Source organism: Bubalus kerabau, chromosome 13, assembly GCF_029407905.1.
Source record: "Bubalus kerabau isolate K-KA32 ecotype Philippines breed swamp buffalo chromosome 13, PCC_UOA_SB_1v2, whole genome shotgun sequence".
Lineage (NCBI taxonomy): Eukaryota > Metazoa > Chordata > Mammalia > Artiodactyla > Bovidae > Bubalus > Bubalus kerabau.
The window spans coordinates 4,827,367-4,899,455 of NC_073636.1; the positions used below are offsets into that span (position 1 = coordinate 4,827,367).

The 72,089-nt window shown below is 39.3% G+C and overlaps 3 long non-coding RNA genes across 3 annotated transcripts; 1 reads left to right on the forward strand and 2 right to left on the reverse strand.

Moving 5' to 3' along the window:
* Positions 1 to 22,971: 22,971 nt before the first annotated feature.
* LOC129626193 (uncharacterized) lies at positions 22,972 to 24,599 on the reverse strand. Its single transcript, XR_008701813.1, has 2 exons — positions 24,030 to 24,599; positions 22,972 to 23,301 (listed from the first exon to the last, which is right to left on the reverse strand). It is a non-coding gene; the product is annotated as an uncharacterized LOC129626193 (long non-coding RNA).
* Positions 24,600 to 30,116: 5,517 nt separating this feature from the next.
* LOC129625287 (uncharacterized) lies at positions 30,117 to 32,004 on the reverse strand. Its single transcript, XR_008701310.1, has 3 exons — positions 31,739 to 32,004; positions 31,248 to 31,427; positions 30,117 to 30,299 (listed from the first exon to the last, which is right to left on the reverse strand). It is a non-coding gene; the product is annotated as an uncharacterized LOC129625287 (long non-coding RNA).
* Positions 32,005 to 32,357: 353 nt separating this feature from the next.
* On the forward strand, positions 32,358 to 52,530 carry LOC129625286 (uncharacterized). Its single transcript, XR_008701309.1, has 4 exons — positions 32,358 to 34,341; positions 51,332 to 51,437; positions 51,809 to 51,972; positions 52,163 to 52,530. It is a non-coding gene; the product is annotated as an uncharacterized LOC129625286 (long non-coding RNA).
* The last annotated feature ends 19,559 nt before the right edge of the window (positions 52,531 to 72,089 follow it).

Here is a 72,089-nt window from a genome sequence, read left to right on the forward strand (position 1 = left end):
TGGCGAACTGAAATGGACTGGAATGGGTGATTTTAACTCAGATGACCATTATATCTACTACTGCAGGCAGGAATCCCTCAGAAGAAATGGAGTAGCCATCATGGTCAACAAAAGAGTTTGAAATGCAGTACTTGGATGCAATCTCAAAAATGACAGAATGATCTCTGTTCGTTTCCAAGGCAAACCATTCAATATCACAGTAATCCAAGTCTATTCCCCAACCAGTAATGCTGAAGAAGCTGAAGTTGAACGGTTCTATGAAGACCTACAAAACCTTTTAGAACTAACACCCCCAAAAAAGATGTCCTCTTTATGGTAGGAAGTTAAATTTATGCATAGTCTCCCTTGGACCAAGCAGTGTTCTAGGCTTATCCATATATCATTTCCAGTAATTCATTCAGTCTTCTAAGGTAAGTAATATGATTTCTGTTTTTCAGATGGAAATATATGTACAGTGTTGTCAAGTAATTTGCACATATTTACACATTGTAGTTGGATCATCCACATCTTAGGTTGTTCCCACCTGTATGTCTAATGATATAGAAGGCATGCGATGTTTTCTTGGTTATTTTGGTAATGACAGCACCTTCAGCAGTTTCATTCATGCAGTCAGAAAGCAGGTAAGTTGGAAGCTAGAATTGGAAAGACTGATATGGGGAGGAGAAATAGAGAAACAAAAGCTAAATTTCTCATTTTTCCTCCAACCTTAACAGAGCCTTCAAGACTACTCTGGATTGTGTTAGATTCTCTCTTAGTTTCCTATGAGTAAATTCCAACAGTTTTGTACTCCCTTCAAAGCCTCTTCTCTGGGCTTCCCTGGTAGCTCAGTTGGTAAAGAATCTACCTGCAGTGCAGGAGACTTGGGTTCAATCCCTGGGTCGGGAAGATTCCCTGGAGAAGGAAATGGCAAACCACTCCAGTATCCTTGCCTGGAAAATCCCATGGACAGAGGAGCCTGGTGGGCTGCAGCCTATTGGATCACAAAGAGTTGGGCACAACTAAGCAACTAACACTTTTACTTTCACTTTGAAAACCTCTACCCAACACAAGCCTTCTCTCAGGAGAGAATTCCTGTCATGGAGGACTAAGAGGTATCTACCTGACACAGCCAAATGCATGCCTATATTAACTCTTTCCTGGATAAATAAAGCTCCCTCTCACTGACCCAGCCACACAGATCACACTGATCACAATCATTCTCTTTTCCTTTCCAGCCAAACCACTTGTCAAAGAGCCTCAATTACTTCTTCACACCTTGTGATCCCTTCCTCCTCACACTACAGTCTCACTTGGCTTTGTCTGTCCAATGCTACTGACTTGCCATGATAAAGGTTGCCACTTCTGAATGGTCTCCTCTGTGACATTTTACATTACTGACCATTCCGTCTTTGTAACTCTTCCAGTTCTCTGGCATTTGTACCAACTGGTTCTTCTCTCAAGTTTTTGGTTTTTATTTTTCTCAATGAGTTTATCATCCGTTGCCCAGTCCTTAACATTTTGTGCCTCTCAAAATTCTGATCTTAGCCCTCTTTTCCTAGTGGAACTCATTGTCAAAATTATAGCAACTCCTCTTTTGAGCTTTAGAATTATATATGCTAATAATTGCTTGATATTCCATCCTGAACATTCAACTGATCCTTCAACTCCTCACCCCTCCCCCAACCTCTACTAAACCTACTTTTCCTTCTGTGATTCCTCTGTCAATTAATGAAGTTACTATTTTCTTTGTGACATTGAACTGGAAACCAAGAAGATACTCGTAAATCTTCCTCATTCCCATTAAACCAATCCCATCTTATGCCATAAAAATCCATCAGTTCCCTAGCCATGGTTCATTTTATTACTATCTTCAAATGCTACTTGAACTGTCCCTCTGTTCATTCCTTCTGTAGTTCCCATACCACTTCTCACCAGTGATATAACAGAAGCTATCAAACTGACTTCTCTGACTCCATTTCCTCTTTCTATGACATTCATTCTTACCAGAGTGAACTGTGTAAAAGGTTAAATAAAAGGAGGCCTATCTTTCCTCCTGCTTATCATTCTTCAGTGGCATCACATCATAAACAAGTAAAATTATAGAAGCACAGCACTAGCCTGACCCCTGACCACCTCTCCAGTTGAATTAGTTATCTTTCATTTGAGGCCTCTTCACTCCTACCTTGCCCATATTTCAAGCATTTGTTTAAGCTCTTCTTTTGCTCTCTTTCTCTTTCCCAACCTCCACTTGCCTAGGTCAGAACTATCTTTCAAGAACGAGTTTGGAATTTCCTCCATGAAATCTTCCCCAAATCCCCAGTCAAGCCTAGAACTATCTATCACAATACCCTGAGTAGGGGTTTAATAAATATGTGGTGAACTCTTTTCAAACTCTCAGCACACTCACATGTCTTAATTTAAAGGTAATATGGAAATTGTAAGATAAGAATTCTTCATCTTCTTGATTTCAAGTAATCAATTTGTCCTTTGAATACCTACATCCAGTCCTTCTTCTCACCTCTTACTCTAGAGTCTCCTTCAAAATCGGAACTAAGTAAGAACAACAGTAGTATCAGCCACATGTGTATCAAACATTAAAAGGAGAGAGGGGGATAGAAAACATTGTAAATGAAGCAAGTTCTCATTATTTATGTTGATAATATTTAATTGATAACATAGAGTAGTAGTGGTATAAGCATTTTTTTTTTAACAGTTATGCGAGGACTCTTTAGGAGGGTCAGAAGTAGAAAGGGTGATATTGCCTTTGGGGAGTAGCAGCAGGGGTGAAACAGTGGGGGAAAGTCAATTTCTCTAATAATGTATTTATTTTCATTATAAGCATTACTTTGCTATCAAGAATGTATGATATTATATGCAACTTAACAAAAAGTAGTAAAATATCTCTCGGGGATGTTATCATTGAATGAGTTAATAAATATCAAGGAGTTTTTTTCATTTTTAGTGGTTCAACTATTTATTATTTATTTAAGAAAAAGTTTATATTATTCCAGGGCAAAATAAAATGTGAGCTGTTTTCCTAGCTACTGCCTACTTTGGAATCAATTTATCTTTCTAATGTTGTCAATATCTGTATTGCCAGGACAAGTTGGTTTTACTAAATCCATATAACATGGCATTAACAAAGAAGAATCTACTAAAAGCAATGTCATCAATAACATCCACCATTGGTGCAGAAAAGAGAGTTTATTTAGAAGTTATTAGCAAATTTTTTTAAATAAGATTTCTACTATTTTTACGGAGAAGGCAATGGCAACCCACTCCAGTACTCTTGCCTGGAAAATCCCATGGGCGGAGGAGCCTGGTAGGCTGCAGTCCATGGGGTAGCGAAGAGTCAGACACGACTGAGCGACTTCACTTTCACTTTTCACTTTCATGCATTGGAGAAGGCAATGGCAACCCACTCCAGTGTTCTTGCCTGGAGAATCCCAGGGATGGGGGAGCCTGGAGGGCTTCCGTCTATGGGGTCGCACAGAGTCAGACATGACTGAAGTGACTTAGCAGCAACAGCAAATTTTTTTTATAGGATTTCTACTCTTTTTAAGGGACTGTAGAAATTATGAGAAATGCCTAAAGGATAGAGAAAACTATCATTGAGGCTCACAAGACATTGACAATTCATTGCATTTGTGAAAAGCATTTGAAATGAATCCAAAGAGGCAATTTTAGTACCTAAAAGTTTCTTTATATAATATAGCCTGCATATTGAGTCAGAAGATACTGATATAACAGTATTGTTATAGGATTTTTTTAATTTTAATTTTTGATTGACTTTTACAAGCATGAATAGTGTCTCCAGCAAAGAAGAGTAACTACCTTAAGGCCTTAAAACATTTTAGTTCCTGTTGTTGTATGTAAGTTTCTCTTTTATTGCCCAAGTATAGTTAGGGTTTATAAGAGTTTTTCAAAAACATCAGATAAGTTAGTATACAGGTCTCTCTTTGACCACAGATGAATGATTTGTGATAGTTTTAATGAGACACTTCCTTATTTGGCAATGGCTATATTGTTATCATAAAGTAAAATTACATGTCTTTCTAAGCATGTCTCTTACTGTTTGATGATCCAATCTTGTTTTCTGAGGCTATCACTTCCATATCTGTTACACATAGCATTTAAACAATGCCCTCTCTTTCTGTTTCTGTAAGTATGACAAATTCTGCACTAGCAATACTGTTTAATCTTCTAATAAAATAAACAAGTTATAGAAAAGTACTTTGACTTTTTGCTTCTTAATTACTCTAATTTGGGTCCCAGCTGGGGCTCATCTCTGACAATCTTCACTCCATCAGATAAAGGGGAAATTGTTTAAAACTACTCTAGATTTGTTATAAGCAATGGACCAACATCTAAAAGGTTTATCTCAAAGTTGGTATCTGATAAAAGCAAAATATTAAGGTTGAATCAAAATGAAGGATGTTTTGAGATTTCTCCCTGTTCAAATGGTCCCAATTAATTATCATGATGAATCTGAAGATTACACCTTTTAAAAAGAAATTATTCTCATTCCTTTTATTTTGAAAATTTACTGATTAAAATCAGAAGTTTTTTTTATTGAAGTATACTTAATTTACAATGTTGTGTGATTTCAGGTATACTGCAAATTGATTATTATACATAATACATAATATTATATGTATATATAATATGTATTCTTTTCCAGATTATTTTCCATTATAAGTTATTAAAGTATACTGAATATAGTTTCTGTGCTATAGAGTAGATCCTTATTGTTTATTTTATCTATAGTAGTGTGTATCTGTTAGCCCCAAACTCCTAATTAGTCCCTCGTCACCCTCTTTCCTCTTTGGTAACCATAAATTTGTTTTCCATGTCTGTGAGTCTATTTCTGTTTTGTAAATAAAGTCATTTGTATTATTTTTTTTTCAGATTCCACAAATAAGTTTATACCATATGATATTTGTCTTCCTCTGTATGATTTTCTTCACTTAGTGTGATAATCTTTAGGTCTGTTCATATTGCCACAAATGTCACACCCTCATTCTTTTTAATGGCCAGGTAATATTCCATTGCATATATGTACCACATCTTCTTTATCCATTCATCGGTTTATGGACACTTCGGTTGCTTCAATGTCTTTGCTGTTGTAAATTGTGCTGTTATGTACATTGGGGTGCATGTAGTTTTGTCTTTTCAAGCTATATGCCCAAGAATGGGATTGTTTCATCATGATAACTCTGTTTTTAGCTTTTTAAGGAGCCTCCATACTGTGTTCTCTGTATTATGTTCTCCATAGTCACTGTACCAATTTACATTCCCAACAACAGTACAAGAGAGCTCCCTTTTCTCTACACCCTTTCCATTCTTTATTATTTGTAGACTTTTTGATGATGGCAATTATGACTGGTGTGAGGTGATACCTCAATGCAGTTTAGATTTGCATTTCTAAAATAATTAGTGATGTTTAAGCATCTTTTCATGTGCCTATTGGCCATTTGTATGTCTTCTTTAGAGAAATGTCTATTTAGGTCTTCTGTCCATTGAAATCAGGATGTTTTGAAATAGTGCAGGAGATAGGATTAAAAAGTTGATTTCAGTAAAACAGTGAAATAGAGGAAGGTGAAGACAGTGATAATGATATAGTTAAAGAAGAAAAAATCATTGTGGGGAAAGAAGATGATACAGGGCATAAGTAAAGATATACCAGTAGATTTTGTGTTTAGGATCCTCCTTATCTCTATTTCCATGTGATTACATATAAGTATTCTGCTCAAAACTGCTATTCAGGGATGAGATAGAGGATACTAGAACTCATTTAGTACACACACATGTACACATACTTATAAAAACACATACTTATAAAACATAAAGCAATGCCTTTTTATTACAGAAAATCTAGAAAATTGAGAAATAAAGAAGAAAAGCAATCATGTAAGTCCTAGTACTCTCCACTCCAGGTACAAATCCTGTCAACATTTCTGTCTGTGAATATGTCAACTCTTTGATTTAGTTCTTTTCAATCTTTTGATTCTATAATTCTATTTTACTTCTTCCTTTTTTTTTTAGCCACACTGTGTGGCTTGCAGGACCTCAGCTCCCTGATCAGGGATCAAACCTGGGCCCCTACAGTAGAAGCACAGAGTCCTAACCACTGGATCACCAGGGAATTCCCTCTATTTTATTTCTTATTTTTAAACTTTAAAAATTATAATACATTTTAAAATCATTTATTAAAATAATTATTTTTACTAAAGTACTATATATGTGTATATATACACAGAAAAATGCATTAGATCAGAAGTATATGGCTTGATGAATTTCCATAAATTCAATACCCACTCATGGCATCAATGTTTTTACATCCATTTACTTTTTTTAAAAAAAAATCAGATGCTACCTGCTCCCGGATTCTTTCCTGAGTCTTGCAGTAGAGATAATTTTTTCCTAATAGTGTCAGAATTAACTAGGCTCATTAACAGGGCCTGAGGATGAAAAAGGGGGGGGTGGGTATTTCTTAGTCACTGAACCAGAATGGTGACCAGCCCTGAGGAAGAGTGAAGAAAGAGTAGTTGAGGCAAATAAAATAATCATTTAAGATCCCTCTGGAAGATGAGGACACAGAGAAAAAAGAGCAGTGGGAGGTGAGCACTGGCAGCTCCACAGGCCATGGTGATGACAGCCCGGGGCAAGGTACAACCCAGGGTGGGCTTTGGGCAGAAGCAGTAGCCTGAGAGCTTCAAGTGTGTGGATGCGCAGAGACCCGACTATCACAGGTGGGAGAGGCTGGCGACAAGAACAAGATAAACTGGCAGGAACCTCGTCTGGGGCAAGAGTGGAAATATGACAAGCCTAGGGGTTGACTGCACACCCAGAGGCAGTGAGGAGCTAAGTAGGGCAAGGGATGGGGGGCATTTAGGAAAATCAAAGGGACCTGGATCACAGCAAGAGGAATACCAAATCCTGGCAGGAGAACAGGAGAAGACTCAAACTACTGTAGATAAACCAAATTCTCCTTATGTAGATTTGAGCATCCATATATGATGTACAGAGCTAATACATAAAAAAAATAGAAATGATATACAATGCACATAGAAATACAGAATAGAACTAGGAATAGAGAAGAAAAATAGGCAATAAAATAGAAACAAATATAGAATGGAATGTTGATGCATGAAGATATGAAAAAATGGAAAAAAAACTATAGAGGTAGAGAACAAAAATAGCAACAAATAGAAGAAAATAATATAGAAATGAAATAGATGTAATCAAAGATACACACAATTATTTTGAGTTATTTTTGGCCACCTGATGTGAAGAACTGACTCATTTGAAAAGACCCTGATTGAAGAAGATTGAAGGCAGGAGGAGAAGGGGATGACAGAGGATGAGATGGTTGGATGGCATCACTGACTCAATGGACATGAGTTTGAGTAAACTCTGGGAGTTGGGATGGACAGGGAAGCCTGGCATGCTGCAGTCCATGGGGTTGCAAAGTCGGACACGACAGAGTGACTGAACTGAAGAAATAATTAGAAATGATAGAATAGCAATTAAAATTTCCATTTTGTTCTCTTATATCATTTTGTCATTCAATTTAAATAATGTTTCAGTTCTGATTTCTTTTTTAATTAGAAGGCTGATTTTAAAATTAATGTTGAAGTGATTTCCTCAAAAAATTTATGTTTATTATGAATATAAAATTTACTGCAATGTGGCCAAATAATGTGTCCTATATAAATTTTAACTTTGGAGACTCACTGATTTTTCTTTGGAATACACAAACACTATTTTTTGGATTTTTTTTTTTTTTTTGGAGTCATAACTTAGCTGTATATGTAACTTTTTAAAAGAGAAAATAATTTTTTTGAGTAATATAAAGATAAAGCTCTACTATTTTCTAAACAGCTATTGGAGTTCTTTAGAGGCTCCTATTAGTGTCTTTGTGATTATTTTTTAGATAAATTATAGTTTCTCTAGCAGATTCAGAAATTATTATTTTGCAATCTCACCAAGCTATGTTCATATATAGATTTATTTTGTTAATCCTATTCCACTCTTGGCATGTGACTTTAATTTGAGGTCTCACAGAATCCTTCAATCTGTAAAGACCTCAACTCTTTGATTACTGATGCTATGTTTTTCCTCTACACCCACCTTCTGAAACTCCTATTGTGCTTGGGCTTAGTTGCTCTGTGTCTAACTCTTTGTGACCTCATGGACTGTAGCCTGCCAGGCTCCTCTGTCCATGGGATTCTCCAAGCAAGAATACTGGAGTGGGTTGCCATGCCCTTCTCCAGGGGATCTTCCCAACCCAGGGATTGAACCCATATCTCCCCCAGTGCAGGCGGATTCTTTACCATCTGAGCCGCCAGGGAAGCCCAAGAATACTGGAGTAGGTAGCCTATCCCTTCTCTAGGGGAACTTCCTGACCCAGGAATTGAATCAGTGTCTCCTGCATTGCAGGCGTATTCTTTACCAGCTGAACTGTCAATTTATCCTTTATGTTTCTTTGTTGTTTAGTCACTAAGTCATGTCTGACTCTTTGTGACCTCATGGACTGCAACACACCAGTCTCTTCTGTCCTCCACTATCTCCTGGAGTTTCCTCAGTTTGATGTCCATTCAGTCGGTGATGCTCTCTAATCATCTCATCCTCTGCTGCCCCATTCTCCTTTTGCCTTCAATCTTTCTCAGCATCAGGGTCTTTTGCAATGTGTCGACTCTCTGCATCAGGTGGCCAAAGTATTGGAGCTTTAGCTTCAACATCAGCCTTTTTAGTGAATATTCAGGATTGATTTCCTTTAGGATGGACTGGTTTGATCTCCTTGTAGTCCAAGCGTCTTCTCCAGCACCACAATTCAAAAGCATCAATTCTGCAGTGCTCAGCCTTCTTTATGGTTCAGCTCTCACATTCATACATGACTACTGGAAAAACCATAACTTTGATTCTACATCTTTGTTGGCAAAGTAATTTCTCTTCTTTTTAATGTGCTGTCTAAGGTTGGTCATAGATTTCCTTCCAAGGAATAAGTGTCTTTTAATATCAGGGCTTCAGTCACCATCTCCAGTAATTTTGGAGCCCAAGAAAATAAAATCTGTTACTCTTTTCACATTTTCCCCTATATTTGCCATGAAGTGATGGGACTAGATGCCATGATCTTAGTTTTTTGAATGCTGAGTTTCAAGCCAGCTTTTTCACTCTCCTCTTTAGTTCCTATTCAGTTTCTGCCAGTAGGGTGGTATCATCTGCATATCTGAGGTTGCTGGTATCTCTCTCAGCAATCTTGATTCCAGTTTGTGATTCATCCAGTCTATTATTTCACATGATGTACTCTGCATGTAAGTTAAATAAGCAGGGTGACAATATACACCCTTGTCCTAGTTTTGAATCAGTCAGTTGTTCCATGTTCAGTTCTAGCTGTTGCTTTTTGACCCACATACAGGTTTCTCAGGAGATAAGTAATGTAGTCTTGTATTCCCATCTCTTTAAGAATTTTCCACAGTTTGTTGTGATGCACACAATCAAAGGTCTTACTATGTGTCTTTATTATTATATAATTCACATATCATAAAACACTCCCTATTAAAATCTACTTTTCAATGTTTTTTACTCTATTTCCAAGGTTGTGTAGCCATCAGCACTGTCTAATTCCAGGACATTTCCATCATTCCCAAAAGAAACCATAAATTCCTTAGCAGTCACTTCCATTCCTTATTCTCCCAGTCCTTGAAATCTACTAATTTACTTTTCACCTCTGTGGATTTGCTTATTCTGAACAATGCATATAAATAGAATCATACAACATGTGACCTTTTTTTTTTTTTTTTTGGTGTGATTTTTACTTAGTGTAATGTTTTCAAGGTTTATTTATATTGTAACATTAATCAGTACTTCATTACTTTTCATGAATGAATAATCTTTTATTACATGGATAATACCATATTTTGTCTGTCCATTCATCAGTTTATGGACATTTGAGTTGTTTTGGCTATTGTGAAAGATACCACAAAGAGCATTTGTCTTTGTGTGAATAGATATTTCCAATTCTCTTGGTTATATACCTAAGGATAGAATTGCTGAGTCATATGATAATTTTATGTTTAACATTTTGACAAAGTGCCAAGCAGTTTTCCAAGATAGCTGCATTAGTTTACATTCCCACCAGCAGTGCCTGAGGGTTCCAATTTCTCCACATCTTAGATAATACTTGTTGTTATTTATCTTTTTGATTATTAGACATACTAGTGGGTGTAAAGACATATCACAGTTTGGTTTAAATATCTTTATATGTACCTACTATCATTTGTGTATCTTCTTTGGAGAAATGTCTATTCAAGTCCTCTGCTCATATTTAAGTTGGGTTCTGTTTTTATTGTTGCATTATATGAGCTCTTTATTCTTTACTCTGGATGTTCATCCCTTATCAGATATATGACTTGCAAGTATTTTCTATCATTCTGTGAATTGTCTTTTCATTTTCTTGATAATGTCCTTTGAAGTACAAAAGTTTTAAATTTTCATGAAGTTCAATTTGTTTGTATATTTTTGGTTGCTTATGCTTTTGGGGTCATGTGTATGAAACTGCTGTCTAATACAAGGGCATGAGGATTTACACTATTTCCTTCTAAGAGTTTTCTAGCTTTAAATCTTCTATTTACATCTTTGATTCATTTTGAGGACATTTTTTACTTATGGTGTGAGATTGGAGTATAATTTTATTCTTGTTCATTGGATATTCAGTTGATCCAGCATCATTTGTTAAAAAGACTATTATTTTCACCCATTGAATTGTCTTGGCACTCTTTTTGGAATCAACTGATCATCAATATATGGGTGGTAGACAAGAAAAGGACAGCTGCTGCTGCTAAGTCACTTCAGTCATATCTGACTCTTGACTCCTCTGTCCATGGACTTCTCTAGAATACTGGTAGCCGTTTCCTCCTCCAGGGGATCTTCCTGACCCAGAGATCAAACTGTGTCTCCTGCATTGGCAGGCAGATTCTTTACTGCTGAGCCAGTAGCTGTTTTTCTCGGCCAGTGTTCATTCTCCAGGAGCTGTGTACCAGCTGTCTGCCTCACACAGTGACCCTGGCTGTTGTTTCTGGGTGGGCACAGGCCACATTTCCCTGAAGAGACTGAATTCAGACTGAATTCTCTCTGTCCAGACCAGAGCTCAAAAGCTAGCCCTGTCAGCCCTTACTCTGTTCTCTCTGTTTTCACTTACCTTCTCTTTTGATCTTCATGCATAGTTTGTTAGCTGGTATTTGTTTTGACTGATGAAAAAGATTATCTATCTGTGTATCTATCTGTCTACCATTTTATGAATGCATGAGGGGTGTTTTCCTTTGTGTGCTTCTTTTTGTGTTTTGACCAGAAATACATAATGTTTATAAATATTCCATAGGTTCTGTCAGGTATTTATTGTCAAAATAATGCTGTGAAACATCTACAAATCTGCAGTTACATGTAATAATAGCATATATTGCTCATAGTCCAGGGATGGTTGGCTAGAACATTCTTATGATTTTGGCGAGGATTATTTGATGATCTGGAAGTTGGCTGGCTGTTGGCTAATTTAGGCTAGCCTCAGCTAGGGTAACTGGGACTTTCAACCTCCAGTCAGCTAGCCCAGGCATTTTCTCATGGGGATGGCAGAAACAGAGAAGGCAGAAACACGATTTCAGTCCTCTGCTATTTCTGTTAAGATACTTTTGGCTAAAATAAATTGCATGTCTATGCCTGTGCTGTCCATGTTGGGAGGGCACTGATGGTCACATGGAAAAGGGCAAATGTATGGATGGGTATGTGAAGAATTGGGGCTGTCTTTGCAATAAATTTACTACAGGAGTTTCAAAAGAGTGTGTTTTATGACTCCATAAAGTATAGAGTGAATGGAATAGGAGAAGTTAGGGTGAGAAATAGAGAAAATAAGACTGGTAGAGTCTTAACCTGTCAAAGCTGCTTACTCTATGTACTGCTCTCTATGTACATTTGGAAATTTTCCATGACAAAATTTAAAATATGCATGGCCTGTATTTCTAAGTATAAAGGTCTCTGTTTGCATCCATTATACCAAAGCTATTGTTACAGTCACATTTGTATATTCCTAAACAAATTGTTTCTCAATTTGTTCTGTCATTTTTTAATATACTTGTACCAAACTCTTTCACTCTAATTGTGGTCTCATCTTGGGCAGACACATTTCTGGAGCATTTTTGTGAAGCCTAGAGGTAAGTAACATCCAGCCCTGGTGCCCCTTGCCCCGGACTTCTCCTGGAAGGGTATGTGTTGAACAGGTTTGTCCTGAGATTTGTGGGTGTATCGGGAAATTGCATGTTATTAGTCATTTTTGTTTGGATATGTTGAAGACAATAAGCTTGTCCAGCTTCCCTGAATGACGATTAGGGGTCTGTGTGGTGGGATTAGGAATAAGATACCCATGTCCATTTCTATGATTTTAGCTTATAGAAGGAAAAGAAACTGAAAGTAATAGTTGCTCAGTGGTGTCCGACTCTTTGTGACCCCATGGATATAGCCCGCCAGGTTCCTCTGTCCATGGGATTCTCCAGAAAAGAACACTGGACTGGGTTGCCATTTCCTTCTCCAGAGGATCTTTGCGACCCAGGGATCAAACCCAGGTCTCCTGCATTGCAGGCAGATTCTTTACCATCTGAGATACCAAATAAGCTTGTGGAAGGAGGTCCTGCTAATTCCTGTGCCCTCGGGTATGCTGATGTTGGGGGTAGCCACTGGGCTGTCTTGATGTAATTGGCTAAATAATTATATACATTTCCAGAGGGAATAAGTAGTTTATGGCTTACATGGATGCTATGAAAGGTGGATGCCCCTCAGTGGGTCCAGTGTGCCCAGGAGCAAAAAGGGGCCTAACTCATATTCTGGGTAATATTTAACTCCTTTTTATTTATTTTCTATTTTGTTGTTCAGTCACTCAGTCATGTCCAATTGTTTGAGACCTCATGGACAGCAGCATGCCAGGCATCCCTGTCCTTCACCATTTCCCAGAGCTTGCTCAATCTCTTGTCCATTGAGTCGATGATGCCATCCAACCATCTCAGCCTCTATTGCCCCGTTCTTCTCCTACCTTCAATCTTTCCCAGTATCAGGGTCTTTTCTAATGAATCAGCTCTATGCATCAGGTGCCCAAAGTATTGGAGCTTCAGCTTCAGCATCAGTCCTTCCAATGAATATTCAGGATTGATTTCCTTTAGGATTGACTGGTTTGATCTCCTTGCTGTTCAAGGGACTCTCAAGAGTCTCGCCCAACACCACAGTTCAAAATCCTCAGTTCTTCATTACTCAGCCTTCTCTATGATCTGACTCTCACCCCTTACATGACTACTGAAAAAAACCATAGCTTTGACTATATGGAACTTTGTCAGAAAGTAATAAATCTGCTTTTTAATAGGTTATCTAGGTTTGTCATAGCTTTTCTTCCAAGGAGCAAGTGTCTTTTAATTTCATGGCTGCAGTCACCATCTGCAGTGATTTTGGAGCCTAAGAAAATAAAATCTGTCACTGTTTCCACCATTTTCCTATCTGTTTTTGATATATAGTTATTTTCTATGTATAGTTTAAAATAGTTTTAAAAATTAAATATATTTTTAATAACTTAAAAACACTGAAAGGTGTAATAATATTTTGTTTGAGGCAATCTTGTGATAAGGATCTCAAGTCAGGTGATGACATATGAATTTATCAGAATATGTTGAAAGTAGCATATCCATTACCATTATTGGTAAAGTACAAGTGATAATATAGCGCAGATAGGTGACAATTACCTGTTGCCATGCTCTGACACTGGCCATTCCTATTCATTACTGCCACTTTTTAATACACAACTTACTTAACAGATTGACCTCTGGCTCTTGAAGAGCTCTTTGTTTTCCCTTCTAATATTGTGTTGGAATTTGAAAGAACAGTGGTTCTTTTGGTTCACTGCATTCCACTGGGACCCTTCCAACTCCAGCTCATTAGAAACACCCTGGACTCTGAGGACTAACTATGATGTCATATGTCATAGCAATGAAGTAATGGTGGCAGGCCAAGGCAAGGACCAATTTTATTTTTGCTGCTTTAAGAAATTTCTCATATTGTTGAAAATGTAACTTCTACCTTTCAAGTCAAAATTATTACATGTAGATTCCCAGGATCAAAGGAACAAGTGAAAACTTGTTAGATGGGGTCAACTCAGAATGAGTTGAGGAGACTTTTTAATAGATGACCAGCTTCTCTTTGTTAAGTTCCATCCTTCTGACCTTTTCGGGTGTGTCTCATATCAAACATCTAATTCTGGAAAGATGTGAGAAGACTTCAAGGAATTCTGTGAGAGGCTCTATCATCTTCTTCTTAGTTTAAAAAGACAAGTCTTCATGTATTTTATACTGCCTACAGCTCTTCCTTTTAAAGATAGGCTCAGACAGAAAACTGCTAATTTGAAATAGTTATACTGTTGTAAGTTTATATCAAATAAGAATTTTCTATTAACTCTTTCTCTGTATTCCAATTTTTGAGGAAAGCAACTTAAGCAATTTTTTACTCTCAAGCTTCCTTTATTCTCCAATGTACTTTTCAGTGAATAGATTGAAAATTAATGAATGCCATTATCTACAAACTAAATTACCACACAATTGCACTCATCTCACATGCTAGCAAAGTAATGCTCAAAATTCTCCAAGCCAAACTTCAGCAATACATGAACTGTGGACTTCCAGATGTTCAAGCTGGATTTAGAAAAGGCAGAGGAACCAGAGATCAAATTGCTAACATCCGTTGGATCATTGAAAAAGCAAAAAAGTTATAGAAAAACATCTATTTATGCTTTATTGACTATGCCAAAGCCTTTGATTTGTGTGGATCACAATAAACTCTGGAAAATTCTGAAAGAGATGGGAATACCAGACCACCTGACCTGCCTTCTGAGAAATCTGTATGCAGGTCAGGAAGCAACAGTTAGAACTGGACATGGAACAACAGACTGGTTCCGAATAGGAAAAGGAGTACGTCAAGGCTGTATATCGTCACCTGTTTATTTAACTTATATGCAGAATACATCATGATAAATGCTGGGCTGGAAGAAGCACAAGCTGGAATCAAGATTGCTGAGAGAAATATCAATAACCTCAGATATGCAGATGACACTACCCTTATGGCAGAAAGTGAAGAACTAAAGAGCCTCTTGATGAAAGTGAAAGAGGAGAGTGAAAAAGTTGGCTTAAAGCTCAAAATTCAGAAAACTAAGATCATGGCATCTGGTCCCATCACTTCATATCAAATAGATGGGGAAATAGTGGAAAAAGTGGCAGACTTTATTTTTTTTTGTGCTCCAAAATCACTGCAAATGGTGACTGCAGCCATGAAATTAAAAGATGTTTACTCTTTGGAAGAAAAGTTATGACCAACCTAGATAGCATATTAAAAAGCAGAGATATTACCTTGCCAACAAAGGTCTGTCTAGTCAGGGCTATGATTTTTCCAGTGGTCATGTATGGATGTGAGAGTTGGAATACAAAGAAAGCTGAGCACTGAATAATTGAAGCTTTTGAACTGTGGTGTTGGAGAAGACTCTTGAGAGTCCCTTGGACTGCAAGAAGATTCAACCAGTCCATCCTAAAAGAAATCAGTCCTGAATATTCATTGGAAGAACTGATGCTGAAGCTGAAACTCCAATACTTTGGCCACGTGATGTGAAGAACTGACTCATTTGCAAAGACCCTGATGCTGGGAACGATTGACGGTTGGATGGCATCACCGACTCAATGGACATGAGTTTGAGTAAACTCTGGGAGTTGGTGATGGACAGAGAGGCCTGGCATGGTGCAGTCCATGGGGTCGCAAAGAGTCAGACACAACTGAGTGACTGAACTGAACTGAACTGAACTCATTCTCCCAAACAATGATCTTTACTGGTTCTTTCAAACAGCAAAGAGACACATTTTATAGCTCTCTTCTGAATCAGGAGACCCAGTCTTCTCTGTTCACAATCTAAATGCTACAGTCAGATAGCAGAGGTAAAGGAAGTTCTAACATCCAGTAGGGAGAAAATCAACAAAAGCCTTTTATTTTCTTTTTAATGCTCTTCTCAGTTTAGGGATTGTGAGAATATGATTTATGGAATGTTATTTGCTGGTTTTTTTTTTCAAGGAAGCATCCATAGTTTTCATAACATTCTTATCAGGGTATGAAACCCACAGTATATTTGGAACTCTTCCAAGAGTATAATGTTATTTACTATTACAAATGCATAAAATTAAAAAAATACTATACATAAGGAATAAATGAAAAGAAAGATATAAATGTTTACTTAGTACATGAGTACATTATGGAAGTGACACATTCTTTAATCACCTGGTTTCTAAACTTCAAGGTAATCTGATTCTCTTTTTCTCATACATGTACTCAATCAGCTATTAATTCCTTCTGAGAAGCAGTGTATTAGTCACATTTTGCTGCTGTTAATACCATACCACAAACAGCCTCAGATTCTCATGGCTTACACTAACAAACATATATTTCTTGCTCATAGATTTGGATTTGGGATATGAACAAAAATTAAGTGAAAAAAACAAAATTGTCCTTTCATTCAGCAGTTAATAATGTTGAAGAAGAAATGCAGAATTATGCCACAAGATAAACAAAATCAGATGAAGTCCATGTGGTGCTCCATCTTAGCTATGTTAATCTCTCTGGAGTTTCTCCATCAATTCTTCTCAAAAACTGTTCTCTTCATCCACTTGTTTATCAAATATTAGGCTTATGTTTTGTTTGTTCAGTCACTAAGTCCTGTCCGACTCTTAGTGGCCCCATGGACTGCAACATGCCAGGCTTCTCTGTCCTTCACTGTCTTCTGCAGTTTGCTCAAACTCATGTCCATTGAGTCAGTGATGCCATCCAACCATCTCATCCTCTGTTGCCCTCTTCTTATCCTGCCCTCAATCTTTCCCAGCATCAGGATTTTTTTCAATAGGTTGGCTCTTTGTATCAGGTGGCCAAAGTATTAGAGCTTCAACATCAGTCATTCCAATGAATATTCCAGGTTGATTTCCTTTAGGATCGACTGGTTGGTCTTCTTGATTCTCTTAGGCTTATGCCCTGGCACAAAAATCTCATCTAAAATAAAAGCCAGCATCTTCACCATTGACCTTTTTAACACTTTGATATCTACCACATCTGTTCTTCCTCGTAACCTTATTAATAAATTTATATCACAACTAAAATTTCAGAATTATCTTCAACTCCTTATTTTTCAGTCTTCTAACTCAACAATATATAGGATTACCTTCACCATCTTTCACACATGATTGATTCCCTCTCCTGACCCTTTTAAAATATTATCAACACTCAGTTTTCCTCTGCTGCCTCGTTCAATTCAGTTCAGGTAATTTTTACCTCTTTTTCATTTACCTCTCATTTTAGTCTCTTTCCTAGAATACTGGAGTTGTTTCCTGACTGGTCCTTTTGTTTCCAATCTCCCTTAATGTTTAGTCTATTATACTCATGATATAAGAATTTCCACAGAAATCAAATTCCTTGTTTTTTTCTTTCAAGTTTCTTAAAACTCTGGATCCACCTGAAGTTCAAAACTATTTAATGACTAATTGGATATCAAGTTAAAGGTGACCTCTGTTATACACTGGGTCACAGTCTACATAAGAATTCAAGACACATGAAAAAAATAAGTCTGAGAGAAGTATAATACCTATCATGTTCTAGTGAATATACTGCATAGGACTTGGAAGAACATCATTTTATCTTAATGTGTATATATTCATTTTAAAAATTATGAATTATTTTAATATGCTCTAAAAATGGGACTAGTCCATTAAAGTTATAGTTGCTTCATGTTAGAGAGCTTAAGTAAGAATAATGTCAGATATAAACCAACTTACAGAAAAATAATAATAACAAGGATAAACAAATATGCAAAAATTGGGAAAGTGATGTGAAAACTGACAAGTTTTGCATCTGATCTAGTAGTGATGGCTTGTAGAAAAGATGGAAAAAATAGGAGATAAAACTTGAAAGGCAAATCTATCAGGCCGATTTTAGTCTGTTTCTTCCACAATGGAGAAGCTCAAAACAGATAAAAATTAGTCTTAAAACAACCACCAATTATTGTTTAGCTGCTGATTCTGAGAGTCAGTAGTTTGGGCTTTTTCTCTGCTGGTGGTTCTTCTGGCCTTGGCTGAGTTTGTTCGCCTACCTATGACCATCACCTGGGCTGGCTGGGTCGGGGTGGTCTAGGAAGGCATTCCCTGGAGAAGCTCATCTCTGTCCTTGTCTCCATCTTCCTGCAGAGCAGGAAGTGGGCTTATTTAAGTGTGGGCTTATTCACTTGGAGAATAAAGGATCTCAGTGGAGAAGCAGCAGAAGCAAGGCCTTCAGGCTTAGAATTCATGCTTGGATGCTTTTGTGATGTCTTATATGTAAAATACTGTCTTTATCTACACATCCTAGACAAATACTTAGGGTGTTTCCATATCTTGGCTATTGTAAATAATGCAGCAACAAACATGGGAATGTAGCTCATTTCCTTCAGATATATATTTAGTTGTAAGATTGCTAGATCACATGGTAGTTGTGTTTTTAATTTTCAAAGAAATTACATATTGTTTTCCATAATGTCTGTGCCAGTTTACATCCCCAACAACAGTGTAGAAGGATTCTTTTTTCACCATCACCATCCCTATCTTCACTTGTTTTTTTATTTATAAAAGTCACTCTAATGCATGTCATTTTGGCTTTGACTTGCATTTCTCTAATGATTAATGATGTTAAACACCTTTTCATGTACCTGTTGGACATTTGTATGCCTTCTTTGGGAAAATGTTTATTTAGTTTGTCCTGAAAAAGTTTTTGCTGTTGAGTTGTGAGAGGTTTTTTACATATTTTATGTATTAACTCCTTATCAGATACATGATTTACCAATACATTCTTTTTTTTTGTAGGTTGACTTTTCATATAGTTGATGGTTTCATTTGCTGTGCAGAGCTTTTTAGTTTGATGTAGTCCCATTTGCTTATTTTTGCTAGGTTTTCCTTTTTGATGGAGGAGGTACAAAGTCACATTTTAAAGGTTGTGGTCATAAGAAGAATGAAAGATTGTGTTCAAACACAACATGCATATTTTAGGATGACTCATTCATTATAAACCATTAAATGAGAAATATACTATAGAATTAATGGGGATCAGGAGGGATCCAAGGCACGCTCACCATTGAGAAGATTAATATAATAATAGGCCAGGGAGAAATAATGTGAGACAGGAGCCGGGACAGTGGGTGTGTAAAGGATGTTTGAGGTTTTGTAAAGGAGAATCCCAGGATTTGCCAGGGTAGTATGATGAAGAGGCTTGTGGTGTGGTGCAGGGTGAGGATACATTGGATGATGATGCCAATTAGTTCAGATGAGAGATGGGAGCAAAGGCGCCTTGTTTGGGGTGGCTGGTAGGTGGAAGAGTTGAGATACTCATGTGTTATACATGTGGCTGTGTCCAGAAAGAAGTTTGAATTTCGGATCTGGAGCTCAGGATACAAGCAATAATAGAGACATTAAATTTGGGAGTTCTTAACATTTTGGTAAGAACTTGCATGCCTAGGAGTGAATATGGTGTGGAAAGAGCATGTGTTTTGTACCCCCAACCACCCTGTACTTTGTGCACAGTGGTTACCAGATTGATCATTGTCCAGCTATCAGCCAAAGGGAGTGCAGTCTCCTTATCTTCAACACTCAAGGTCAGGCCATTCCATTTCTTTTTCTTTCTTTTTTTTTTAATATTTATTCGGCTGCACCGGGTCTTAGTTGCACCACGCAGCATCTTTGATCTGCGGCATGTGGGATCTAGTTCCCTGACCAGAGGTCAAACCTGGGCCTCCTGCATTGGGGGAGTGGCATCCATTGGACCACCAGGGAAGTCCTAGGCCATTCCATTTCTTGATCAGCTGATTGTAATGTAAGAATTATAAGAAAAGTCAATGAGGTGCAGAGCCTAATATATTGAATTTGGGGGGAACATCAACACTGTGTGTTCGTGAGCTATGCTCTTTTCTTCATGAATCTTACTAGTAGCCTTCTCAGTGGGGTACTCCTGTCTACCTCATAGATGAAGGGCCTGAGGATTATAGATTATTGGTGCTTCTGAATATTTTCCAGGTCCTGACCCACATGGAATGTGATACCAGTCATCCTGACCATGAGCGGAAGTGAGGGAGGCTTAAGGTTATGGGTCCCCAGACCAATCAACTGTCCCTATGGCTGAGGACATCAATATCTTAGCACGTGTGTTGTAGTCATATGCCACCACAGCCTACCAGCTGGGAAATCTGGGTTAAATAAATGGCCAGAGTAGCAGAGCTAATAAGTAACAAAACTATCAGAAGAATTCAGTTTTGCTTGACTCTGAAGTTGAGATTCTTTCCTCTATTTCATGCAATGATTCTGCTTGGGTTTTAAGATTGGTAGACTATAGAAATAGTTTATCATTTGAGAGATAACTCGAGACTCTAAGCTAAGATGCATGATGTCTTTTGTTTTTTAATCCCTGAAGTTAGTTAAATATTATGGGATAGGCAAACAATGATAATATTTCCTTTTCTTGCAATTTATATGGATAATTATTAAAACAACATCATATTGAGGAAATAAGCCATTCATTTTCCTTATACAGTAGATGGACTTGTAGATACATCTTAGTGGCCAACATATGTGTTTTTATGTTTTATTTTGTTTTATTTCTGAAATAATGCTTTCCGTTTCAAAATATCCATTAATTTCATTGAAATAAATCTTGGTTTAAAGAGATGAGGTGAATTACATGAACTATTATCAAACCACAGATTTTTGATAGTTTTGAATCTCTGAGTGACAGATTTGTGTCTTCTCTAGGACCAAGCCTGACTTAGGCATCAGCTGAGTCTGGACTAAGTGCTGGAAGGGGATGGCCCCTGAGTTACATCCTTACTTCTCTGCCCTTAATACTTACTGCACTCTGTTGTGCTTTTGCAGATATGTGGAGAAAGTATAGTTACTCTGTGTATAGTGACTTTCTTCTTTTTATAGAATGATCATGATTCAGTAGAATGGGAAACATGGCCACAGACACATTTGGAGTAGAAATTTGCTTTCTTTGCATCTGTTTTATTTGGAGCAAGTGACAGAACTTTTCTGACTTTCATCTGTAAAATGGGAAGTGGAATGCTCCCCTCACAGACTCTCTGTGGGAATTAAATAAAGGTAATAGTTATAAAATACTTCCACTAGCTCCTGGCTTACAGATACACTAGTGCAGCAGCAAAGAGGATGTAGCGATGGACGTGGTGATGGTGCAGGTAGTGACGGTAGTGGTGGAGGCAATGTGCTGCGCCATAGGGTTAGTCGGGGCAGTGATGAGGGCGGCGGTAGGGTTAGTCGGGGCAGTGATGACGGTGGCGGTTAGTCGGGGCAGTGATGACGGCGGAGGTGCTGACAGCAGGGGAGGTGGCCTGATGGTGAAGGTGGAGGTGGTGACAGAGGAGGTATGGAGGACGTCGTGCTGGAGGTGGTCGTATTGGTAGTGGAAGTGGAGGTGTTGCTGGAGTTAGTGGAGGTTGTAATGGAGATGGGGGGAGGTGGTGACGGAGGAGGCAGAGATCGAGATGGTGGTGGCAAAGGAAGTGGATGAGGTTTGGGGGAAAATGGTGAACGTGGAGAAGGTGACAATAGTGGTGGAATTTGTGGAAGTAGAGGTGGTGGCGGTGAAAGTGGAGGTAAGCACGTTAACGGCGGAAGTGAGGGGAGGTGGAGGGTGGTGAGGTAATAGACGTGATGGTGGTGGTGTTGATAAGGGGTATTGATGGAGTAGGGGGAGGTGGCAAACGGTGCCGGTGGTGGTGGTGGTTGCAGGGTGGTGAGAGGGGAGGTGGTGGTGACCGTGGGGAGGTGATGATGGAAATGGAAGTGGGGATGGTAGTGGTCGAAGAGTCGTTGGAGCTGCTACTGGTGATAGTGGAGGTGGAAGTGAAGATGGTGGTGGGTTGAAGACGAGGAAGATGGAGGTGGTGGCAGAAGTGAAAGTGAGAGTGGGAGACAGGATGATGGTGAAGGTGACGGTCCTGCAGGAGGTATTGTTGGGAGTAGAGAGGGCAGAGATGGCAAGGCAGCGTGGTGATGCTTACAAGGAAACTGGCAGCTGGCATGTGGCTAATATTCTTTAAGAAACTGAGAACAAAAGATGGACATTGTCCATCCTCGGGACAGCTTTGGTTTAATCAGGCGAGGTTCAGTTGACACTGGATGAACAAATGGTATCATTTCCCAGTGAATCATGACAACTGGCATCATCTGAGAGTCAAGTCGACATTCCTTTTACTTTTGTGTCCTGCCACTAGCCTCTCTATTTAATTCCCTTCCATTAAATTTATTGTTGGTTAGATAGTGAACTCTTGCGTGTAGGTCATGGTAAACTCAAATCCTTCTTGTAAGCACTTGTCTGCTTACCTGGCTCTCAATGCATGAATTCCTATGGTAAGATGATTGATTAACTGAGCTAATGTGGTCCTTTGTTGAACCTTTCATCATCACTAGGGTGTGCTAGCTTGACCCTCTGTGGATGTGGACCATCCAGTGTGTCTGATCTTTGTCCTACCTGTATCTAAACCCACAGAAGACCCAGCCTGACAACTCTGAGTCCTGGCTTCTCGGTCCTTATGTTTAGTTGTTCTCTTTTGCTCTTAAAACTGTTGCTTCTTGGGCTGCCTGAGGCACTGACATCTAGGTCAGTGATAAATCCCACTCAGGGAAGCCACATATATCATTTCCTCCACCACTTTGCAAAAACCATTTCTTGGACTGTGCCAGCCAGCCATGGGCTCTGTCCCTGGCATCAGCAGAGCCCGCTCCTTTCTGGCAATCCGCTGCCTTTGCCAGTTCAGAAGGCCATGGCCCCAAAGCCATAGCACTGCAATCTTGCATGAGTCCTGGGGACCTGCCAGGCTGCCCGGCATTTTGTCTGAGCAGAGTTTGTGCTTGCCTTTCACATTGGCAGGCCTGAGAATTTCCACTGCTGTTGATCCACCTCACACAGCCACAAAACAGACCAGAACTTGTGTGTCTCTCCAGGCTGGGGGTGGCACGGCAAAACATTTCTGGTCCCAAACTGTGACATGTGTGCCCTGCCAGGACCCAGGACGTTTTGGGAAGTGTCTTCCTTGTCCCAATTAAAAGTGTTTATTGTTCAAGCCGGGCTGCTCGCTGTAGCTCTTCTTTCATCAGCCTCACTTTGTTAAGCATTATTGCACTCACTAATCTTCTCTCTCTGACAGCTCCTGGCCAACAGAATTACAAGTTCAAGCTATGGAAACAAAATGCATTTTATTTATTATACTCCTAAGATGTTTTCAATAATGTAGACAGTGCCTATTTTGCCAAGTGGGTGTTGCGACTTTCCAGAGGTTTGGCTAGTTAGCAGCCTGCCGGTGAGCACACATGCTGTCCTCCAGCCCTTTGCTGGGTGTCCTTCACCCCAGATCGAGCCTCCCCCATTATGATGTTTGGCCTCCAGTGTAGACAGACAGAAATGCTTTGGACCAAGGCAACCAGCTCTGTATAGTGATGCCATCTAAGGTAATTCGTCTGGTCTGCGCTTTGACTACTTCTGTCCTTCCCTTGGGAATAATCATAGCAGCTAATGTTTATTGAGCATTTACTACGTGCCAGCACTGGTCTGATGCTTTATGTAGGTTATCACATTTAGCCCTCCAGCTATGGCAGGAGGCAGGCACTGGTCTTATTTTTGTTTTATAAGTGAGGAAGTAAGGCACAGAGAAGTTAAATGACTTCCCCGAGTCACACAGCTGGTAAGGGATGCCTTTGGGATTTGAATCTACTTAACCACTCCATCAGACTGTCTCCTGGGTTTGGTGACAGAACGAGAGAAAACAGGCAAACACAATACAAGTTAAATGATCAGTGAAGATCCTGTTATATGAGTAGAAGCATATCTCTTGGCTTTTCAGTCAAGGAAATGCATTTTTTTTTTTTTTTTTAGAAATGATAAAGGAGATTCTCTCTGCCACCAACCTTATTTGCAGGGAAAGGAATAGAGATGCAGATGTAGGAAATGAGCTTGTGGCCACAGGCGGGGTGGGGAGGAAAGGATGGGGCGAGTTGGAAGAGTCGCATTGGCATCCATATATATACACTACCATGGGTAAAATAGATGGCCAATGGGAAGCTGCTGTGTAGCACAGGGGGCTCAGCTGGGTTCTCTGTGATGACCTAGGGGGTGGAGGGGAGAGGTGGGAGGGAGGCTCAAGAGGGAGGGGATATATGTATACATGTAGCTGATTCATGTTGTTGTACAGCAGAAACCCACACAATACTATAAAGCAGTTATACTCCAATTAAAACATAAATTTAAAAATAAAAAAGAAGACTAGTGACAGTCTCTGTACCCTTCCAGGCACAGTGCATGCCGTGGCCACAGCTCTGGGCCTGCAGGCTGCCCAGGTGATGCTCTTTGCAGAGGCAGTATCTCTTTGGTTGCCTGATTCTGCTCTGCTTGTTCCCCCCTGAAAGACTGACAGTCTGTTTCCATGACGCTTTCCTCCTTTTCCCCTTTCATGGCTTGTATGTTTTGACTTACCCAGTTTGGGGTAGAGGGGTGGGGCGGGCGTCAGATAAATTCACTTCTTGAATCACCTTAAAGATGCCTCTTGATAAGTTCCGGGGGAGGGGGGGGGAGTTTACTTCTGAAATCCTTAGGTAGGGGCAGCTGTGCACAAATTGATTTATTCACAAGCCCAAACAGGTGTCTTGACCTCAGGCGGTCAAGGCAAGAAGTTGCCTCTCGTGGAGGTTTCAGCCAGGTGAAGGGAAGGGAAAGCTGGTGTAGAACAGGCCTCCCCACAGTTAACTTCTTGTTGGATGGATTTGAACAGAAAATTTCCACTGCTATCCAGGGAATGTATGTGAAATTGATTAACATTTCTAGAACAAGCTGGCGAACTGTATTCAGTTCTGAGACACTTTAGATCTTGCAACAGGATACCTGGGAAGCATCTCAGAGAACACTGTTGCCTTTCAGAGACATTATCGGGGTGCTTGTGATGCCAAATCACCATTGGTATTCACGGCAAAGAGAGTGCGGCATTGTCGCTAGTCCAGATCGCCTTACAGAAGGGTATTATTCCTCCGTCCTAGCGTCCCCTAGACACTCACACACAGCAGAACGTCACCATTTGAGTCACAGAGAGGAACTTTGAAGTTGGGTGACCTCAATAAAACTTGCAGGAACAAGGAAAAGGTGGAGCTATTCTCAGGTTAAGAGAAAACATCAAAAGTTTGCAAAAAAACCTTAGACACAAAGAAGACAGCTAAGAACTAGATTTTATAATCTTGGAAAAAATAGAGTGTATGTCTCTCTACATGGTGGCTAGCCAGTGTGTGAAACAGTCTCTCTGCTGTTTTTTGTTTTTTTCCCGAAAACAGGTAAAAAAAAAAAAAAGAAAAGAAAAAAAGAAGGAAGAAATATCCAACAGTAGCAGATTTGGGTCCACCTGAATCAGATGCTTGTTTGTGGGATTTGAGTCACAGGAAGCCATCATGGGGAGGTGACTGTTTGATATAAATGTGGCTGCCTTTCCATAGCTTCAGTCCTCAGAATGTTGGCTTTCTTTATTTTGTCCCCGCTGAGGACCAAGGAGAGGAAGGAGGTGGCCCCCATGCTGTTTCCAAGGTCTTAGGACTGTTCTGGTTAGTGCTCTCATTAGCGAAATGTATATCTCTGACTGACAAGGACATTAGAGTGGTTTGACTCCATCTTCTGCACTGCACGGGGACACTGGTGCTTTGAATGAGAATTATAGAGGAATTCAAATTGAAGGCCTCATCTCCTGACATTCCTAAATCTGTGCCATGTGGGTAAGGAAAGCAATTTTGCATGAAGTGTTTTTCCCTGAATATTCCAATCACACCTCTTAAATGACACCTTTGTTTATTGCCAGCCTGAGGCCGATACTGTAAGAAAATAATAAAACCCTAGCCTTTTGCTTTATGCCTCTCAGTAGTGTCTAATATTATCATTGCTTTTCCCAGGACCCTGCACATGGCATGTACTCTGTAGTTTGGCTTGGTGTGACATGAATTAGAGAGCACATCATACTTGGTCTCATAGATTTCTGGTCATACTTTCAGGGAGTTTTGTGACATTCTTACCACCTATAAATTCAAAAGGTCTGCTAGATTGTAAGATAATGTACTGGAAAAGTACACGTTACTGTAGAGAAAAAAATATTCCTGGAAGAGTCCTTTTCGGCTTTTGGAGTTGGAAGAAGAGAGCATGGCTTTATGAAACTAACATGTGGGACTCAAATGCAAATCTGAATTTCCTCTGTATGTGACTTTGCTAAAAAAATATTCATGTGAGAAAATAGAGTATCAAATATAATGCCTATTATAGATTAGGGAGGAGGCATTAGATGGTGTATGTCATCAATTCTTACTGTGGGTGAGATGCCATGCTTTGGTTGTGTGAGTAGACAAAACTGTGACATCTGCCCAGACCCTTGCCACTATGATGTCAGAGGGTAAAATGGAAATATATTTGGTGAAAATCAAACTTGTTATCACTTACTATTCTGACAGAGAGTAATGAAGGAGGGAGATGATTAGATCTGACGGTCAAGAGGGAAAGGGAACCTAATGAACGCCTTTAGGGTTATTTTTTTTCCTTCCCTCCAGAGATTAGTGTCACCAGTACTTATTCTTCACACACGGGAGACTGAGCAAATGACAGAGTGCAAGGAGGGTGCAGCCTTACACGTGAGGCTGGACTCACCCCTCGGAGGCTGACTATATGTGTGGAGAGGGTTTGGCAAAAAGAAAGCACTTTTGAGCTTACTGTTTTTGTTTTTTACCAGAGAGGTTCATTCTGTGTCACCCATAACTGAGATATTAATTCCAGTGATAAGTAAATAGTTTTTCAGCTTAAATAGAAATATGGGTTGTCACATTAGAATAGAATGCATTCTAGAGCCTCTGACATTCTAAAAAAGAATTTCAAGTAAACTAATCATCATTACTGCTGACTATTCCAACAAGAAGCTAAAATGAGCTCCCAAACAAGGATGAAAATGTTATCCTTCAGCAAACCCATTGTTAGCAAATTTTCTTTAAATCCACAGTCTCTCAAGCTTTATTAGCTGTCTTTAGCAGTGTTATTTTCAAATAATTTATTCAATTGGCTTTGAGTAGAAATAAGCATTTATTCCTTTGGATTAAGATGATCATTCATCCTGTATTCCCTTGGCAGTTCCAAATGTAACTATTGTGTTATAATTTTCCCATCGACCATAAGAATGTCCCAGTTAGTCTAGTATTTTTTTATTCTCGTTGTTTCACACATGTGGAAGGGTGTGAATCTCACATCTGGAAGCAGCAGGGGAATCATTTCCCGGACCACACATTTCATTGGGATTGGGGGGGTGGAGTGGTGTTCAAAGACATGGGTACCCTTCTTAGACCAGTTGTCTGGGGAGCTGGGGAGCAGGTGAGTGTGTAGCAAAGGATCGGCATGTCCGTGCTGAGCTGGGCTAGAGATTTCTAAGAGCCGTGGAGCTGAAGTGTTCTTCAGTTGCCCTGCCGTCCTTACTGCACAGAGTGGGATGCTGTGTGTACACAGCGGAACTGCTCCAGTTCAAGACTCATTCGCAGATGTCCTAGATCCGATTGGTAAACATAATTTATTATTTGTAGCGGCTTCCCAGGTGGTGTTAGTGGTAAAGAATCAGCCTGCCAATGCAGGAGACACAGAGACGTGGGTTTGATCCCTGGGTCAGAAAGATTTTCTGGAGAATCTAATTTAGCAAGTATTTGTTGAATATCTATTCTATGCCAGCCATTGTTCAAGGCCTGTGGAGGTAAGAGAACAAAGCCCTCCTTGTTGTGGAGTCTGTATTTTGGTTGGGTGAAACATAAAGTCAATAAACAATTCATAAAGTCAATAAACAATTAATGTAATATATGATGATGAGTATTCATGTAGGTCCAGTTCAATCACTCAGTCGTGTCCGACTCTTTGCGACCCCATGGACTGCAGCACGCCAGGCTTCCCTGTCCATCACCAACTTCCAGAGCTCGCTCAAACTCATGTCCATCGAGTCGGTGCTGCCATCCAACCATCTCATCCTCTGTCATCCGCTTCTCCCACCTTCAAACTTTCCCAGCATCAGGGTCTTTTCAAATGAGTCGGTTCTTCACATCATGTGGCCAAAGTGTTGGAGTTTCAGCTTCAACATCAGTCCTTCCAATGAATATTCAGGACTGATTTCCTTTAGGATGGACTGACTGGATCTCCCTGCAGTCCAAGGGACTCTCAAGAGTTTTCTCCAACACCACAGTTCAAAACCATCAATTCTTTGGGCCTCAGCTTTCTTTATAGTCCAACTGTCACATCCATACAAGACCACTGGGAAAACCATAGCTTTGACTAGACGGAACTTTTCAGCAAAGTAATGTTTTGGCTTCTAAATATGCTGTCTAGGTTGGTCATAGATTTTCTTCCAAGGAGCAAGTGTCTACATTTCATGGATGCAGTCACCATCTATAGTGCTTTTGGAGCCCAAGAAAATAAAGTCACTGTTTCCCTTGTTTCCCCGTCTATTTGCCATGAAGTGATGGGACCAGATGCCATGATCTTAGTCTTCTGAATGTTGAGTTTTAAGCCAGTTTTTTCACTTTCTTCTTTCACTTTCATCAAGAGGCTCTTTAGTTCCTCTTCACTTTCTGCCATAAGGGCGATGTCATCTGCATATCTGAAGTTACTGATATTTCTCTCAGCAATCTTGATTCCAGCTTGTGTTTCATCCAACCTGGCATTTCTCATGATGTACTCTGCATATAAGTTAAATAAGCAGGTTGACAATATACAGTCTTGATGTACTCCTTTTCCTATTTGGAACCAGTCTGTTGTTCCATGTCCAGTTCTAACTGTTGCTTCCTGACCTGCATACAGATTTCTCCAGAGGCAGATCAGGTGGTCTGGTATTCCCATCTCTTTCTGAATAATCCACAGCTTGTTGTGATCCATACAGTCAAAGGCTTTGGCATAGTCAATAAAGCAGAAATAGCTGTTTTTCTGGAATTCTCTTGCTTTTTCGATGATCCAGCAGATGTTGGCAATTTGATCTCTGGTTCCTCTGCCTTTTCTAAAACCAGCTTGAACATCTGGAATTTCATAGTTCACATACTGTTGAAGCGTGGCTTGGAGAATTTTGAACATTACTTTGCTAGCGTGTGAGATGAGTGCAATTGTGCAGTAGTTTGAGCATTCTTTGGCATTGCCTTTCTTTGAGATTGGAATGAAAACTGACCTTTTCCAGTCCTATGGCCACTGCTGAGTTTTCAAAATTTGCTGGCATATTGAGAGCAGCACTTTCACAGCATCATCTTTCAGGATTTGAAATCGCTCAACTGGAATTCCATTACCTCCACTAGCTTTGTTTATAGTGATGCTTCCTAAGGCCCACTTGACTTCGCTCTAGGATGTCTGGCTCTAGGTGAGTCATCACACCATTGTGGTTATCTGGTGAGTCTAATGCTGATGAGTCTAATAAAAGAAAAAAGCTCAGTCAGAATACAGGGCTGATATTAAGGGAAGAGCTCATTTAGACAGGATGGTTAGGAAAGACTTTTTCTATTTAGATGGCATTTGAGCTGAGACCTAACATGGTGAAAAAGGAATCCACATGGATCTATGAGAGAAGGTGTGAAAAGGATGAACTACTATAAAGTAGGGAAATTGACATCTTCCAGAAGCAGCAGAGATGTTACCCTGTCTGGGCTAGACTAAGCAAGGAAAAGACTGGGGGAGATTAAGATCAGTGAGGCTGTGGGATTAAGCTCATTTAGGGCCTTGTAGGGTTCAATGGTAAGTGTCCTAGAAACTACTGCAGTAACTGGATGACAGAGCTGCCATTTACCAAGGAGTAGGCTCCAGGTGGAGGGACCCCAAGCTCTAGACCGGGTGAGCTTGAAGTGCCTCTATGCTTCCAACTGAAGTCTTAAAGAGGCTATGTATTCTGTGAGTTTGGAGTTCAGAGAAGTATGGATCGAAATGGCTATTTATAAGTCACCAATATGAAAATGGTAATTAAAACCAAGAGGTTGGATGAAATCAAATAAATAATGAAATAATTAAATAAAGGATACTTATTTGTGAGTTCTTGGTTAAGAACCTATGTATGGATTTATACAGGTTTATACCATGGGCTGGATTCTTTAGATTGTGAGGAGGATCACCACACTCATCCCTTGTGTAAAATCCAGTTCCCCTTGTCCACTTACTATGGCCTAAGGAAGAAAAAAGAGGAAAGGTGATGTTTATACTCTCATATGCTGATCAGAATGCTTTTCACTGTAGAGCAGGGTTCCTGTGCTTTAAAAGGCATGTACTCATAATTCAATTTTCTCTTTCACTACCTCTTTTCTGAATGGTTCATTCTGAAAGATTGGTCTTATTCTTTGAGGGCAGCTAACTATATTTCCACTTTCTGCATGTTCTCCCATGTGGTAGCCTTGTCTTTGCAAAGGGGTTGGCTTAACCTTCAGCAAGGTAGTCTAGGTCAGTCTAGTAAAGTTTTCTTTGCTAGTGTTCCATCTTGGGTAGTGGAGGCATTCCCACAACTGATTGGCTAATTTGAATTGTACTGTCTTTGGGAAATCAGTATTTCTGGATTTAAGGAAGTGGAATAGAATCACTCATCTTGGCCAAGAATCTGGGTCCTTGATTGCATTTTTTCACCAGAAAACCGTGCATTGAGTGTCCTTGGCTGTATGCCCATGGCTCTTTTTTCCTGTTTTATCCATTGTTCCTTGTGTTTAGCTCCTTTGGGGCATCTCAGAGGGGAAGATGGATGAGGGGTAGGGTTTACCTACCTAAATCTGAACAGAGTGCCTTTTTAAAGACCCTGCTAGCAAAGTGTGGTTTCCTGGGAATGAAGAAACACCTTGAAATAATATGCATTTTGTGGGTTCCTTTGACTCTTCCTCTCTGCCTAGACAGGGATTGCGTTTTGTTTCCAGATATATTCCCAATGACTAACATGATCCCTGGCATATGGGAAGCACTCTGTGAAGCTTGTTGAATGAGGAAAGGAAACAGGGCCCCTGGCATTATCTATTTTCTCTGAAAGGGGGCAGGATCATGTTTTCACAATGAGCCATTCCTTCCTCCTTTCTTCCATAGCAGGAGAATTCACCTCTCTGCCACTGATTTTGTTTCCAACTTCCTGAAGGTACCTGGGATTCTGAAGGTCATTTGTTGCTTTGGCTTGGATATTGGAACAACCATATCATGCAGCTTTCCATCTCTTCTTGAAATTCTGAAACGGGCTGTGATCCAATGTGGGATTATTTCCCTCTACTTCTTTGGGGGTCCCTGACCTCCGGGATCTAAATGCCTGGAGATCTGAGGTGGAGCTGTATAATAATAATAGAAATAAAGTGCACAATTAAAGTAATATGCTTGAATCAACCCCAAACCATCCCCCTGCTCCCTGGCTCATTGAAAAATTGCCTTCCACAACACTGATCCCTGGTGCCAAAAAGGCTGGGAACCACTCACTCTGCTACTTCACCATCTAAACTGCTTGCACCTGCAGTGTGGTCGGCGTATTGTCCCGGGACCACCTGGGGATTCTGACCCATCACCCCCAAGCACACATGGTCACATACTTCTTTTGGCAAGGGGAACTGGAGGCCCATCTTCTTCCTGTTCACTCGGACCTTACCTCTCCTTAGTGGCCCAAATCCAGTGAACTCCTATACGGATGGGGCTTGGAAGCCGCATGTCACTCACTTGGCACTAACTGTTTCCTTTCTTTGTTACTATACACTAATACACAGGCTCTCAAACATTAGCATTTACCAGAATCACCTGAAGGGCTTGTTATAACATTCCTGGGCCCCACCCCCCAGGTTTCTGATTCAGTAGGTCTGGGGTGGAGCCTGAAAGTTTGCATTTTTAGCATGTTCTCAGGTGAGGTTGATGATGCTGATCCCAGGACAAGGTATAGGAAATGACGAGGCTGGTAGCTCTTCATCATGGTAGCACATTGGAATCACTTGGGACAAATTCTAATCTCTACAACGCTCAGGTCCCAGTTTAATCAGAATCACTGAATGTGGAACCCACACATTGATAGTTGTAGGGGAAACCATCCTTTCCTCTCCTGGAATTACTACAGGTCTATAAAATAGACTCTTCTGCCTTCTTGGCAGTATTGGGGACAAATATGTCTCTGAGATGTTGTACTTTTAAGAGGCCAATAGACCACATTCCTTTATAACAGTGGTTCTCAAGGTGTGGTTCCTGGAACAGTTCTTTTTCAGCATCACCTGGACCCCATTCCGGACAGATCTGATAACTCAGAAACTTGGATTGTGGAGCCCAGCAGTCTATTTCACAGCTCTCTAGGTGATTCTGATGTGCCCTCAATATTGAGAACCACAGTTCTGTTAGATGGATAGGGGGGTTGATAGTTCAATCAGTCATTCTCAACCACAGCTGTGTAGTAGAGTAACCTGTGGAGCTCTGATATTTGTACATGCTCCAACCTCAGATATTCTTATTGAATTGTCCCTGGTGGGCATCCATTATTTTTAAAATACCACATTTGATTCTCTTGTGCAGCCAGGGTTGTGTAATGACTAATATAAATATTGCTTTGTAACCAATTAACCTACTGTTTGCAGTGGCTCTGGTTCTATTCCTACATGAGCCAGTAGATCTTATGGCTGACCAGATTCGTCATAAATGGATATGATGGTCAAAGTAACTACTATAGACTGAACGTTTGTGTCCTCTCAAAATTGAAATTGAAATCTCAGTCCCTGAGATGATGGGGCTGTGGGGCGTTTGGTAGTTGATTAAGTCAGGAGCTCAGAACCCACATGAATAGAGTTAGTGCCCTTATGAAACAGATCCCAAGAGTCCCTCCTCCTCTTCTATGATATGAGATCAGAGAGAGATGATAGCCTCCATAAACCAAGCTCTCACCAGACACCGAATCTGCTCCCACCTTGATCTTGGACTTTCCAGTATCCAGAAGTATGAGAAATAAATTTAGGTTGTTTATTAGACACTTAGTCTATGGTATTGTGTTATAGCAGCCTGAATGGACTAAGACAATCACCAGCACCTTGCCCTGTGGGGACTTGGGGTGAGGTTGTATGGGAAGTGTCCTGTAGGGGATGCACACTGATAAACACTGAGAGTACGAGAAATGTGACCGAGTCTTTGAGGAATTACAATACAGAAAGGGACAGAGGTTGTGATAAGTTAACTGCAAAAATGGTCATGCTGCTGCTGCTGCTAAGTCGCTTCAGTCGTGTCCGACTCTGTGAGACCCCATATACAGCAGCCAACCAGGCTCCCCCGTCCCTGGGATTCTCCAGGCAAGAACACTGGAGTGGGGTGCCATTTCCTTCTCCAATGCATGAAAATGAAAAGTGAAAGTGAAGTCACTCAGTCGTGTCTGACTCTTTGTGACCCCATGGACTGCTACCAGGCTCCTCCACCCGTGGGATTTTCCAGGCAAGAGTACTGGAGTGGGGTGCCATTGCCTTCTCCAAAAAATGGTCATTCACCTATGCAATGTGTCTCTGCTGCTCTGAACACCGAGGTTGCTTTATTTCCTGATCCTTGAACCTGTACAGACATGTGCCTTGAATGGATCAACAGAATGTGGCAGAAGTGATGTGGTGCCTGTCTTCTGATTAAACCTCCAAATGCCTTGTGTGCATATGTGTCTCTCTTGAATGCTGTATGGTTAGGACCTTCAAGGTGGCTGTTCTCTTGCTCTCTGTATACTCCCTGCTTGAGCAGTCCCTGCTGTACTCACATGACTCTCTAGTCCTCTTAATTATAGGGCTTAGTCCCCTGATAAATGAAGAGTCCACCTGATGTCAATTCCTCTATACAGAGTAGCATCCTACCCCCAAGGAGCTAAGACTTCTGCCTTGTCCTGCCCACTGTCTGCCACACACAGCAAGAGGCTGCTCTCAGACCCTCTGTTCAGTAAATCGTGGATGTCTCTGTCACTGTCTCTGGGCTCTTTCTTCGGTCTTGAGACTGGGCACCTACAAGGCTTGCAGGCCTGTGGAGCGCTGCCCAATAGAGCCCCCCCCCCCATTATGAGATAAAGTTCAGTGTAGGCTGCTGGACAATGAAGGACCACCTGGGACAGAGCTGATCGCAGCTGAGGCCATCCTAGGCCAGCAACCTTCATCACTCCAACAGCTGATGTGGACACATGAGAGAGCCCAGATGAAAACAAGAGAACCAACCAGCTGAACTTAGCCTAAATTGCTGACCAGCAGAACTGTGAGCCATGTAAGTGAGTATTGTTTTAAGTCACTAAATTTGGGGTAGTTTGTAAACCACTAATGCCTAAATGATACAGATAGTCTAAAAATAATCTGTGTTGTGCTCAGTTGTGTCTGACTGTTTGTGACCGCATGGTCTGTAGCTCGCCAGGGGAATCCCTCTTTGCATGGGATTCTCCTGGCAACAATACTGGAGTAGGTTGCCGTGCCCTTCTCCAGGGGATCTTCCTGACCCAGAAATCGAACCCATATCTCCTGTATTAGCAGGCAGGTTCTTTACCCACTGAACCACCTGGAAAGCTGCATCTAAGTGTTCTTAATCTGAACCTGTGAGCTTTAACATAAGGCTTAGCGGTTTACAAACAATTACATTTAGGGGAAGAGAGAGAATGTGTACAGTGCCTGGAATTAGCATTCATTCCTTTGACAGCTTAGGATATCAAAATCAAAACCTTTAAAAAACACATATTCAACTAAGAATACAAAATTATTTTTATTAGGAAGGGAGGGGATCTTTTGATTCAGAGGAGATGGGAGAACAGTGTTTCTTAGGTAGCAGAAAACCTGTGACACTGAGCAGGAGAGAAGAGTTATAAAATTAGGTTAGTGAACTTTAGAGCTATATAAAGATGGCCTATAACTTATTCAAAGAGGTCACAAAATTTGTTGGGGATGGATATTAAATGAAAGAGTTTCATTAGTCTGCCTAGTCTCTTAATCTTCTCTTTAACTTTAGGATACCCCTCTTTGTGTATTACAACAGTTTTCTTCATCAATGCAGATTGATTGTTTGATTTTTCTGATAGCTCTCTTTTGGTTCTGAAAGGAATTATCAATGGCCAAGCTCTACCCCAAGCTCAAAATCCATAATCCTAAAATTAAAAACACACTTTAAAGTGCCTATGAAGAATGATAAATATGCAGAGTGCAACCAAGTCCTTTACGGATGTTGAGAAGTGATTTGGGCCATTAATAGAAAAGGCCTGTACTGTGCTGCTGCTGCTACTGCTGCTAAGTTGCTTCAGTCGTGTCCGACTCTGTGCAACCCCATAGACGGCAGCCCACCAGGCTCCCCGTCCCTGGGATTCTCCAGGCAAGGACACTGGAGTGGGTTGCCATTTCCCTCTCCAATGCATGAAAGTGAAAAGTGAAAGTGAAGTTGCTCATTCGTGCCCGACTCTAAGTCGCTTCAATTGTGTCTGATGCTTTGTGATCTCATGGATTGTAGCCTGCATGGCTCCTCTGTCCATGGGATTCTCCAGGCAAGAATGCTGGAGTGGATTCAGTGCCCTCCTCTGGGGCATCTTTCCAACTCAGGGATAGAACCCACATCTCTTATGTCTCCTGCTTGGCAGGCAGGTTCCTTACCACTAGCACAACCTGGGAAACTCCAGAAAAGGGCTGCTAAGTGTACTAAGTGCCAAATATTTTATGTATGTCATTTTATTTACTTTTCAAAAGTGCACTACAAAGTAGTCGCTGTTACCTTAATTTTTTAGATGAGGACACTAAAACGGAAGACTAGGAAGACAGTGAATCAGAGTACTTTGATTTCAAGAAACAAAACCAAATTCCAATGTCTTAAACAATATTAATAGTAGATCATGTTGTTGAAAAGTGGTGAGATAATACAAGCTTCAGGTTTAATCAGGGCTTTGACTCCTTTGATTTGAGATTCTTTAAGTTTAGCATTCTTCCTGTGTTGGCTTTGTCTTTCAGGTGTCTCATTTTATGGTAGTTTTTGGAGCTTCAAGTTTCTGAACTGCATACCACACCACCCTTAAGAAAAGAAAACAATCAACATATGAGAAGTTTAAGCTCTACTGGGCTGGAACAAACTTAGGTCACATGTCCACCTTTGATCAATCACTATGGCTATAAGAAAATCATATGCTAATTGGCTTAGGTTGGGCTGCCTCCATGCCTAAAAGACACAGTGACAACAGGCTTATATTGACTGGTTTAAATGATCATGAATCACCTCGTGAACCATGGTCAAGGCCATTCACATCCAAAACCCTTAGCTCCCATGCAAATGGCAAAGGAACAGATACTGATATTACCCACCTTGACTAGTAAGTGGTAGGGAAAGCATTTGAACCTTTTTACTCTAAGTCCAACCCCATGTTCTTTCCTGAATGCCTACCCTGTCTTTAGGCAGGAAGTAAGACTTGAACTAACTGGGCCTTCAGGGTTGGACCTAGGGAGGTGATCTGCTTTTGAGGTCTGGAAATGAAAAGCATGATTGTGTGTGAACTCAGAATTAACAGTATGGGCTGTGCCTCCCTCCATTGGTAGGGTTATTAGAAGACTAGTGGTCGTTTGTTCTACTATCCTGACAATTTAGGGAATTTTCATAAGCAGCGATTTTTGTAAGGGAGGGGTTAAAATGACTTCTTAGACATTGAGGATCCATCTATAATAATGCATGTTGGCAGAAAGGAGACAAAGCTACGATTCAGCTGCTAGGTCTTGGTGATGTCATAAACACTTATTCCAGCAGTAGAACTTTGAGATTGAATTACCTTCTTTGTACCCACTGAAGGAGTGAGCCTTGCTGTGTATAACACATTGTGTAAGCTAAACAGTGTTTTTCTGGTTTTCACATGGTGCTTGGGAAGAAGGGAACTTGATCTGTGAACCCAGAAGATCATGAATCTGATATGCGGAAAGACAGTTTAACCTCTCAAATTGCTTTGGTCTCTGATATGTATTTTTAAAATTAAATAAATTAATAAGTGCTGACATTTCCCTAACTTAATCTTAAGGCATCACAGTTTGATTAATCTAATGAGGAGTTCCAAATTGAGCACTTCATTGTATAACTAATAATGCTATAGTTCAAGATCATAGACTCAGTTAATGATTCAAATCCATTAAAAAGTATTGGTTGAAGTGCTCATAGTAGGCAAGGGGATTGAATCAACTGTTTGTTTCTTTTTTCCTCTCTCTCTCTTAGCAATGGAACATTTTGTAGAAATATTACCAATTGAGTATTCCAGGTATACTCATGGCCAGTTTATATAGGATTTGACTTTACAAGCCAAACATACCAGATTTGCAAATCAGAAAGACTGTGGACAATAGATAATGGATAATCCCTCCAAAACCAAAGAGAAAATGGGTTAACAGAGTTGATTACTGGAAAATATTAAATAAGCTTTTAAAAATCTTTTTACATTTTTTACACTCTTATTTTTAGTCGATATGGAAATTTTACTTTAAAAGTAAGATTTATTTGTTTCTCCTTACGTGTCTTTTTCCAGACAATTCAGGGTGACTAAGAAATTGAGTCACATTTTGCCTTAATTCATATACAGTTATGAGAAGACACTTACTTCAATCATCAAAAAAAGATCAAAACTAGTTTCAGTTACAGTTTTATAAATGGGTACTGAAAAAAAATTTTAAACCTGTAAAAGCCCTTTGGCATATCTGTGGTTGCTTACAATAGAGCTGAATGTGAAATTAAACCTGAGTTAAGGACAATCCAAAGATTCACCAAGAGAACACCTGAATCACTGCTGGCAAAATGCTCTTAGGTGTTAACTACTCTTAGGTTAATGCTCAAGACTGAAAAATGCTCAGTCAGTTCAGTTGCTCAGTCTGTCCGACTCTTTGCAACCCCATGAATCGCAGCACACCAGGCCTCCCTGTCCATCACCAGCTCCTGGAGTTCACTCAGACTCACGTCCATCGAGTCAGTGATGCCATCCAGCCATCTCATCCTCTGTCATCCCCTTCTCCTCCTGCCCCCAATCCCTCCCAGCATCAGAGTCTTTTCCAATGAGTCAACTCTTCGCATGAGGTGGCCAAAGATCTGGAGTTTCAGCTTTAGCATCATTCCTTCCAAAGAAATCCCAGGGCTGATCTCCTTCAGAATGGACTGGTTGGATCACCTTGCAGTCCAGGGACTCTCAAGAGTCTTCTAAACACCACAGTTCAAAAGCATCAATTCTTCAGTGCTCAGCTTTCTTCACAGTCCAACTCTCACATCCATACATGACCACTGGAAAAACCATAGCCTTGACTAGAAGGACCTTTGTTGGCAAAGTAATGTCTCTGTTTTTCAATATGCTATCTAGATTGGTCATAAATTTCCTTCCAAGTAGTAAGCGTCTTTTAACTTCATGGCTGCAATCACCATCTGCAGTGATTTTGGAGCCCCCCAAAATAAAGTGTGACACTGTTTCCACTGTTTCCCCATCTATTTCCCATGAAGTGATGGGACTGGATGCCATGATCTTTGTTTTCTGAATGTTGAGCTTTAAGCCAACTTTTTCACTCTCCTCTTTCACTTTTATCAAGAGGCTTTTTGGTTCCTCTTCACTTTCTGCCATAAGGGTGGTGTCATCTGCATATCTGAGGTTATTGATATTTCTCCTGGCAATCTTGATCCCAGCTTGTGTTTCTTCCAGCCCAGCGTTTCTCATGATGTACTCTGCATATAAGTTAAATAAACAGGGTGACAATATGCAGCCTTGACGTACTCCTTTTCCTATTTGGAACCAGTCTGTTGTTCCATGTCCAGTTCTAAATGTTGCTTCCTGACCTGCATACAGATTTCTCAAGAGGCAGATCAGGTGGTCTGGTATTCCCATCTCTTTCAGAATTTTCCACAGTTGATTGTGATCCACACAGTCAAAGGCTTTGGCATAGTCAATAAAGCAGAAATAGCTGTTTTTCTGGAATTCTCTTGCTTTTTCGATGATCCAGCAGATGTTGGCAATTTGATCTCTGGTTCCTCTGCCTTTTCTAAAACCAGCTTGAACATCTGGAAGTTCACGGTTCATGTACTGCTAATGCCTGGCTTGGAAAATTTTGAACATTACTTTACTAGCGTGTGAGATGAGTGCAATTGTGCGATAGTTTGAGCATTCTTTGGCATCGCCTTTCTTTGAGATTGGAATGCAAACTGACCTTTTCCAGTCCTGTGGCCACTGCTGAGTTTTCCAAATTTGCTGGAGTATTGAGTGCAGCACTTTCACAGCATCATCTTTCAAGTTTTGAAATAGCTCAACTGTAATTCCATCACCTCTGAGCTGACTGTGGCTCAGATCATGAACTCCTTATTGCCAAATTCAGACTTAAATTGAAAAAAGGAGGGAAAACCACTAGACCATTCAGGTATGACCTAAATCAAATCCCTTATGATTATACAGTGGAAGTGAGAAATATATTTAAGGGTCTAGATCTGATAGATAGAGTGCCTGATGAACTATGGAATGAGGTTTGTGACATTGTACAGAAGACAGGGATCAAGACCATCCCCATGAAAAAGAAATGTAAAAAAGCAAAATGGCTGTCTGAGGAGGCCTTACAAATAGCTATGAAAAGAAGAGAAGCGAAAAGCAAAGGAGAAAAGGAAAGATATAAGCATCTGAATGCAGAGTTCCAAAAAATAGCAAGAAGAGATAAGAAAGCCCTCCTCAGCGATCAATGCAAACAAATAGAGGAAAACAGCACAATGGGAAAGACTAGAGATCTCTTCAAGAAAATTAGAGATACTAAGGGAACATTTCATGCAAAGATGGGCTCGATAAAGGACAGAAATGGTATGAAAAATGCTATGTGCTTCATTAATTTAAATCACATACACAGAAGAAAATCATATAAGTAAAAGATTATCTACCTTTCAAGATTGCTATACTGAGTATTTAATGTTAGTAGATTGAGTACTCCAGGGCTTGATGCTATCAAAAATAATTAAGACCTTTCCTTATATAAACTATTCTTTTTTTTTATAATTTTTGCCTGATTAATTCTTACATAATATAAATAAAAAACATTTAACCCACTCAGATGTGCACAGGGGTTTTGTTCCCCTAGTAACTTAGACATTAAAAGAAAAACATGTTTGATCAATTCTTGAACCACTTTTGAGTAATGAAATTCTAACATATTCATTCCAGAGATGTTTCAAAATAGCAAATATGAAAATATGAAATGCTTGCACCAAATATGAAATATGCCCCAAATATGAAAACAAGGAAAGTCTTTTTTTTTTAAACAATCATTTATTGTTGGACATTTAGATTGTTTCTGATTTTCACTGTTGCAATCAATACTCCTAAATAAATATTTGATACCTATTTTTATAAAAAAAAAAAAAAAGGTAAGGCTTTTTAATGACAAGCTCTTGTTGTATTGACTTTCACCTTTTCAAGACTTGCAGCTTCTTCATATGTGACAACTCCCTTTCTGTTTACTTCCCCACAGTTTCATTTTTTTTTTTTTTCCACCAAAGGTAGACTCTTGGCTTGGGGTGAACCGAACTGGCTAGCCTAAGCTTGGCTGCACAGTGGTGCCAACCCAAATAGATAAAACCTGTGAATTTTTCCCCTGCCCACAAGTCCTTATCTAGTGTGAATGGAATGCAGAGATTATTAATGATGTACTTTGAAGCCTCTTGCCCTGAGGGCACTGATTCAAATCCTGCCTATACCTAAGATGTAAGTCCTGAAAAAATGTTATTGCAGACTGAGGACTGAGCAGTCAATTATGTGAAATGAGTTGATGGTTTGAGTCAAGAACTCAGTTGACCAGAGTCCAATTCACAAAAACCACCAATACAATTTATACCCTTTTTGGCAGTGTCTTCAAGAGTGACTTAATGCCAAGTGGCTCAGTGGTCAGCTTCTCCTCTGATATTGCTTGTGCAGCTCACAAAAAAAAAAACTTGCTTTTTGGCTAATTCTGATGTTCCTGCTTAGAAGAAATGAAAATGCTCACTTTCATGAAGTCGATTTTCAGAAGAGTTTTATTAAAATAAAGATGTGTTTTATAAAGAAACTCCTTGGCCTAGAGAGATTGCCTATAGGCTTTAAACAGAGCTCAGGTTTACACAACCATATAACAGATTTTGTTAGATGATCAGATACTGGGTGTGGGGTGGAGAAAATGAAGCTACAGGTTTCTAGCTCAGCCGAAATCCAGTCTTCAAGCAACAATGAGAAATAATTATCTGTCTTTTAAAAGGTAGTTTTGAATTTAGAATCTGATGGATGCCTGAAATTAAAAGGAAGAAATCAATATTTAATACAGCACAGCTGTGAGGGAGTTATTTTATTTTACAAAGTGTAAGTACATCTGACTACCATCACATAAGAAACAGAACCACGTGTAGAATTCAGTTTCTAAAATACTCCTGTTAAGTGTGCTTCTTTCCTCTCGACCACCTTCTTTTCTTCTATTTTACCTTCCTCATTTAAAAATTAAAACAATTTTCTTTGTTTAAAAATAAGTTTTATTGCCATACATCAACATGAATCCGCCACGGGTGTACACGTGTTCCCCATCCTGAACCCCCTTCCCACCTCCCTCCCCATACCATCCCTCTGGGTCATCCCAGTGCACCAGCCCCAAGCTTCCTGTATCCTGCATCGAACCTGGACTGGCGATTCGTTTCTTATATGATATTATACATGTTTCAATGCCATTCTCCCAAATCATCCCCCCACCCCACCCTGAGATCAGACCACATCTGATGCTTGGAAGAGAGATCGAGGAAACACTTTCTATTTAAACTGCTGATTCAGGCCAAAGGAAACTGAGGTTCTACCATCTGTAGTTCTACAGTTTTTTTTTGTTTGTTTGTTTGTTTGTTTTTAGAATTTGAGTTTATTCTTCATTTAATTTTTAAAACACTGCTGTAGTCTAATACTAAAAACAATAGCAAGCAGTGAATATATTAGGATTAGAGGCCTTTGCTCAATCACTACTGCAAATAAAATGCCAGTAGTGTTATTCACTGACCATTAAAAACTCTGACACTGAGCACCTCAAGGCTGTCCCTGGGAGGCAGATGAGCCACCTGAGCTGTGTGGGGTGACACAGGGGCAGAGAGAGCAGTGCCTGCTGGAGCCGGGGACGGGGTGGCTGGGACGGGGTAGACACAGTGGTGCTGACAGGCGCAGGGTGGTAACTGCTCTGCACAAACCTTTACTAAAAAATCCTTTCTTTCAGATAACAGCATCACACACACACACACACACACACACACACACACACACACACACACACGCCCAAGTAACTCCTTTTGGTTTGTTCACCTCTCACCTCAACCCCCTTCCGTTCTAAACTCCTAGCGTCTCTCTGCAGCACCTTGACTCCCAGGTACCTTACACCCAAGACAAGAGCAGTCTGTGTGCTTCCTTCATTTTTGTCAAGAATCCCATTTTCCCCAAAATTTAACACAGCTATTCATCCAATCAATGACTCCTACAAAACAAGGTCTACTGGAGAAGGAAATGGCAACCCACTGTAGTAGTTTTTCCTGGAGAACCTCCATGGACAGTATGACAAGGCAAAAAGATAATGACACTGGAAGATGAGGCCCCCAGGTCAGAAGGTGTCCAATGTGCTACTGGGAAAAGTGGAGAGCAATAACTAACAGCTCCAGAAAGAATAATGCCGCTGGGCCAAAGCAGAAACGATGCTGAGCTGCAGATTTGTCTGGTGGTGAAGGTGAAGTCCAGTGCTGGAAAGAACAGTATTGCATAGGAACTTGTGGTGTTGGAGAAGACTCGTGAGAGTCCCTTGGAGCAAGATGAAACCAGTCAATCCTAAATGAAATCAACCCTGAATATTCATTGTAAGGACTGATGCTGAGCTCCTTGGCAGGCAGATTCTTTTCCTCTGTATTACTGCATCGTAACTGCCCTGCTCTTGAAAAGAGGAGGGCAGACAACAGCCACCACAGCCACGAGGAGTGTCCATCCAGAGGAGGTTGCCCTGATGGGGGCAAGGACCTTCGGTCCAGGAACAGACCCTTTAGATGACCTTGAGGAGAGGGAGTCAGAAGGCTCAGTCCCTTGCTCTCTTCCCCCTTCACCCCTTTTCCTCCAGGGCTCGTTGGGTGAACTCAACTGGTGGGTGAGAGCCTGTATATAGAGCAGAATATGGTGTGGAGGGGCAAATGTAAGACAGTTGCTAACAGATAGGAAATTTGACAGAACACTTCTACAGGTGTGGTTGTAGGCTCTTGTCTACTTCCATCTTCCGACTCTTCCAACCTGGAAGCCTAGTGCAGTGTTTCCTTTTGCAATTCTCTTTCACCCAAAGTAGAAAGATTTCCAATTGCCTTTGTAAGAAGTGTGGATAAGAGGCCAAGAGATGTGGTGGAGAAAAATGCAGATTGTACCTACTTGGCAAATGAGACCAGAAATGAAATGAAAGTCTAGAATATAACATTACCTTAAGATTTTAGAAATTAGGAAAATGTTCTAATAAGCAAATGCATAAATACAGGATGAATAATTGGGTTTCTTTTAAGTGGGCAACAAAATAATCTTAGCCATCATGGATCAAATATTGACTATGAGTCAGCACAAATGAGCAGTTGTTACCAGAGAGAGCAGAAGGCAGAAAGTAAATTTTGGAATCTGTGTTGAGAAATACAAGTCATGGTTAAAAGGCATGTTTAAGTACTGGGTAAAGTTGAGAGAACTTGGAGAGCATCCAAATGTGAAACGAGTTGCTTTAGAAAATGTGTTATGCCGTTTGAGGTTGAGTTTTGAATTTCATATTATATCAGCTAACACCTGCCGCTGATTCTAGTTACCTACTTAGTAGACTGCGTGTGAAATAAACTAGTTTTAGAAACTTGGTCATTGAAGCAGATCGAGCTTTACAGGATAAATTTATATCTCTTCCCATATAGTTCCACTGCGCTTTTAATTCTAGGTACCTTGCATTTATGAACTTTTTTGACTTATTTTAATACGTATTTTGAGATAATGGGAGATCAACTTGGCATCAGGCTGACATTAATAATTAAGGATGTATTGGATTTAAGTCATCTAATACAAATTCTTACTTAAAAAAATAGCTGCTTTTAATTTGCAAATATCCTTCACCTTCACTCAGTAGACCAGGTAGGCTTTGAGAGTCATCATAATCTATTGCACAAATTGTCTATTTTTATTTTGGAAGGCTTTACAATTCACACTTTTCATCTAAGAGGCTATACTGAAATAACTTTATAGTCTCATCAACATCTTTATATAGTAAAATGTTTAATTTACTTTCAGCTAAACGCCAGAAGTTTGTAGGCAGGCCGATTGGAAAGCATCGCTCTTTACGAACACTGCTAACAAGGTGAGGGTGGCAGAGCCTCTCCAAGGTTCCTGATGCTAACTGAGCAAAGCATGATGGGCATCTCCTGCGTTCTATCTTATTTTATTTTTTTATGGGCAATACTATCACTAGGGTTGTCCATATCTGCAAACTACTTTCAAGAATTATTAGTTATAAAATAAAAATAAAAGATTGAATCCACCCTCCATATGATGTTAAATAGTTGGTTTAATGGATTTTAAATGAATTGTTTTGGAAGCATATTTAAAACACAATACCTAAAAAATATATGTGGTATATCCACATCAAGCGTTCACATTTTTCAAAGAAATGTCCACACGTTTTCATTCTATTGAAGCTAAGTCCTATCAAATGTTGCCAGGCTGAGATTTAAAACCCATGTGTTACAGAGATTTCCATTGGGATGACATTCACATATTTCACTTATTTTTAACAATTCTTATTGAAAAGAAATTATGCACTAGCATGATTTACTATAGCCCTGAGCCAGACTACCAAGTATATAATGCTGTGGTGATAATGAGTTTAGTGCCAAGAAAATAGAGATATGAAAAATTCTAAAAAAGAAAATGCCTCAGTATGGGAGAAGACAAATGGCATAAAAGATCATCCAGGTACATGACAAAGTAGAACAGACTCATTTTTCCCCTGCAAACCTTACCTCATTTGTTGGCAGCTGAAATTTTGTAAATATGATGTGTTTCAAACTGCCATTCTAAAGATCTTTAAAATTTATCTTTCTGTAAGTGTGTTGGTTATAGAAAAACACTTCTCTATCCTAAAGAACCTTAATAGTATTATATGGTAACTAGTGATGAGGAACTTTGATTTCTGAAGATGATTGCTATTGATTTATAAACTTCTATACAAGTTTCAAAGGTACATCTGGTGGATCTGTTCATGATATCACAGGGATTGGTTCTGCCCTTTCGGTACCCTTTCTTTTTCCAAAAGTTACCTGGCTCTTTCTCTCAAATTTTACCCGCCCCCCCCCCACCCCGCCCTTTCTGTCTCCCTATCAGTTATTACTATCACTAGTTTTTCTTTGGCAAGATTTGTCCCAAATCTTCATCTATGTTTAAGAATAAAACAAATAATGACCCATGGGAAACAATCGGAGGGAAAGGTATATATGTCTTGATTGTTGCTGTTGTTTAGTCGCCCAGCCATGTCCAACTCTTTTGTGACACCATGGACTGTAGCCCGCCAGGCTCCTCTGTCCATGGGGTTTTCCAGGCAAGAATACTGGAGTGGGTTGCCATTTCCTTCTCCAGGGGATTGAACCCACTTCTCCTGCTTGGCAGGTGGATTCTTGACCATTGAGCCACTGGGGAAGTCCAGGTCTTGATTGTGTAGATGCTAAATAATGCCAGTTATTTATTGCTGTTTTTTTCTGAATGCAGGATTATAGCTAACCATTGAGGTTGATGGGACTTGGGCCAATGTATGCACAGACTGCTACGACTTTGTTCCCTGAGGTCCCTGAACTGTCTCCTCAAGATCTAGGCCTCTCAGGAGATGTCTGTCTGTTTCCTCTGGAGCCATTGATTCAGGTCCAGTCAGACACCTACTTGCTTGTACACAGGGGTAAATGAAGAGCTGCCTATTTGGGTAAGCCCCTCAAGGCAGACTCATGAAGGGAAACAACAGCCCACGACCATAAGGAGCAATTACCATAAAGTGGCATAATTGGCAAAACACTTTTAGTTTGGTGATCCTTGTCCCAGATTTTTGAAGTGATTATTATTAGCTTCATTTTATAAATGAGTGAGAATGAGTCTCTGAGTTATTATGTGACCTCACCAAGGTCACTCAGTTGCATAAATTTCAGCCACTAATTCATAATCAATATTGCCATGGACATTTTTAAAATTAATTTTTATTGGATTATAATTGCTTTACAATGTTGGGTTAGTTTCTGCTGTTCAGCAAAGTGAATCAACTAAACATGTACAGAGATCCCCTCTTTTTTGGATTTCCTTCCCATTTCGGGCACTACAGCAGTGAGTAGAGTTCCCTGAGCTGCACACTAGATTCTCATAGTTAACTATTTTATACGTAGTATCAATAGTGTATCAGTTCAGTTCAGTCGCTCAGTTGTGTCCGATTCTTTGCAACCCCATGAACCGCAGCACGCCAGGCCTCCCTGTCCATTACCAACTCCTGGAGTCCACCCAAACCCATGTCCATTGAGTCGGTGATGCCATCCAACCATCTCATCCTCTGTCGTTCCCTTCTCCTCCTGCCCTCAATCTTTCCCAGCATCCGGGTCTTTTCAAATGAGTCAGCTCTTCACATCAGGTGGCCAAAGTATTGGAGTTTCAGCTTCAACATCAGTCCTTCCAGTGAGCACCCAGGACTGATCGCCTTTAGGATGGACTGGTTGGATCTCCTTGCAGTCCAAGGAACTCTCAAGAGTCTTCTCCAACACCACAGTTCAAAAGCATCAATTCTTTGGCGCTCAGCTTTCTTTATAGTCCAACTCTCACATCCATACATGACCACTGGAAAAACTGTTGCCTTGACTAGACTGACCTTTGTTGGCAAAGTAATGTCTCTGCTTTTGAATATGCTATCTAGGTTGGTCATAACTTTCCTTCCAAGGAGCAAGCGTCTTTTAATTTCATGGCTGCAGTCACCATCTGCAGTGATTTTGGAGCTCCAAAAATAAAGTCAGCCACTGTTTCCACTATTTCCCCATCTATTTGCCATGAAGTGATGGGACTGGATGCCATGATCTTAGTTTTCTGAATGTTGAGCTTTAAGCCAACTTTTTCACTCTCCACTTTTACTTTCCTTAAGAGGCTCAGTAGTATATATGTCAATCCTAATCTCTCAGTTCCTCCCGCCTCCCCTTTACCCCTTGGTGTCCTCATGTTTATTCTCTATGTCTGCATCTATATTTTTTATGCAAATAAGTTCAGTGACACCATTTTTCTAGACTCCACATATATGCATTTTTTTTTTACTCTTTTGAAAAAAAAAATTGAAGGATAATTGCTTTACAGAATTTTGCAGTTTTCTGTCATACATCAACAAGAATCAGCCATGGGTGCACCATGCCTCCTCCCTCCCGAGTCTCCCTCCCATCTCCCTCCCCGTCCCACCCTTCAGCCTGTCCCAGAGACCCTGTTTGAGAGACTCCACATATATGCTTTAATGTACACTATTTGTTTTTCTTATCTATGAATTTTTAAAGAAATAAAAACTTGCTCTAAAGTGAAAACTACTTTTATCAGAATTTAGATCAAAGAAGAAACAACAGCATTTAATTTAAAAGCAAAGCAAAGCAACCTTAGCATCTGCTTGGAGCATCAATTGGCTAAACTCAAAGGAAAGTGGCCACACAAAAGCTGTCATATTCACAGGCAGCCTGATTCCAGACGGCATCATTGCTTCCCTGTAAGTCCCCTCCTAATGAAGTTTTAATGAGTGATTTTTCATTCCACATTTACTCTATGTGTATAATCTTTTGGAATAATGTTAGGCATATGCTGGCACCCACTGTAGTGTTTTTGATATCTTCAGCTTGTTTAATTAATTTCCTTTCTATGAATGTTCACATAACATCAGAAACATCCAAGTGGAAAATTAAAAATTAAGCCAGACACTTGGATATGCCTAAATATGTAGAAGTTTGAAATGGTAAACACATTTGGAATGATAAACACATATGTGTTGAGCACATATCCATGTAGATAATATTCGTAGCCTGTGTGACTACTTGTGGTCCAATTTCATGTTATGGAATTAAAATATGATTATTTTTTAAAATAGACTCAAGTATTAATGCTATCATAAAGGTAAAGCAGTGTGAGTTTCCTGAGCAACATTTTTTTATTCAGTAGATAATTCAACTGAATGAACATATGTGTGTGTGTATGTGTGTGTGTATATATATATATATACACACACACACATACACATTTTCCCATGAGACTGTGTAAATGTGTTTTAACTTAAACTGGAAAACAAAATCCCCAGTTTTAAATATTTTTGCATTTTGTAAATTGGTCTTTGTAAAAAAAGATATCAATGAAACAGTATGAGTGATGGGATTTTTGCTCTACATTTAAATATCTTATTAATACCCAGACATAAAACATCCTTGTTTGTTTCACATAGAAACTGTAAGTTTACTTTGTTTGAAAAATGGGGAAATAAACTCCAGTTTCAGACTTCTCTTTGTTGTTCTAGCTGTGTGTCATTGACACTGGCGTGACTTGTCATGGGAAGGGGTAATGAGGCAAGACTGGGATTGTAACAATTATTAACCTGCAAATCTGCTGTGGCAAAGTCAATTCCAGCTAGAGTGACATTTCTAAGTATCTCAGGAAATAGTACTCTTGTTTGAACTACTCACTTTATTAATTTGATTTGATGAATATGGGAGAGATGAATAACTTTTAAATATAAAGAGTGGCCAAGTGTCATTAATTGTGCATTCCACATGGATCCATAGATCGGACACTGTGCCTCCCTCCCGGCCCCCCTGTCTCTTTGGTGGTAATTTATTTAGCTGGGAAAGCTTGGGTTTGGTGTAGCATCTGGTTTTCAGTGATATCCTGCTGGTCTTATCCAATTTTCCAGCTGGGAGCATGAGGCATAGGGAGGTCGAATGACTCGCCTAAAGGTCACCTGGTAGCTCAACTGGGATTATAACTCAGAATCTTTCTGATTTTCCCATCCTTTGCTCACTGGACCACAAAACTCCCTTGATCCCATCTTCTCAAGCTTGCCTGAGCAGGAAGTAATGGTTAGGCCTGGAAAAAACAATCCCAAATTAAATACTGGCCACTATCATCTTCTTTAAAACGTGTTTCAGACTTGCACTGATGTGACTCTAAGGGAATCTCTCTTTTACATTCTAACACTGGAGGAGATTTCTATTCATGGGAATGTTGTTTTTCCCAGTGGTAACCTTGTGAAGGTTCATAGTTACTACTCAGATGCTGATTGTGGTTGAAACGTTTTGAGAATGCCAATGACTTGATGCTTATGGCAGGAGAATACAGTTACTTGTATGTATAATCAGCCTTGTTCATTATACTCCCAACACATGGTACTTGCCTATTAATTTAACAAAAATCCACCTGGCTTATCCTATCTTAGAACTTCTAGACTTACCATTCTCTCACCTGGAAATCCTCCTCATGATTTTCTATGGCACTTTTTTTTTTTTTTTTTAAATCATTTAGATCTTAGCAGAAGTGGTACCTTCTCAGAGAGAAGCTTCTTTAATCTATCCTCTTAATGTAACGGCTTTTTAAAAAAATCTGATGTCTCCATATTTTTCTTCATTTCATTTATTGCTATTTACAACATTTATTGATTTTGTTTCCTTAAGTATCAGAGTCTAATCTGTCTTGGTTATGTATTGGACAATGTTGGATGTATGGAAAAAACTCAATAAACATTTGTTGAAAGAATGAGAAGCCATTCCTGATGAAAGAAGTGCTCTCTTCTCTTTTTTTAAAAATTATCATTCAAGGAGTTTCCAAAGAGAAAGCGCGAGTGGAGATGACCCTTACTCATCCACCCAGATCAGGTGAATTAACCCTGAAGGTCAACAGGATGACAGATGACAGCTGTCCCTGTCAGATCACCCTCTCATCCATAGCTTCAACCTTGGAATTGCCCTCGGGCTTGGCTTGTGATCAACAGAGGAAAATAGGTTGTGTTATACTTATAGTCACAGTTCATTTTTGATCTAAATTTGTACTTTTGCCCACTTTAATCATTCACCTTATTTACCCAATTGATACTTAATGATGTGTGTTCACTTCCAAAAACCACATTCATATTGAAAGTCTGACCCATATACAGAATATTGAAAAAAACTATCTGACCCCTGAAAAGGAATTTCCAAGTTTTTGTATCAATAGATAGACTGTGCTGAATCTCTGAGGGTGATGAGTTTATATAAATAAGGCATGAAAAAACGTTGCAGGTCAGTATTTTTAAGAATGCAGCCAGATAACTTTCCAGACTTGCTTGATGTATACTTATTCATGACTTTTGAGAGGCAATGAAATTTTATGGTACCCAAATTCTGCTGCAGGTGACTTTACATGTATGCTACTCTGCATTTATAACTGAGTATTTATACCTCAGTATCTATAACCTAGATCATCAGTTTATGGGAGAGAAAACAGGACCACAGAGTGACTTTCTCAAAAAGGACCCTGAGTTACTCTGGCTTTCCAGTGTGTGCCTAGGTGTAGGTGTTATGAAGAAGGGTTCAGGCACTTGTTTGCCCTGAGCTCTCTTAGGAAGTCATTTCTGGAGGATCTGGCCATTTTGCCAGCCACCACTATAACTCTGGATAGTAATTGCATGGTATTCTGGGTGGTTGGGTTGAAGACCTGGATGACAGGGGTCTCAGGCAGTGAGAACTTTCCTTCTCACTTGACAAGGAGTACCCTGGGGACATTTTGAGGTTAATATGGGGGAGTTTGGGGCTTCCCTTGTAGCTCATCTGGTAAAGAATTTGCCTGCAATGCACAAGACCTTGGTTTGATTCTTGGGTTGAGAAGATCTCCTGGAGAAGGGATAGGCTACCCACTCCAGTATTCTTGGGCTACTCTGGTGGCTTAGGCGGTAAAGAATCTGACTGCAATGTGGGAGACCTGGGTTCGATCCTTGGGTTGGGAAGATTCCCTGGAGGAGAGAGTGGCAACCTACTCCAATATTCTTGCCTGGAGAATCCCCATGAACAGAGGAGCCTGGCAGTGGCAATCCATTGGATCACAGAGAATCTGACAAGACTGAGCGACTAAGCACAGAGCAGCACCTGGGGGAAATTTCAAGGTAACATAAGGTATCTGTGTGACCATTATTTAGTGTCTTTTGTTATACTTATAAAAACCTGCCGCATTCCTTCACTGATTCGATTTCAGCCTTCTGGTCATCTTGGCTGAGAGATGCCTGGTTTAGAGAGATGGACAAGCCACAGTTACCATCACATCAACTCTTCAACTCCTGTGATAATCTGTAACTACCTGGGTGAGTAAGCTTGAGTCCCTCATTCATGGTACTATTAAAAAGAAACATTAACAAACTACTAGAACTGAGACAAATATTGAAAATGAACTTTTCCCTTGATCTGCACATTTTGGGACAGATGTTCAGATTATTTCACGTGGTTTCTCAGATAGACTGTATGCTTTTGTTCTAAAAAATATGGTGAAGAATTCACTGGGTTCTTGAATGGCCCAGTAATCATCTTGGCTTCCAGCATTCATTTTCTTTTTATCACTGGAAAATAATTAGATTATATTCTAACTTTTTTCTAGAAAAGTCAAAAGTTGTTCATTAATATTGAGAAAATGGGGCATTTCTCTGTTTTGAGTGGACAGAAATGTGATCTTTTCCAGAACTGATATTAAAGACCCTCCAAGTGTTCCAGGCCCCCAGAAAGTCATATGTTGGGATCATTAAACCGATGATGGGGAAACCTATCAGGGGATTGTTTCAAAACAGACGCGAAAGCCTATATCTAGAAAATAAACTCCATACACAATTCAAACAGAACACACTGGTAAGTGTAATATAGCCGCAAAAAGTCTTGAAACTTTTCCCAGTATCATTACTTGGACTTTATACTTTGTAATTTCATTCTGAGAGATGAGTTTGCGTGATACGTCAATCTTTTCATAACAAATTGCCTTTTGGAAAAGGAATTGATAACTACTTATGGAGGTGACAAGTATCTTTCCTTTTCCATTCAGATCAATAATTCTGTGGACCAGTTTCCTATTATTAATCATGCTGACATTAGAAGGAAACTCAGATGAAAGAGAGTTTGTGAACAGGGTACTGAATGGCAGCCAAGTTGAACCATCAAGCACGCATTTGGTCAGCTCCTAATGGATGATCTTTTGAAGCACAGTGTCTGCCTGACATCATGGGAAAAATCTTCTTTTTTTTTTACTTTTTGAGTAAACAGTCTGATTCCCTGGGACATATTTTATACCACTTTCTCTTCTAAAGGAACTTAAAGAAAGAATGTTTTAGAGCCATTTAAATTTATAAGAAATGATCATGAGGTGCAACTGAAAAATAAAAAAACTCCTGCTGGTCTGATGCCTTTTTACCTATTCATTCATTCAGTAGTATTTTGGATTATCTACTATGTGTAATTGTGCAACATAGAATATTGTGTTACTTAAATAGCAAATGATGATGTGTTTGGGGAATTTGGCAGGACATCATTCTATTTTGAATACTTTTTCAAAATGATTGTTACTTATTATTTGTGGCTGTGCTGGGTCTTTGTTGCTGCGAGAGGGGCTCCTCTTCCTTGCGCTGTAAGGGCCTCTCATTGCGGTGGCTTCTCGTGTTGCGGAGCGCAGGCTCTAGGGCAGGCAGGCTTCAGTAGCTGCACGTGGGCTCAGTAGTTGTGGCTCGTGGGCTCCAAAGTACAAGCTCAGTAGCTGTGCCCCACAGCAAGTGGAATCTTCCCAGACCAGGGATAGAGCTGGTATCCCCTACATTACAAGGTGGATTCTTAACCACTGGACCACCAGAGAAGCCCCATCATTCTTTCTTGAAAGCAGTAAAAAATGAAAATGAAAGTGAAGTCGCTCAATCGTGTCCAACTGTTTGTGACCCCATCGGCTGTAGCCTACGAGGCTCCTTCGTCCATGGGATTTTCCAGGAAAGAGTACTGGAGTGGTTGCCATTTCCTTCTCCAGGGAATCTTCCCAACCCAGGGATCGAAGCCGGGTCTCCTGCATTGCAGGCAGACGCTCTACCGGCTGAGCTACCAAGAAAGCCCATTCTTGAAAGCAAAACTAGCAGCAATTATGGTGTAGTTATGTCTAGAATTTTGACTTGTAATGATGCTCCAAACTTGGCGTCTCATGAAATGGAGTGGCCCTGAACTCTTCCAGGGAGGAAGAAGGTACAGATTTTTAAATGTCAAGATGACTATGATAACTGATACTCCTTTTTACCTCAGATTCCCATAGAGAGAGGGCAGGGGAAAATGAATTGGCCACACAATGTTATCCATTTCCATAGGCCAAAAAAAAAAAAAAAAAATTAGGACAGAGGTCCTTCACTTTTTTGCTATCTTGAAATGTCAAGAGAGAGAGACATCTGAAGGGGGTAGGAAAAGGGGGTGAGTAGGACAGAAACTCAAACACTAATGGGGAATAGAATTTCTCTTGCACTGGCCACAATACATATGTTTGTTATAAAGCAAGAGGCGGGGAAGACATGCATGCCTGATGTTGAAGAAAAGCCTGTTTGTGCCTCATACACTGGAGAAATTGTTCGAGAACAGTTCATCCATGTGAAAATATGACCCATGTCATTTTGCCAGGGTCGTTAAGACACTGAGCTGCTGAGTAAGGCCTGACTGGGTAAATTCAAGATCCTGGGGGTATACATACTTCCTAGTGCCCAGTTTTTCTAAGATGAAAAAAAAAATGTCAGTGGAAATAAGGTTATGGAGTGCCACTTGCGTGGGCGAGACAGGGTCTACATAGGGTGGGAACCAGCCGCTCTCAGACATGGCCCATTCTTTTAGATTCCGCCCCATTTTCTTAGTGGGCAAAATGAGAAAAAGAGGATAAATCCCCAGCACTGGTAGCCAGAAGAAAACAGTGGTATTTAGAGATGGGGAAAGGGAAAGGTTACGCATCATTTTGAAATGAATTCCCATTCTCTTTTGACTATTGTCATATTCATGTTTTACAAACTCCTAGAATGTCTGGAGATAAAATTGAGATCATTTGTTGTGAAAAGAAATGGCCTCATAGAAGAGCTCAGAAGACATGAAAGCTATATTTGAATGAACAAATATTCAAAAGTAGGCAGGAAATCTGGAATAATGGAGAATATTTTTTCCCTTGGTAGAATTGTATGAAGTTTGAGGGCATCCTACATGAAGCAAAATAGCTCACTGGAAAATAAAAATGAAAACAAACAAACAAACAAACATCCTTTAACTGTTTCAGTTTTAACTAGGCTAGGACAAATAACCAATTTAATCTCAGTGTTAAGTTTTTAAAAAATTGTTGACAATTCTGATTTTTCTGGTTTATTTACAGTGTCCCACTTTCTCTTATTCAAGAGAGTGACAGAGCAATCATATAATTCATTCAACAAATAGCAAATTCTTAGTAATTTACAGTGGATCAGAACTTTAAATTCTCTGGCCTTAGTTGCTTTACCTATAATTTGATGGATTATAACTAGTTAATTTCCAAATTTTGTTTTGTTGACTGTATTAGTGTTTCCTAGCTTTAATATTTCAGTAAGTGTGTATGAGTGTGAAAGTCATTCAGTCGTGTCTGACTCTTTGCGACCCCGTGGACTCTACAGTCCATGGAATTCTCCAGGCCAGAATACTGGAGTGGGTAACCTTTCCCTTCTCCAGGGGATCTTCCCAACCCAGGGATCGAACCCAGGTCTCCCACATTGCAGGTGGATTCTTTAGCAGCTGAGCCACAGGAAAGCCCAAACAGAACTATTGTAGTAAAAGGGTTTATGATTTGGATATGGGTCTTGAAACTACTCATATTTCTAGAAAAACAAAATATAACAACCCCATTATGTACTTTTTGCAGTGCTACCTGAATATGTGAGAGAAAAAAAATTCCTGGATTTCTTCTTATATTCTAGAAGTTGTTTCCTTTGGTGGGGATTGGGGGGGAGGGGAGTGGTTAATTTAATAGACACTTACTTTTTTTAAAATCAGTAATAGAGCTGAGAATTGGGCAGGGTAGAGCTTACATTGAACCTATGTGGGCTATTCTGTTTTAGTGTGATAAGTTTCAAAATCTTCCCAAAATTAAAGGCAGAGAATTTATTTTAAAGGACTTCTTTGAAAGATATATATATATATATATATATATAAAGCAAAGCCTCTTTGCTCTAAGCTTCTTCAAGCCTGTTTCAAGTGCCTTAGATTAAGCAGCTTGAGATCTGCTAGTTATAAAAGTTTTTTTTTTTTTTTTTTTTCCCAAGAAAGAAGATGTGCTTTTCAAATTGGCAGGTACTTACAGAACTGTTACTCTGAGCAAAAGAGTGGAAACATGAGACCCTTGTACAGATTTCACCACCATTAGAAAGTTTCTTTGAGACACTCATATCAGCTCACTGATAAAATATCATAAAATAACTGCCATCTCCACCTTTCATAGGAGCAGCCCTTGAATTAGTCAGAGCTGCTGGATTGTAATAAGGAAACGCGTGTTTAAAAAATGAATGAAAGGAAAAGATGACCTTCAGGTTACTCTGGTCTGTTGATGGGGTCAGGGGAAGGAATTCATAACCTGAGAAGGACAGGGTGAGTCTGACTCTGGATGCGAAAGTTCACAAGTCTGCATTATAAATAATATATGTAGGAAATGAGTGTTTACTCCTCTCTAATATTGGCAAACTGGAAGGATAAGATGGCTTCCTTTTGACGCGAAAAAAGATCTAAATGTAAGATGCTATTTTAAACACCAAACAGCTGTTTCATCTTGAACTGAAAAGAACAAAGAAAACACCCTCAAGTCCACATAGGATATTTTGTGCTTTCCCTTGCATGTGTGTGTGTGTTTTCCCTCCTTTTTTTCACTTAGGATAATTGAAATGTCATTTTATCTGGGGATGTTTTCTTTACCGACCAGGGACTTGAAAAGTTAAAATATTGGAGAATTTCCTTTTCATCATTTTCAACATAAACAACTTTTCGTTGCTTCAATATGAAATGTTTTCTTTGTTAATCCAACAGAGATTAATGCCTGGAATGCTAAACTGTATACTTAAAGGAAAAATTATGATGGTCCATGGATAATATATTTTAGGCAAGACCAAGCAATAGGCTGGCATTATATCACAGTCTAAGAGGTTTTTCTTGCTCTGGAGAACAGTTGGAAACAGAAAGGGTAGCCTGAGTCACCGATTTAAAAGATTTTATTTATCCATTTAATGCCTGGAAATCCTTGAATCACATTCACAAAAGAGTTTAAGCATTTATGTTTGGATGATTCAGAAAATGAATTTCTGATTTGCAGAGCAAGCTTCTTGGGAATTTAACTCAAACCACCTCTTTGATTGATATGAAAAGATATATGTCTTTAAAAGTTTGAATCAATATGTAAAGTCATTTGCCTTGGTCTGGATTTTATGCTGAAAATTGCTCAGGCTGAACGCATAGAACAAACTTTTACATATTCAGTAAATAGCAGGTTTATTTACCTCTTAATTCTTCATAGATATTTATATTTGCCCTCCAACTTTAATTTTTGGGAAAATAAAGAGTCATTAGAATATATTCTATTCTCCCAGATAAGAAACACACACATATACTTAGTTCATTTTACCTGGAAACTTGTTCCATTAAGCAGGCAAACACACATTGAAAAGTTTAATTATTTACTTATCTATCTCTAAAAGTCTGGCCCATAAGTTTGTGGCTTTTTTTATTTTATTTTTTAATTGGAAGGAACAACATTAGCTTTTTTGGTTTTGTGGTTGCAAAACGTATGTCTGCTTCTTTATACTATTTCTAGCTCTCCTTCTTTTTAACTCATGAGACAATTTTAGTTAACTTTTCCTGAGGCTTAATTCCTTCTAATTTTGTTTTTAAAATAAAAGATGAGTTTCTTTAACTTAAGAACAGGAAATTCTCGGCCAGAAACTGCTATTTCTCTTCCTTTAGATAGAGATCTCAAAGGTACTAACATCTTGTAAAAGTTTTAAAAAAAAGGAAGAAGAAAAAAAAATCTGTACCAGACCTTTTTTAATCCAGACTTGGTTATATAGCACATTAATAAATTGTCCTGTCAACCTTTAGGACATGGGTTCAACTCCAATTGGTTTAATGGTCACAAATGTTTCCTTAGAAGGATTCCGGATTTCTGGATGGAGGCAGAAATGCCAGGGATTCTCAGAGCAGGCTTGAGATCCCCCCACCCCCCTCAGAAGGTGGTCCTGGGAGGTAATCACACCCTGCTGATAGGATTTGGCAGTTAAAATAGATGGAGGTCAGCCTGTCATTTTGTCTATTTAAATAAGTCACTTGTGATTAAGGATAAGCAGTATTTTTTTTTTTTTTTTTCTTTTTCTCTCTTTCTCTCTCACTTTTGGGTCCTTACAGGCTCTCATGTGTTTCTCTGATGTTTCTTTACCTCTGGAGGACTTCTCTCTCTTATTCTCTCCTGTCTTTTACATGGAAAAATGCTTATGTCACCTCTGTCTTTCCCCCTTGGAGACACAGACTGGGGAACATGATAAATCACTATTTATCATTTTATTCCATTTAAATTTCAAAAATTGGTAGTCCAATCAAAACTCTTATTCTCTACCAGATGTTCCATGACATCTGGAGAGAAATGAAATGTAAGACAGTTGTCTCTGCTATTTCCCTCTTTGCTAAGAGAAGTCAGTAGCATCTGTGTTATGTAATTGAGTTCATGGTTATTTCTCCATCTGCTTGGGTACTTTGGTACATAAGATAATTTTTCTGCCTTTTGAAAAAATTAACTAATGTGTATAATTTTATGCAATCCATGAGGACTGTCTTTGTTGTTAAGACTTTTTGTGACTATGAAATAGCAGGACCTTATAAAAATTATGCACTTTTTCATAAAAGTATTTGGCTGTTAACACAAAATGTAATCAGATATACAGAAGTATTTGCATTCGCCAACTCATTTACTGAAATTGTTTGCCAAATGTCATTCTGAAATACTGCTTCTCTTTCTCAGAGAATTTCATCCAGTGTTCTTCCACTGCTGCGAGCCCTGTGTAAGATTCTTCCTGCTGCCCAGGCCATTCACCAGGCATGGTGTGTGACGGGGGAAGGCTCTGCTGAGTGAGAGCAGATGTGACCCAAACCCCACCATCTCTCGGGCACTCTCTCACACCCTCAGTCCACTTTCATCTCTAATCATCTCTGACACATCTGGCTTTGTGAAGGTTTAATTTGATGGTATCCACTTCAGCTACATCACATAGCTTTTGCTTCATGCCCTGGGGCAAAAACCTCAAAGGACTCAAAGCCTGCCTTGCCTGGAAGGGCCAGAGGATGACCCCCCAGGGGGCAGCCCTTAGCCAGTGGTGGACAGGAGCTAGTGCGTCCTGTGAGCAGGCCATTCTGAGATCCTTTCTATCGTCTCTTCAACCTTTGCCAGTGGGCTTGGGCCCCAGGTAGTCAGAGCAGTGATCAGTACACTGTGGAACAAAATTTCCCAGTTTTCTGCTCCCATTCTTGCTATCATTTCCCCAAGTAAACTATTTGTATACAGGTTCTTGTCTGAGGTTTTGCTTTCTAGGGAAACCCAGGCTCCCATAAAATAACACAACAGATGTGGATGAACCTAGAATCTGTTACACAGAATGAAGTCAGAAAGAGAAAAATAAATACAGTAAATTAACACATGTATGTGGAATCTAGATAAATGGTTCTAATGAACCTGTTTACAGACAAACAGAATGGACTTGTGGACCCAGGGGAAAGAGAGGGTGGGAGGAATTGAGAGAGCAGCAGTGACGTGTAAATTAGGTAGCTAGTGGGAAGCTGCTCTATAGCACAGGGAACGCAGCTCTGTTCTCTGTGATGACCTAGATGGGCAGGATGGGTGTGGGGCAGGGAGGCTCACAAGTGAAGGGATCTATGTAATACATAGAGCTGATTCACACGCAGCAGAAACTAGCATCACATCGTAAAGCAATTATACTCCAGTTAAAAACAACACAACACAATACCGTGCAAAGCAAAACAAAATCCCAAGAGATCATCCCTTTAGCATGACTTGCTGCCTCATATCATGGTTATGTAGGTATGCTGCTGCTGCTAAGTCGCTTCAGTCATGTCCAACTCTGTGTGACCCCAGAGAAGGCAGCCCACCAGGCTCCCCTGCCCCTGCGATTCTCCAGGCAAGAACACTGGAGTGGGTTGCCATTTCCTTCTCCAATGCATGAAAGTGAAAAGTGAAAGTGAAGTCGCTCAGTCGTGTCCGACTCCTAGAGACCCCATGAACTGCAGCCTACCAGGCTCTGCCATCCATGGGATTTTCCAGGCAAGAGTACTGGAGTGGGGTGCCATTGCCTGCTCCCATAGTTCTTTGAAAAGTGGAAGTGTTAGTTGCTCATTCCTGTCTGACTCTTTGTGACCCGTGGACAGTAGACCACCAGGCTTCTCTGTGGGATTCTCCAGGCAAGAACACTAGAGTGGGTTGCCATTCCCTTCTCCAGGGAAGTCATCCCAACATAGGGATGGAACCCATCTCCTGTATTGGTAGATGGGTTCTTTACCACTAGCGCCACCTCTCCTAAGAAAAACATTTGCCTTTGAAAGTTGGGACAAATGTGATAAATCTCTTTGATAGCAAGCTCTCTTCCATGAGGGTACAGCATGGAAAAAGAAGACACTGCTCCTGGGAACGAATCTGTAGTCTAGTGCTTACCTTCTTTGGATATTTCACTATAGAGGCACAGCAAATCATTTTTAAAAGTAGCCAAATGATGCTTCTCAAATTCATATAGAACTCCTCTGGTTAAAAAATGCTATACACCTGCGTTATAGGACATTGTAAATAACTTCTTGCAGAAAAAAATCCAGATGCTGTGAGAATCAAACAGGAAACCAGGAGGTGAAGTGAATTGGGGAACGTTTTCTCCAAGAGAGCTCTTGAGAGAGGTTTAACAAGAGGTGAAAGTCCCAGGTTGACAGAGGCAAAATACAATGGCATTTCATGGACAGAGGATGGGCAGAGAGACAGAGCTCAGGATTCAAGAACATAACTAGGTAAATGTGGACACACAAACTTTTACTTTCCTGTGATCTTGCAGAATTTAACATTCTGTGATAGGTAGATACAGTTTGGTGATTAAATAAACTGGAAAAATATTCATGTTACATTCAGACTTCAGGAGTTCATAGCATACATTAAAGGTCCCTAGGAAGTACTGCTATTTATAAAAATTAAACAACCCCTCAAAACAGCAAACTTGTGGAACTGAGCATTTCCTAAACTTCTGTGACTATGAAATCTTCTGTAGGACACTATTCAGTCATCTTGAGGCACGCTGATGTTCCACAGAATGGATCTTGGGAAGTTCTGGAAGGCAGCAGTGCTGAGAAATAAAGTTGACGGGGTCTGGGGTGGGTTGGGTATGGCAGTGAACCTCACATAATACCTATATGTGTTTGGATTTAATATGTCAACCAGGTGCTACAATCTCTGTCCTGAAGAAAAGAAATATGGCTCACTACAAAATAATTTAGCACACCAAAGTCACACTTTCAACTTCATACTGACATTACTGACACGCTGTTACCTTTACCATGCCCATTGTTGGGGAAGGAGTATAACAGAGGATTTTGTAGCCATATGTACGTCTGCTTCAGAGAAGGCAATGGCACCCCACTCCAGTACTCTTGCCTGGAAAATCCCATGGGCGGAGGAGCCTGGTAGGCTGCAGTCCATGGGGTCGCAGAGAGTCGGACACGACTGAGCGACTTCACTTTCACTTTTCACTTTCATGCATTGGAGAAGGAAATGGCAACCCACTCCAGTGTTCTTGCCTGGAGAATCGCAGGGACGGGGGAGCCTGGTTGGCTGCTGTCTATGGGGTCGCACAGAGTCGGACACGACTGAAGTGACTTAGCAGCAGCAGCAGTACGTCTGTTTGCCAAGTCACTTCAATCGTGTCTGACTCTTTGCAACCCCATGGACTGTAGCCCCCTAGGCTCCTCCTCCTGTGGAATTCTTCAGGCAAGAACACTGGAGTGGGTTGCCATACCTTCCTCCGAGGGCTCTTCCAACCTAGGGACTGAACGCACATCTCCTGTGTCTCCTGCATTGCCTCGCAGGTTCTTTACCACTAGCGCCACCTGGGAAGCACTCAAATCCAATTTCTCTTCTTGCCATGTGACCCTGGCCCTGTGTCTCCATGCTTCTGTTTCATTACCTATAATGAATATGGACATAGTGATAATGGTGCCTAATTCACAGGGCTGTTGGAAGGATTAGATGAGATAAAACAATTAAAGCACTTATAGAGTGTCTAATATGTGACCAGTAAGATATAGCACATTTATTAATAGTATTGTGTAGTGGAAAATGTATAGGCTTGAGGACAGGCCTAAGTTCAAAGCCTGCCTTTATCACTGTCACAAAACACCTCTGGGTTTACCAAATCCTATGCATTGGTTTTTAGTTAGCACTGTAAAGAAGGGAATGATAATACATATCTTACCAAGTTACTGTGAGTAATACTAATAAAGTATAAAGGACATAGAATCTTCTGCTGCTGGGATAGTTATTATATTTCTATGGTATTCCTCTATTTCTTCTTAGGAGCAGAATACTGCTCCAGAAGGATCCTCAATCTTTCTATGAAATTGCCTGACTTTCTCCAGTGATGCCTTATGCTGATTATTGGAATAAAGAGAATTACTAAATATTTGCTAAATAAATGAATGCATAAATTAGTATTCCTATAATTGGAGATTTCACCCAGTGGAACACTGATAGAAAATATGTGATAGCAAAGCTGAATGGCATGATAAATCATACTCTGTGAAGTCAAAATGAAAATAGTTCTATTTTATCCTTGCTTAATGGAGAAGGAAATGGCAACCCACTCCAGTGTTTTTGCCTGGAGAATCCCATGGACAAGAGGAGGTTGATGAGCTACAGTCCATGGGGTCATAAAGAGTCAGACATGACTGAGTGACTCAACACACATCCTTGCTTAATAAACAAAGAAGCTAAAATCTAAGAAAGTTATTAGTCATTCATTTTGTTCTTATGGATTAAATTTAGACCTAGACTCACTGTTGTTGTTTTTGTTTATGTTTACTATGTTTTTTAATGGAAAGATAGGATGGGAATAAAATACTAAAATTTTTTCTCTGGTGTCTGCATTGTCTCCTTGGGATTTTGTCAAGAGGCAGATTTAAATTTTCATTTAAAAGAAGATCCTGTGAGGGAAACCTGGCGTGCTGCAGTCCAGGGGGTAGCAAAGAGTCAGACATGACTTAGAAACTGGACAACAACAACCTTGTAATAAAATATTTTATTCTGAGACATTTCCTAGTATAAATCTTAAATTTACAAAATGACTGTTTTCCCCATAGTGATGTCAAGCAAAGATAGAATTCCCAACTTCCCTTTTATTTTCCTACTATTTTTTTGGATGAATGCCTTATCAGATTTTAATTCAGATCAATCCTAGAAGGATTAGTTGGTCAGATGACATGTAGCTTTTGATAGAGTTGTGTGTAATATGCTCTTTCATATGAAGTCTTTTGTGGGAATCTTTTTTAAAGGAAATACTTAAGATTTCTTTTATAGTCCATTTGAACGTGCCACATAAGGCACATGACTATCAATACCTTTCTTAAAGGAGTATCCTCCCATGGGATGAATATTTTATAAAAATGGAGGCAGAATATATGGTTATTTTGTTCCACCGAAGCACATTTCTCTAAAAGACCAAGCAAGGATGAATTAGCCAACTGCAGAAGCAAAACATATCTTAGTTTTAAAATTTGGTCATGAGTAGGTCCTCATCTCAAAATGCTTTTTGTCAGTGTATTGAGATTTTTAATTATTATAGCCCTAAAGGGACTAAAAGTAATTCCCCCTATCTGTGAGTTTTTTTAGAGTTTATGAAGCATTTTTATGCACTTCATCCTTGTTGAAGAGTTCCTTCACATTTCAGGGGATATGGGTATTTAACTAAAAACATCAAATGTGTGTGTTTTCCCAAGCTCCTGATTTATCCCTCCCTGCCACATTTCCCCTTTGCTAACCATAAGCTTGCTTTAGACATCAATAAGTCTACTTCTGCTTTGTAAATCAGCTCACTTGCATTTTTTCTAAAAAATTAGATTCTACATATGAGTGATGTCATATGATATTTGTCTTTCTCTGACTTATTTCACTCTAGGTCCAAGACAGATAACCAACAAGGACCTACTGTATAGCACAGGGAGCTCTCCTCAATATTCTGTGATAATTCATATGAGAAAAGAATTTAAAAAGCCATGAATATATGTATATGTATAACTGAATCACTTAGCTATATACCTGAAACTAACACAACATTGTAAATCAACTATGTGCCAATAAAGTTAAGATAAAAAATCATCAAATGCAATGGCAAAACAGTCAACACGTGTTTTATGAACCATGCTGCTGCTGCTGCTGCTAAGTCGCTTCAGTCGTGTCCGACTCTGTGCGACCCCATAGATGGCAGCCCACCAGGCTTCCCCGTCCCTGGGATTCTCCAGGCAAGAACACTGGAGTGGGTTGCCATTTCTTCCTCCAATGCATGAAAGTGAAAAGTGAAAGTGAAGTCATAGGGGTGCCTAATTTCCCACTTTCTCTGTTGTTTCTAATGCACACTCCCAACTTCTATCCCCCGTAAACCAGGCAAATGGACACTACTGTGGGTAGTTGGAACCTGCTTGGACAAGAGAGATTTAAGGTTGCAAAGTAACACAGGGTGGATTTAAAGTAGAGTCCATTCCTTACTGTTTTCCTATTTGCTTATAGACTAATTTCTAAAAATCACTTGATTACTATATAGAATGATTCTTAGAACATTTGATGTCTTTTAATTTACTATATGTAATAAGCACATGAAAGAAGAAATTCTGGATTTCAGCCTTAGAAATTTGCCAAAATTCCAAGTGTTTTTAGTCTATGTTGTTTTTTAAAATACACACACACACACACACACACACACACACACACACAGACATACACACACACACACACACATATATATATGTAGAGAGAGAGAGAGAGAGAGAGAGATACATACAAACACTCACACAAGCAGAAAGGAAAGGAAAAAAAAAATATCTGGCAATTTCCTGTGATGAAGGACAGATTAAAAACTAACCAATTTGGGATGTTACTATATTTGGGAATTTTCAAAAGTAGGAGCCAGAGTCTCTAAAGATGGAAATTGGACCATCTTATTGATCTCTAAGACAACTTTTGCTGCATATTTATATTCTAAAATAAGAAAAATCTGTCTAGGGCAAGGAATTAGAATTCAAAATAGGTTGTTTTACTGTGCAAAAAATTTTGCACAGTAAAATTTTTCAACCCTGATTTTACAAAGTTTTGTAATGGGCAGTATTACTATTTTCCCACTTAATGGTAGCAGACATGGGCATAATCTCTTTGAAAATGTGTATCTTGTTTGATGTTTATCTAAGATACTACATAACTTAGAGCTCTTTGACAAATACATTGAATCATATTGACTTATTTGCTGGGAGAAAAATAAAAGTGGAGGAGCTTGGTAGTGGGAAGGGATAAAACAGTCTTCAGTGACAGAACTGGCTTTTACTCTGGCAGAAAAACAATATCATTAAAATCTGAGAAGGCACTTTTAAGTCTTCTAATAATCAGCAACCAAAAGAAAGAAGAGATCTAAAAATAGAGATGGATAATTAACGGTCTAAAAATAGACATGGCTAGCCATATGGAAGTCATTACACTTTGGAGGTTAAATGCTCTGAGGAAAATAAAAATCCAATCAAATATTATTGCATATTAAACTCACTACCTATAAACATAGTCTGTAAATGCTTTATAGGTTCAGCTTCATCTAAGACAATTTGGTACAAGAAAAATACAAAGGCACAAATTATCATTTCCTAATTCATCAAAGAGTTTTTCTTGGGAAGATGCTTTTGGCTCTAATTCAAAACGTCCCTTCTGGCTTAAGATGTGCCTGTCATGCTATTGACATCATGGGGATTCTGTCTTTCACAACAGGAAAAATAGTGATTTTCAGATCACTTCTTATATTTATAATAAACAGTAATATTTCCAATATAAATAGTATTACCCTAAGAACAAGTAATTATGCAAAAAACAGAGACTATCAACAGAGATGGATCTAGTATGGACCAGCATAGGCTAAAGGCTTCTATTTTTTTTTAAGATTAAAGCCATCAGTGTGTAATTTTCTCTGTTTTTATTGTTATTTTGGAAAGATTCAGGAACTCTATATGTTAAGGGGATGCTACAACCTCCTATCAAGGTTGTAGAGTGTCTAGATCTTTTACACCTTTAATGGCTCCTATCCTTCTTGTTGCCTGGAAGGCTGTGGAGGAATCTAAAATCTGCTTGTTGTAGTTTTGAACTGGGTTTTTAAAAAATGGATGTGTGAAGGAGGGGTTGGAGATGACTAAAATAGAAAGCAGCATACTAAATGGCAAGAACATAGGTGTGCTGTGTGAGGCAGAGACCCAAACTGGAGATCAGTCTCTGCCTTCTATCCTTTGTATGACCTTGGCCAGGAGATTTATTTGTCTGAACCTTGTGTAACTTATTTGCAAAATGAGAATGATGATTTCTTGGTATTTATGTTGGGTATTCTAAGTATCTTATATGTAAAATCTCTAGGCACCCAAGGCCTTGGTCCACAGCAATGTTTTAATAAATGATAGTAGCTTTCAATAATGGTATCCATCAGTTCAGTCATAGTTAATAAGCTCTTAAGATGTTGACAAGACAGAGATGGCAAAATTCACCAAAACAAGAAACTTAATGGTTAAGAAAGATTGTGTTCTAATTTGCAGCCCTGCAATTCAAATTTCAGGAATGTCTCTTGATTCTCTCTATTGATTTTAAATGATTTTTGCTTTCTTAAATATGGCCATTCATTCAAGATCTATTTTTTTATTCTTTTGATATCAGAATACTCTCTTTGTTGTAGTTCAGTTGCTCAGTCTTGCCCAACCATTGCAACTGCATGGACTGCAGCACGCCAGGCTTCCCTGTCCTTTGCTATCTCTTGGAGTTTGCTCAAACTCATGTCCATTGAGTCGGTGATGCCATCCAGCCATCTCATCCTCTGGTGCCCCCTTCTCCTCTTGCCCTCAATCTTTCTCAATAATCTTCTCCAGTACCACAGAGCACTCTATACACTCATGTAATAATTCTTATCTGTGTTTTGATTCTATTTTTGATCTTCATATGAACATGACTGCTTCTGATTTATAAATAAATGATAAAGCCTAAATAATTATAAAAATGGATGCAAAAATAAAATCTTCATAAAAGATCTTGCACGTTTCTTCTTTCTCAGATAATTTATATTTTCTGTTGCTATTGTTCATAGGATTTTTCCAATAAACTTTCTAAATGGTTGCTATTTATGAATATGAAGGTGTTAACTTCCATGAAATGATACTACTTTACTCAATAACCTTTTCAATTATATCTTTGAGTTTCATCTGTTGTTTAGTAAATTCATCTGAAAATTGTGATGATTTCTCCCCTTTTTTCAATTTGTATTCTATTTTTTCCTTATCTAACCATATATAAAATGATTATAAAATAATAATTATAAATAATATAATAATAATTATAATATAATAATTATATCAATAATACAATAATTATAATTACTGACATAATTATATTAATAATATAATAATTATAATAATTATTATAAAATAATAATATATAAAAAACATTAGCAGTAATAATGGACATCTTTGTATTTTCCTGACATTTTTGGGAATGTTTCTAGAGATTCCCTGTTAAGTATTGTGCCAGCTTTTGGACTGAAATAGTGCATTTTATTACATTTGGAAATTGTCCCATCTGTTGGTATTTTGCTGAGTTTTTTTATCAGAAGGGATTTTGAATTCTGGTAAATTTTTAGTAGCTTTTTTTTTTCATTTTTAACAATTACTATCACAATTTAATTTTAATTTATTAAAATTAGTCACTTAAAAAAATCTAAACTTGATATACGAACACATTTATTTTCTCATAGTTTCAACTTTTTAAAGTTTGTGTTTGAGAAATCTATACAAAGTTATTTTGGATTATGTTTGAAAAATCTGTACCAAGTTATTCTGGATGACATTTTTATTAAGTTGTAACAAAGTCTTTTTTATTGACTATTTTATGAAGAGAAACACTAAATAGATTATTTACTATATGAAATATATGTAGCTTGATAAAATGTATTATTGTCCCATTGTATTTTTCTCTTTCTGTGCTATTTTTTTGGCTCAGTAATACATTTGTTGTTTTTATTGTTTAGTCGCTAAGTTGTGTCCGACTCTTTGCAACCCCATGGACTATAGCCTGCAAGGCTCCTCTGCCCTTGGGATTTCCCAGGCAAGAATACTGAAGTGGGTTGCCATTTCCTGCTTCAGGGGATCTTCTCCACCCATGGATTGAATGCTTGTTGCCTGCATCAGCAGGTATATTCTTTACTGCTGAGCTACCAGGGAAGCCCCGTTAGTACATTTATAAAATTCAAAAAGAAAAATACCTAAGATATATAGGGAAAATCTCATTTCTACTTCTACAACCATCTTCATAGCTCTTACCTTTCTCCTTTCCACAGGTAACCACGAAAACACTCTTAGTTTTTGCATGTCCTTGCAGAGTGTACATAACAGGTACAGATAACTGTTAAAAAGGCACTATTCTTGCATCATTGTTTTTACAATAAATAGAATAAGACACATATTGTACTTTAGTTATCAGCAATATATCTTAAAGATATTCTATCTCAATAGAGTAAAATTTCTCATTCTTTTTATTGTGCATTATATGCTGCTAAGTCGCTTCAGTCGTGTCCAACTCTGTACGACGCCATAGACAGCAGCCCACCAGGCTCACCCATCCCTGGGATTCTCCAGGCAAGAACACAAGTGGGTTGCCATTTCCTTCTCCAATGCATGAAAGTGAAAGTGAAGTCGCTCAGTCGTGTCTGACTCTTTGTGACCCCATGGACTGTAGCCTACCAGGCTCCTCCATCCATGGGATTTTCCAGGCAAGAGTACTGGAGTGGGTTGCCATTTCCTTCTCTGTGCATTATATGGTATATCATAATTTTTATAATTATTCTATTAGTGGATATTTAGAATGTCTCCAATATTTCTCGGAGGCAAACAATATTGAAATGAATAAATTCCAAAGAATCAAAATCTGTATTAGTAAGACTGATAAACAAGCATTTTTTTAACCTTGTTAGAGGGATTATAAGTTGATGTAGTCATTCAGACAGTAATTTGAAGTATAGGATTTATTTGGCAAAAACAGAACTATGTTCAACAACATGGACCTGAACATTATTTTTCATACAAAGTTAAAAGCACATTGTATTTCCATCCTGACCACATGCTCAGATGGTAGAAAATCTGCCTGCAATGCAGGAGACCTGTGTTCAGTCCCTGGGTTGGGAAGATCCCCTGGAGAAGGAAATGGCAACCCACTTGAGTATTCTTGCCTGGAGAATCCCATGGACAAAAGAGCCTGGCAGGCTACAATCTGTTGGGTTGCAGAGTTGGACATGACTGAGTAACTCTCACTCACTATGGAAGGCATTTAGTGACTGCTAACAAAATTACAAATGTCTGTTCTCCTTAAAGCAACAAATTCACTTCTGGGAAGAGATTCTCTTTTCTGTTTAGATTTCCATAGTGGTTGGTTTAAAAACAGGGAAGAGATTCCTGATTTAAAAGGCCTGTACTCTATTTGCAGCATAATATGTTCTGAAGACTTTAGAATAGGGGTTACTAGGAGATCTATATAGCCATCTACCAACCTTCTGCGACTCCTTCAAGCATCACTTTTTGTTTTTATTCATGTGCTATCATCAGAAATAGATTTCTGTCTTAGACTAAATAATTTTAGACTTATATACCTTGTGATTTCGAGTGCTTTCTCTCTGGTTCGTACCAGAACATTTCCATTATGCTTTTCCCTTCCACCAACTCATTACCTGGCCTTACTTTTATTTCTTTTCCTGCAGTAGAAAAAGTAATTGAATTGGTAGAAAATTATCTAATCTTTTTGTATTTCCTTCCTCTATTCCTTTCTCAAAAGATCCCCTGTGAAAAGCTGAATAGACATTTTCCTGTCTTGGCATTCCCCTCCTTCAGCCCTCTCCATTCTGTAATTTTAAAATGTCATTTGTATACTAATGCATAATTAATTTTGTCATATCACATGCTAACACTCAAATAGAATAGAATGGTTATCCTGAAAAGAATCTGATCCTCCCCTACAATTAACCCCTCTCCTAGTTTAATTTCCCAGGAGTAATCTCTCTTAAAAATTTCTGTTCAAGTGTTACCCAGTGTTTACTTTCATAACTTCAAATAATGTGGTCATACTACCAGCCCTGAATTATTAACTTTAAACTTTCTATTCCTTTTCTTGAATGAAAGATAAGGGTTTATCTCTTACATATCCCCTTACTCTCCCCATTCCCTTCTTTTTGATAGCTATTTAACTTTTATCTAATTCCATTGGCTAAGTATGTATACCTTAATTAATGTATTTGAATCTTTTTGCTTTTCCCATAGCTATGCATATTTCTTTGATTCCATGTAAGAATTTTGGCTTTACTCTGCCTACCACCTTCCCTACCACTACTGTTTCCTACTTCCTGAGAGGCAGTTGTCAAGTTTGATAACATTTATATTATATTCTGAAACAATAGTCAAGTTTTCTTTAATTTTTATGTATGTTGAGTCTCACAGGTGAAAACCAACAACACTTAATTATGAAGTTATTCTTGTTCATGATAGAACCAAGTAATGAATTATAATTAAATTGCTCCTCTATTAGTACAAGGTCTTAAACTCATTTGGAATTGCTATTTGGAGAATGTTTGTAATGCCAAGAGGCAAAAGAGTTCCCTGCCTTTTATGCTAAATTGGGTGCTCTAATCTATGCTTCTTCATGAAAAAAAAAAGTGTTTAATTAATTTTTTTATTTTATTTGGAGGATAATTACTTTACAATATTGTCATGGTTTTTTGCCATACATCAACCTGAATTGGCACAGGTATACATTTGTCCTCCCCATCCTGAAGCCCCCTCCCACCTCCCTCCCCACCTCATCCCTCCGGGATGTTTCAGAGCACCAGCTTTGGTTGCCCTGCTTCATGCATTGAACTTGCACTGGTCATCTGTTTTACATATGGTAATGTCCATGTTTCAACACTATTCTCTCAAATCATCCCACCCTTGCTTTCTCCCACTGAGCCCAAAAGTCTGTTCTTTATGTCGGTGTCTCCTTTGCTGCTCTGCATGTAGGAACATCAGTGCCATCTTTCTAAATTCCATATTTATGCATTAATATACAGTATTTGTCTTTCTCTTTCTGACTTACTTCACTCTGTATAATAGGCTCCAGGTTCATCCACCTCATTAGAACTGACTCAAATGTGTTCCTTTTTTATGGCTGAGTAATATTCCATTGTGTGTATGTACCACAATTTCCTTATCCATTCATCTGTTGAAGGACATCTAGGTTGCTTCCATGTCCTAGCTATTGTAAATAGTGCTGCAATGAGCATTGGGGTACATGTGTCTCTTTCAGTTATGGTTTCCTCAGGGTATATGCCCAGCAGCGGGATTTCTGGGTCGTATGGCAGTTCTGTTTTTATTTGTTTAAGGAAATCTTCACACTGTTCTCCATAGCAGCTGTAGCAGTTTGCATTCCTGCCAACAGTGTAAGAGGGTTCCCTTTTCTCTACATCCTCTCCAGTGCTTATTGCCTGTAGACTTTTTGATGGTGGCCGTTCTAACTGGTGTGAGATGAAACCTCATTGTGGTTTTCATTTGCATTTCTCTAATAATGAGTGATGTTGAGCATCTTTTCATGTGTTTATTAGCCAAAGAATTGATGCTTTTAAACTGTGGTGTTGGAGAAGACTCTTGAGAGTCCCTTGGACTGCAAGGAGATCCAACCAGTCTGTCCTAAAGGAGATCAACCCTGAATATTCATTGGAAGGACTGATGCTGAAGCTGAAACTCTAATACTTTGGCCACCTGATGCGAAGAACAAATCACTGGAAAAGACCCTGATGCTGGGAAGATTGAAGGCAGGAGGAGAAGGGAACAGCAGAGGATGAGATGGTTGGATGGCATCATTGACTTGATGGACGTGAGTTTGAGTAAGCTCTGGGAGTTGGTGATGGACAGGGAAGCCTGGCATGCTGTAGTCCATGGGGTTGCAAAGAGTTGAATGTGGCTGAGTGACTGTACTGAACTGAGCCACCAAAGACTTACTATACAGCACAGGGAGCTCTGCTTAATATTATGTAACAACATAAATGGGAAAATAATTTGAAAAATAGAAACATGTATATTTATAACTGAATCACTTTTTCTGTACACCTGAAATCATCACAACATTGTTAATCAACTATCCTCCAACATAAAATAAAAACTTTAAAAGAAATCTGTCTTCTTCATGAAGCATGTCCACTGTGATACCACTGAGGCCATCTATCATGGTACAAGATAAATGTCTTCATAGTTAATATGATAAATCTGTATATTGATTATGATTAACACTAGATGCTTTTACTTAGACATAGTGCTAGTTTTGATGATTATATTTTGTGTTTCCTCAGGTGGTCACTGTATCCACATGCTCTTGAATAACTGTTTTTTCACCTCTTGTGCTACCTATTCTTTACTCCACTCTAACACTTACAACAGTTTGAAGTTTCCTGTGGATTGCAATTTCCATTATTGAAAATCCAGCTTCTGAATGAGATCTACATCTTGGGTTATTCTATAGTCATCTTGATTCATTCTACAGGGAAATGGCCAACTTGAAGTATATTAATGGAATTACCGGCTCAGGGATTTCAACTGTATTTCCTGGGTCGATCACAGACACCTCCACCCCT